This window comes from Tachysurus vachellii, chromosome 8, assembly GCF_030014155.1.
Source record: "Tachysurus vachellii isolate PV-2020 chromosome 8, HZAU_Pvac_v1, whole genome shotgun sequence".
Lineage (NCBI taxonomy): Eukaryota > Metazoa > Chordata > Actinopteri > Siluriformes > Bagridae > Tachysurus > Tachysurus vachellii.
Genome location: NC_083467.1, coordinates 3,193,642 through 3,265,730, shown reverse-complemented (window position 1 = coordinate 3,265,730; position 72,089 = coordinate 3,193,642). Strand labels below are relative to the sequence as shown.

General features: G+C 39.3%; 4 protein-coding genes across 8 annotated transcripts; 3 read left to right on the top strand and 1 right to left on the bottom strand.

The window, feature by feature from the left end:
* Positions 1-24,843: 24,843 nt before the first annotated feature.
* Positions 24,844-29,951, top strand: LOC132849841 (putative methyltransferase DDB_G0268948). 3 transcript variants are annotated; one of them, XM_060875756.1, is made up of 8 exons: positions 25,308-25,446; positions 26,054-26,237; positions 26,357-26,544; positions 27,300-27,460; positions 27,609-27,822; positions 28,637-28,737; positions 29,253-29,390; positions 29,704-29,951. In XM_060875756.1, the coding sequence occupies exons 3-8, from the start codon at positions 26,434-26,436 to the stop codon at positions 29,792-29,794; spliced, it is 816 nt and encodes a 271-aa protein (XP_060731739.1). In that variant the 5' UTR covers positions 25,308-25,446; positions 26,054-26,237; positions 26,357-26,433; the 3' UTR covers positions 29,795-29,951. The 3 variants fall into 3 exon arrangements, with proteins under 3 accessions (XP_060731740.1, XP_060731739.1, XP_060731738.1); XM_060875757.1 differs by lacking the exons at positions 25,308-25,446; positions 26,054-26,237 and adding an exon at positions 24,844-24,860; XM_060875755.1 differs by having other exon boundaries at positions 26,054-26,544.
* A 1,388-nt stretch (positions 29,952-31,339) lies between these two features.
* On the bottom strand, positions 31,340-34,110 carry LOC132849842 (CMRF35-like molecule 7). The gene is made up of 4 exons (XM_060875759.1): positions 34,024-34,110; positions 33,610-33,939; positions 31,770-31,944; positions 31,340-31,671 (listed from the first exon to the last, which is right to left on the bottom strand). The coding sequence occupies exons 1-4, from the start codon at positions 34,055-34,057 to the stop codon at positions 31,545-31,547; spliced, it is 666 nt and encodes a 221-aa protein (XP_060731742.1). The 5' UTR covers positions 34,058-34,110; the 3' UTR covers positions 31,340-31,544.
* A 2,687-nt stretch (positions 34,111-36,797) lies between these two features.
* Positions 36,798-52,440, top strand: sh3bp4 (SH3-domain binding protein 4). 3 transcript variants are annotated; one of them, XM_060875752.1, is made up of 5 exons: positions 36,798-36,849; positions 42,001-42,215; positions 42,315-44,632; positions 50,217-50,405; positions 50,652-52,440. In XM_060875752.1, exons 1-5 carry the CDS (start codon positions 36,800-36,802, stop codon positions 50,874-50,876), a joined length of 2,997 nt encoding a protein of 998 aa, XP_060731735.1. In that variant the 5' UTR covers positions 36,798-36,799; the 3' UTR covers positions 50,877-52,440. The 3 variants fall into 3 exon arrangements, with proteins under 3 accessions (XP_060731735.1, XP_060731736.1, XP_060731737.1); XM_060875753.1 differs by lacking the exon at positions 36,798-36,849 and adding an exon at positions 36,856-37,077 and having other exon boundaries at positions 42,004-42,215; XM_060875754.1 differs by lacking the exon at positions 36,798-36,849 and adding an exon at positions 36,856-37,077.
* A 16,887-nt stretch (positions 52,441-69,327) lies between these two features.
* On the top strand, positions 69,328-71,137 carry arl4cb (ADP-ribosylation factor-like 4Cb). The gene has a single exon (XM_060875751.1). It carries the CDS (start codon positions 69,799-69,801, stop codon positions 70,375-70,377), a length of 579 nt encoding a protein of 192 aa, XP_060731734.1. The 5' UTR covers positions 69,328-69,798; the 3' UTR covers positions 70,378-71,137.
* The last annotated feature ends 952 nt before the right edge of the window (positions 71,138-72,089 follow it).

The window sequence follows — 72,089 nt, the reverse complement described above, 5'->3', positions numbered from 1 at the left end:
CGGCGCGTTTAACCCATCCAAAGTGCACACACACAGCAGTGAACACACACATGCTCAAGGGCACCTCAGTCGTGGCCGGCCCGAGACTCGAACCCACATCCTTACTGTAGGGTTAGAAGTCAGACTCTCTAACTATTAGGCCACAACTTCCCCATATTACATGTAATGTTTAATATATTATCATTTTGAGGGGAGGAGACAAGGTTTGTTTTATTAAAGCTCTAAGCACCAGTCATATAGATGATATAATGATTAGCTTTGTAATAGAAATATAACCAGAAGTGCAAACGGATCACGTTTCTCGTGATGAGTGAACCTCTATTATTACGGTGTACTCGAGTCCAACTGGGAAGTTTGTGTTACAAGTTGGGAAGTCGTAATTACGACGTCTGGTGCGTTCGGGTCACATTGGTCGTCGAACCTTCTGTTAAATACCTACAAATAAATACAGCGAGGTTTCTAAAGGTTTCTACTTCTAGAAAATGTTCAACAAAATATGCACCTTAGGTGTGTTTTGCCTCTTCTATGATTTAATGCACTTCTGAAGCCACTGTAAACTTTTTGTTTACATAGACCTATTACATCATAATTATACAATGCTATCGTATGTTGTGCAGCCAGTTAACTTGATTTATTGTAAATAGAAAAGGCTGAATAACCGTGGTGTGCTAATCCTGTCCTCCTAATGAGAGGAAATGCACAATATAAGTTGCAGCGGCTTGTTTCATCGTAATATCAGGAGTATTGTGGCTTTAAGGAATATTACATTCAGGCAGATATGGGTGTTGGATACTGAGCACAACATACACACACATCATCTGTATGGACTGCACAGACCCACACAAAACACACACACTGACACATCAAACTGTTTACATGCTGCTTACAATCCATAAAACTGTTTACATGCTGTTTTGTACACGTTTTTGCTGTTTTGCACAAACTGTCCAACATTTCAGCCGTTTTGCACATACTACACAATATTTCAGTCATTTGCTGTCTTTTGCACAATTCTATATATTATCCCAAGGACCTGCTGCTAAGAAACTGTGTTCATTCTAATGTTACTGCACGAAATATTGTTTGAACATTCAGTATTCACATACAGTATTTACACTGGTCGGTCGGCGCTGTCTCTGTTTACCGTTTATTGTCTTTTGTGTATTGTATTTTTTGTACTCTTTGTATTGTTATGTAACTTTTTGTCTGCACTGTCTTTTGTCCTGCACTGTCTTCTGTCCTGCACTGTCTTGTCTGTCTTGTCTTGCACTGTTTGCACCAGGTTGCACAGTTGAACTTTATTTGGCTAAGACTAGTTACAAGTCTTTAGCCCTGTCCTTGTTTTATGTAGCACCATGATCCTGGAGAAACGTTGTCTCATTTCGCTATGTACTGCAACAGCTATATATGGTTGAAATGACAATAAAAGCTTCTTGACTTGATCCTCCAGTAGATGAGGAAGACTCTGTGTGCATGCGTGAGATCCAGGCCAGGCGTAGTGATTATTCTTAGAGGTTTGATCCGTATATTGAGCTTTAAATAGTATGAAGTGTGAGTGAGAAAAGGACTTTTAAATATCAGAAGAGATATTTGTTAATTGATAATATATTTAAAAAAATGTATTTTTATTATTATTATTATTATTATTATTATTAATATTAATATTTATTATATTTATATTATTAAATTAATATTAATATATTAATGTAATAATATAAATATAATAAATATTAATATTATTATTAATAATAATAATAATAATAAAAATATTATTATTATTAATAATATTAATATTTGTTATATTTATATTATTACATTAATATTAATATATTAATTTTCTTCTTCTTATTGTTGTTTTTATTGTTATTATAGCCAAAAATGAACCAGCTCCCTCTTACCTCACAGCTCTTATGACTCCTCACGCTGCACCTCGCTTCCTCAGATCTACCACCATCTCCCGGGGTAAGAAGGAGGTTTACACCAAGACTCCTTTCGGCACTGAGGTAGAGGAACGAACTTCTCCTAGATGTCTGAACAACTGAGTCACCGACTGTCTTCAAACGATGGGTTAAGACGTACATCTTCCTGAAACCCTTAAACTAGCGCCTTCTTTCCCTGTTTGTTGAGTTTATTTATTTATTTTTTTTTAATATACTCATACGACAGAGTTTTAGGTTGATGTTATCCCAAGTCTGTAACATAGTGAACCAGTGTTGGTGTATTCATCGATTGAGACTTCAAAGCACTGCTGTATGTTATTCTGAACAAGGGTGTCTACCAAACGGCGTAAATGTTAATAATAATAATAATAATAATAATAATAATAATAATAATAATATTATTATTATTATTATTATTATTATTATTATGGGGGGCACAGTGGTTTAGTGGTTAGCACGTTCGCCTCACACCTCCAGGGTTGGGGGTTCGATTCCCGCCTCCGCCTTGTGTGTGTGGAGTTTGCATGTTCTCCCCGTGCCTCGGGGGTTTCCTCCGGGTACTCCGGTTTCCTCCCCCGGTCCAAAGACATACATGGTAGGTTGATTGGCATCTCTGGAAAATTGTCCATAGTGTGTGTGTGTGAGTGAATGAGAGTGTGTGTGCCCTGCGATGGATTGGCACTCCGTCCAGGGTGTATCCTGCCTTGATGCCCGATGACGCCTGAGATAGGCACAGGCTCCCCGTGACCCGAGGTAATTCGGATAAGCGGTAGAAAATGAGTGAGTGAGTGAGTATTATTACTATTACTATTACTATTACTAAAACTACTAACTAAGTCCTTGCTTTGTCAGTGTGCTTAGTATCTGTAAGTAGCCCAGCTGTAAATAAATAAATAAATAAATAAATATTGCAGATGATAGTAGTAGACAGTAGTTTTCTGGCAAAGTCTGTGTTTTTTTATATATATAAAAATATGAATATATTTATTTATTAATTTTTTGGATATTTTTTTTTGTAAACCTTTAATGTGACATGTTTACAGGATGAAGGCAGCAGTGGGATGGATCCTCGCTCACGCCGCTTTGTGTGGAACGCCATCATGAGCATCATCCGAGACGGCGGAGCAGTAGTTCTGACATCACACAGGCAAGTTGTGTCAAACTGCTACACACACACACACACTTTAAAGATAACGTGTCTAATCTCACCAAAAGAATCTGTGTTCCAAATTAAAAAGTCTATTTCCATTCATCTCTTCAAAACAACAAAAAAAAACTTATAATAAAATATAAAAGATGTAACAGTTTCCCGAGGCTTTATCTAATCTTCGTTTCGCTCATTCTGAACAATGCTGCGAGCCTCTCCAAGCGCTGATAGCATTCATTAGAAGAGATGGAAGGTTCCTCATGGAGTGCGAATCTCATGGCTTTCTCTACACACTTCCTCTTTAATGATGATTTCACACTTCAGTTCTTTATCTGAGCATTGCAGCCTTCTTCAGGTTGCGGATAGAGCGACATAGGAAAAGGACAATGCATATGATAATTAGAACATTGTTATTCTACTGCTGCTCTTCTACCAGTTTTCGGGATGCTGCACCATCGCAGCACAAAAATATCTATTAGTAATTATTTATTTTACACTTGTAAAAATAATTCAGATTATTTCATGCCGAGTTCATGCCAAGGTTTGAAAAGGAAGATGTTTTACAGCAAGAGCAAAGGCCACAGATTAATACAGAAGTAATAGCTTTGAACTAATCATTAGCTATTCAGATTTAGACCTTTTTTGGCCAACATCAGTGCCTGACCTCACAAATGAGCTTCTTGAGGAATGGTCAAAAATTCCCCTAAACACACTTCTTAACCTTAAGGAAAGCCTTTTCAAAGGACTTGAAGCTGTTAAAGCTGCAAATGCTTTAACTCTATAATTAAACCGTACGGTTAAAGAATAGGATGTCGGTAAAGTTCATGTGCATGTAAATGAAGACGTTGCAAAACTTTTGACAATATAGCGTATGTAGATTTCTTCCATGTTCTTCTCTTCGGACACAAAGGCACTCACTCACTCACACACTCATTCATTTTCTACCGCTTATCCGAACTGCCTCGGGTCACGGGGAGCCTGTGCTCAGGTGTCATCGGGCATCAAGGCAGGATACACCCTGGACAGAGTGCCAACCCAACGCAGGGCACACACACACACACACACACTCTCATTCACTCACGCAATCACACACTACGGACAATTTTCCAGCGATGCCAATCAACCTACCATGCATGTCTTTGGACCGGGGGAGGAAACCGGAGTACCCGGAGGAAACCCCCGAGGCACGGGGAGAACATGCAAACTCCACACACACAAGGCTAACCACTAAGCCACCGTGCCCCCCACACCTAGACACATGTAAACAAATAATAACAGTTTATTATGTCCGTTTCCTGAACGTCTTAACATTTTAAGTATCGGTATTTGTTTGAAACGATAACAGTGTTTTGTGTTTTATTAACTAGACAAATCTGATCATAAGAATTTGATTTGTATCCTATGCAGTTTGTCAAGATAACTTGTGTATGCATTTCCTGTTTTTTAGTTATACAAGGCCTAGAGTTGCTGTGGTCTGCATATCTGGCATTTGAGAAGTCATTAACATCATTACTAGTGATTCACTGCTAAAGAAATAAAAGCTTAATGCTTCCGATTCAATAATCGGAATCGGTATGACATCACTCACATAAAGGAGATATAAGGAGATATATATATATATATATATATTTCTTCTTCCTTGTCCTCCACTATATAAATTTTGTGTCTGACAGGCTAATAAAACTCACTTATAATGAAATAAAGGGCAAATTGTCACCTCCTATCTTTTCTATATTTGTTTTCTTGTTATTTCTTTTAATAATGAAGAACAGAAAAGTAGAAACATGAAAAGTTTATAAAATAAAAAAAAAAAAAGAATAATTAATAAAATTATTTATTTAAAAAAAAAACATGATAATTTTAGAATAATAACAATAATATTTAAAAAGCATTCTTAACTACTCCAAATAGCAGCAGCTTACTGACTGGACTCTAGAATGTAATAAACTCTTAATCTCAATTTATTTATATATTTATTAAAGTCTTGTTTGAAATTTTGTTTGAATGATTCACACGATCACATCCTAAATTCTAAACACAAATGACTGCTATCTAGTGTAATACTTTAAGAATATCAGGGGGTGTAGTGGGGGAAGTCATGGTATAATGGTTAGAGTTTGACTCCTAACCCTAAGGTTGTGGGTTCGAGTCTCGCCCGGCCACGACTGAGGTGCCCTTGAGGTGCCCATGAACCCCACCCCCACAACTGCTCCCTGGGCGCCGCAGCATAAATGGCTGCCCACTGCTCCGGGTGTGTGTTCACACTGCTGTGTGGGTGTTCACACTGCTGTGTGTGTGCACTTTGGATGGGTTAAATGCAATGAACGAATGGGTCACCATACTTAGCCGTATGTCATGTCACGTCATGTGTATCAAACAGAACACAGGAATAATATCAACAGTAGGTAATATTGTGGCTAATGTTTCTGTTTTTCTGCCGATTGCAACTCATAAGCCACTCGGGAGCAAAAATTTCTCAACGTGTAACACGTTCTCTGCGTCATCGTCGAGTTTTGAGTGAGACGGCGCACACATCCATAACTCGATTGCACCATTCATTCATTTTGTAAGTTTAGTCATCATCCGTTCAGCGACTGCGAGTTTAACATTCAGAACGTAATATTAAACAGGTGTTTAATTTCTTCTCATTTATTTCCCTCACAGATTTCTCCTGGGTTTTTTTTGTTTTGTTTTTTTTTCTGTAGTTCTCGTTCACAGCGAGTAAGAGAGATATAAATACTCTGGTTTAATGCAACAGCCTCAGAAAGCAGATGCTGCAGAATCAACACTGGGAATCATCGAGATCATGGAGAGTTTGAAGGTTATTTTTTTATTTTTTTTTTTTCCTGAGAATTCACTTGTAAACTAAAGCAATCTCATGTGAAAAATGTATAAACCTGCAGTTTATATGTTAACCTCTAGGTTGTATTTCACAAATTCATTGACATTCATGAAGCTTGTGATGCACCTTTCTTTTTTTAATGTATAAAAGAAGAGAGAGAGAGAGAGACTTTGCAAATATAGTTGCCATGGAGGTCTAAAAAAAATAATAATAAAAAAAACCTAGAAGTGTAATTTCAAAGGATGATTAAATGCCCTCACTTTATATTCACCTATGATGCAGTAACAGCGCTAAATAAATCCGTGAGTTAATGATGTGATCCGCATCAGCACGCATTACACAAACATTACTATCCAAAGGAAACACAGTTGACTCGTGTTAATTAACTGGGCTCATTCTTTCTCCCTCCTTTTCCCCTATTTAATGCTTGAGATTTTTTAATATATAATAAAAGCATCTTACCGTATTTCAAAGTATGTTATGACTCAGGATTCCGTCATTCGTTTGCTATAAGCGCTGTGGGGGCACGGTGGCTTAGTGGTTAGCACGTTCGCCTCACACCTCCAGGGTTGGGGGTTTGATTCCCGCCTCCGCCTTGTGTGTTTGGAGTTTGCATGTTCTCCCCGTGCCTCGGGGGTTTCCTCCGGGTACTCCGGTTTCCTCCCCGGTCCAAAGACATGCATGATAGGTTGATTGGCATCTCTGGAAAATTGTCCTTAGTGAGTGAGTGTGTGTGTGTGCGCCCTGTGATGGGTTGGCACTCCGTCCAGGGTGTATCCTGCCTTGATGCCCGATGACGCCTGAGATAGGCACAGGCTCCCCGTGACCCGAGGTAGTTCGGATAAGCGGTAGAAGATGAATGAATGAATGAATGAACTAATATATTTTTAAATATTATTATAATGTGACAAAGGAGGTGTGAACAAACCCCAGCTTTCTAGGAGGTTTCTTGATCTAGGATGCAGACAGGAGGGAATTGTTTCCATCCGATCTCCTACAGTAAAAGTAAAACCCAGGGGCAATTTTAGCAATTTTGGGCCCTATGAAAGAAAATGAGACTGGGCGACCTACCACACCGATTTCGCACCAAACATATAAGCCTCTAGGGCCCAAAAAGTGCGTGGGCCCTTTGAATCGTCCCAACTTTTCCCCCCTTAGTGGCGCCCCTGGTCAAACCTGACACCTATTAAAAATAGGTTAGACCTGTTAGTTCCACTCGTCTATAAACTGTTGTTGAAATGATATTATTTACATTGACATTATTTCCTGTCCAGTGTCACCTAAATAAGGATGAGGTTCACTTCTGAGTCTGGTTCCTCTCAAGGTTCCTTCCTCATATCATCTCAGGGAGTTTTTCCTCACCACCTCACCTCCTCGTCATCTCAGGCTTGATCATTAGAGATAGAGAAAAATAGTAATTTAATTTTAAACTTTACTGACATTCTGTCTCAAGACACTTTTGTTTCTATACTTCTGTAATGTCGATTGTTAAAGCTCTATACAAATGAATTGAATTGGTTCAGTTCTCTGGGAAACCATGGACACACAATCCTGGAGGCAGCTGGGGAAATGTTCCAGTTTAAAAAAAAAAACTTTACTCAGCTTATTATATATTATTAATCTAATTAATCTGTCTTTTTTCTGTTATTTTAGTTCCTCCGATCTTGTTGATTTTTAGTCACATGACCAGAGCACATAACAAGCTCATGCAGAGAAGAACAGCAGGATTCAAGACCTTTACTATAAGAACATCTTGAATCATGCTGTTCTTTTGCTTGTTTTGTGTCCAAAAATTAACGAGAATGGAGGCACAGAAATAAGTGACGTTCTTTGGACTTTATGGCCTGTAGGGGTGCTAAAAATCAAATCCCATCGTCCTCTTTTATTTGAACTGATACAAATTTCTCCGATTCCTTATAGGTCCGATCACTGATATCTGACATCTCCTGTATCGTGGCCTAATAGTTAGAGAGTCTGACTCCTAACCCTAAGGTTGTGGGTTCGAGTCTCGGTCCGGCCACGACTGAGGTGCCCTTGAGCAAGGCACCGAACCCCCCCACCTGCTCCCCGGGCGCCGCAGCATAAATGGCTGCCCACTGCTCCGGGTGTGTGTTCACAGTGTGTGTGTGTTCACTGCTGTGTGTGTGCACTTTGGATGGGTTAAACACAGAGAACAAATTCTGAGTATGGGTCACCGTACTTAGCCGTATGTCTCGTCACTTTCACGTTAATCTTCCACGTGTTCAGGCTACATATGTGCAACGTCTATGTTGAAAAACATTCGACGTCACGCTCCCGATTCAAGGTATACTCCCGACTTTTGATGCTTGACTGAGTTTAAACCATTTACTGACAGTTATCAGCAGTGTGAAGTGTTTTCATCGCACCAAAGATTTACCAGCAGCTTCAGTGACCTGCACGTAATTTCACTTGTCACACTGATGACTTAATACGCACTTGGGTGGGAGAAGCCTCTTTATGTCTGCTGTGGCTGACACTTTAGTTGCAGTAGCTCTGTGCAGGCAGCTGCCTCCTATAAAAATAAGCCACAGTCGCCTATGAATACGAATACAGGATTTTCATATCTCTGCATTGCCCCTTTATAATGCATCAATCACACCCAGCTTGAGTTTTAACCATGTTTCCCTGTAGACACGGGATCCCTGAACGATCAAGCAGGGAATTTCCAGCTGAAATCCAGGTGAGGGTAATGATGCTTCGCAACACAATGTATGTGTGTGTGTTTTTAGATTCGCACTTGCTGCGATGTTGAACGTGCGTTTGCTGGATCTCCCTGGGCCTATAAAGACAACATAAAAGTGATTGACTAGATATTTATTTAGAGGAACACACTACACTTCTCAGCAGCACACCCCTGAACTCACCGCCTTTATGAATTTTATATCTCACAGTCTGACTCTTAGAGTTGCTGCATTAGCATATTGAGGTACTTGAGAGGGCTGCATCTCATTACACTTCTAATTCTTTGCTTTGGCCTGATAACTTTATCTAAGCAGAATCCCTAAGGACTCGGTTCACGTCAAGTTCACCTGCAGTCGATCTGCATTAGCCAGGACAATTGTGTAACTGCGTCCACGCTATGCTAAAAGAAATACACAATATGAACAAAAGGATGGGGAAACCTGAACATCACACCTGTACTGTATGTCGTCTTCTTCCCCAAATCGATGCCTCAAATTTCAAAGCGCACAATTGTACAGAATGTCTTTGTATAGAAATGGCTTTGGTATGGAAATCTGTTCCAGCATGACAATGCTCCTGTGCACAAAGCAAAACTAGCTTCATGAAGACATGGTGTGTGAAGGTTGGCGTGGAAGCCCTGACTCTGACTCTACCCTACTGAACACCTTTGGGATGAACTTGGAACACTGACTGAACCCCAGACCTCCACAATCTCCTCACATCAGTCTGATCTCACTAATGCTCTTGTAGCTGAATGATCACAAATCCTCACAACACCTTCCCAGAAGAGTTCCTTATAAACTCGTTCATCACACTTATACGTAAGAAGGCTACTTCATCCCAGAAGTGAGGAGTAAAAATAATAATAACAGTAAAAATGAGAATGGAACAGGATGTTCAAACAGCACACTAAAAATCACCTAGACACTACTGGACAAAAATAACAGCATTAGCACTTAATATTGATTATTTCTATACAAATATTAAATTAAACAGCGAGAGATTTTAGCAATAATAGCAAAACAACGGCTACTGCTGTGTCCAAAGAGCCGCTTCCCTCAGGTTGGTTTAATCAGTTTGCTAACTAAGGCATTGACAAAAATGTGTTGTTTCGATAATTAAACACTCTTTAATGCCCAGCTAAGTCAATCAGTTTTAAAAGAATGTGGACTGTTTTTATAGAATGTTCAATTAGACACACATGATTTCTACATGATGAATGGCTTTTGTTTCCTTCGTATGAGGCTAAGAGTATTTACTACTAGCATGCTAATATACTAGTCACCCTTGAAATGTAAAACCAAGAACAGGACGTTCAAAGTCAAATGTATGTAACAGATAGCAATTAAATATTAAGACAATCCCAAGAATGATCATCTCGCTAGATTTTCTGCACATCTTGTTGGCATTCTATACATTTTGCTGAAGTTTGACAGCTAAAGATTAAGCCCCAGACCAAGAGTTTTATCAAATCCGGCATTGTTTGAGTTATGCTAATTTTCCTTGAATTCTTCTCCTATGTATTTACTGGAAGAAAAGCAGCAGTAGTTCAGCATTCATTAAGTATAAGACTCCTCATTAAAGAGTTGTAATCCACAGTAGCAAGCCGAGCCAATGGCAAAGTAACGAACCTGTCAGAAAACGCAGGAAGACGATCTTAGCAAGCATCACTAATTGGTCAAAAGCCGGAGCCATTACACTGGATAGATTTATTCTTTGCAGTGCAATACGGTGTAAGAAAAAAAGCAATTTGCTTATATCTCCTGGAGCAGTCTATAATTTCAGCCGTTATAGTGGAGCGTTATGAAGCAAAAATACCAAATATATATCTAACAGTTTATAAATGGCTGTTATAGGTACATAAAATATTCACACTCATTGTTATATATTTATTTCATATACAGAAATAATGAAGCGAAGATAAATTAGATCTCAGACGCATTAGATCAGGCAGGTAAGTATAGGTTTTATTTAAAGCTTATAATGTTCTCTGTTCAGTGTTTTCCTGTTACTTCTCCAAAACATGCCAGTAAGTGGATTGGCCATGCTGAAATGTCAAAACAGTGTGTGTTTGTTTATAGTGTCCAGAAATGGACTCATTTGGGTCCATGTGTGCTCAGTAAGCGTGAACATTTGAGCTTCTTAACCAGAAGATACTTTTCACATAATGAAGTTCCAGCAGAACCGTTTCTATCCTTTATTACAGAGAGATTGGATAACTGGACTGTTTCAACAGCTCACTTACATTACACTTGTATTTGCTACAAAATATGTTTGCACTTGATATTTAAGCATGAATTTTGTGGTACTTTTCAACACACTGGCTTCTTTATATAAATATATATATATATATATATATATATATATATATATATATATATATATATATATTTTTTTTTTTTTTTTTTTTACTGCTCACATGAATTTATCGAGGGGGGGCACGGTGGCTTAGTGGTTAACACGTTCGCCTCACACCTCCAGGGTTGGGGGTTCAGTTCCCGCCTCCGCCTTGTGTGTGTTGAGTTTGCATGTTCTCCCCGTGCCTTGGGGGTTTCCTCCGGGTACTCCGGTTTCCTCCGAATGAATGAATTTATCGAGAGTTTCAGATTAACCGTTTGAAATCCAGAACAAGACCATAAATGAATAGAACGAATGCTAATTGAAGCGGTTTAATTACAGCATGTGGGGAAGAAAAATCCGCAAATCACTACAGAAAGTAAATCTGTTGGAAATTTTTGTTCATTTTGACTAGTTGACAGACAGCTGTACTGGAATATTATACAAAAGACCAAAACAAAATCTCATTTAAGAAAACTTAATGTCTCATATTTCTGAAATGGTGGATGGACACACCTAGAAATCCTGGATGCTGTGCATTTCTGCTTATTAGACAGGTTTATCGCACAGTAACAACGTCGTATTGTGATTGTTTATATTTATTATAACAACTGTCTATTATTTATATGTTCATGTCTTACCATTGCTACATGTTTACACTGTGGAGCTCCTGTACTAGAAAAAATTCCTTGTATGTGGAAACATACTTGGCAATAAAGACCTTTCTGATTCTGATTCTGATTGTCGTAGACGGCTTGGACAATTCCCTGCTGGAACACCAGGGGGAGCTTCGGTTTATTTTATCCTGTGCAATGGGTCTTTGTTTATATATTGTACTCACATTTTTGCGCCACCAGATCCTTAGTCCCGTCCCACCTCTACACACCCGTTGCTTTTTGTCCTTTGTCATTGGGTGTGTGTTATTTTTTTGATTATTTTTTTTCCCTTGTTTTGTTTTTACCTGCTTAGTTTATCCCTAGTGTTTTCCTGTATCGGTTGATTTTTAAATTTTTTTTTTCTTTCAAATGCCTGTCTGTTTGCTATCTCTTTATGTAGGTCTGAAATTTTCTTCCTGACCCCTTTACTGTGGCTGAATGTTTACTTTCTTGAAAAAAAAAAAAATATTTCCTGAGTGGTCCGTCTCAGCTGTACAGTACCTGAAATTTTCACCTCAAAAATTGTCATTATCTTCAAAATCTTGCAACAACACTAAACAATGGGTCAGCAAGTCCTGATCGTTTTGACCACATGTGGCTAGAAATCCCACTGACACAATCAATGCTGATCTTTCCTGACCATTCCTGGTCATCGTACTAAAACCAGATTTCCTCTAAGCAATGATTATACAGTAAGTGCTCCATGCCAAGTCTGCTTTCTTCTATCTATACCGTCTCTGATTGTTCTCTTTACCGCGTCTTTAATCATCGTGATGCAACGCTAAAGCAACTGCTTACAGGGATGACATCCTAGTTAAAAAATAAACTGCTCCAGTTAATGTAGATGATGACTTGGCAGTAAACACAGCACCCATGAGCCCTGCTAGTCAGAACTGAATTCAGGCCAGGAAAAGGTGTTCAGTCTTCAGAGTTAGCTGATACTGAAAATGCCTTATATATCAAATACGTCCGTTTACCATAAATAAGCTGGATCGTGATCAGAAAAAAAGCAGTATCTGTAATCCTTTGCTTTTTCCACAAGAGGTAACGTATGTTATTCACAGCAGAATGTTCCTCTGCACTAATGGTGTGTCTTTTCAGGAGAATGAATTAAAGTGGTCCAAGTGGTGAACCACAGAGAGCTAATGCTGTTTCCTCTCTCTCGCTCGCTGATCCGCTTTGGCGTCGTCCGCTTCCCGAACAGAACGCCGCTATAATCAAGGACACTTTTAGCAGAAATGGAGTGTAAATGAGGTTTCTCAAGGAGCGCCCTTAATAACAAAAATTCATGAGTACAGCTTGAGTGGCTCAGTGGTAGAAAAAGAAATAGTTGAAGGAAACAGTGCGGAGATTAGAATTATTCAGAAGGCATTAAAGGTCACAAAGGTCTCTAATCTAGAGTGAGTCGCAGTTGTTCCATATTTTCTGTGTGCTTGTTATCAGCGTGAACTTTCCAGTGGACATCTATCACCTTTCCCAGGTTTCTTCACATGTGAGTCTGAAAATAAAGGCAGGCTGTTAAGGAAGAAGTGAGGCGATCTTTATGGCGATGCACATGAAGAACAGCCTTCAAAACACAAATAAATGATTCAAATGCAATTGGATGGATGGACAGGTTGTAACTTCTGGTCCAGGTTGCCAGGTCTACCTAAAATCTACCCATCCATTTGAAACTAGATGAAGAAAATGTTCAGAATTGGAAAAGAGTGGTGTATTTTATTTTAGTATTTTACTTTAGTGGGAAAGTCATGCAGCTCAAATGTCTTGCTGAATCTTTTGGGCTCCACTATATCGAGTAGTTTATTGAATGCTAATTACTTCTTTTGAGTGGCCAGTGACTATGACCTAATGAACTAGCATGTTAAGTACAGGAAACAGAATCAATAAAGCCCCCCAAAAAATCGATTCTAAATAATCCACTGCCATGTAGCTCCTTATCCCGCTCCTGGTTACATCATACCGAGGTTCGCTACTGAGTCGCTGAGTCGCTACTCCAGAAATCGACAAGCACCCGCCCATGATGAAGGCGTCTAGCCATTTAGATGGAATTCCTCACTGTACCGCTTCCACAAAGTCCAGATTCGACCTCACGACCCCAATCAGACGTAGGTTAGTCTCTTCCCTTATTTATTTATTTACCCTACAGCTTAGGGAATGCTAACATGGCAAATGTTATAAACCTTAAAGAGTCATTTCAGGCTCTTCCTGTATGTACCTCCATTTGTACAGGAGTCCATTGTTTAAATGTAAATTTGCAATTGGACTCTTACATTCAATGTTCTGAGCAATTTTTTTTTCCCCCTGAATTACACAATGGGGGCACGGTGGCTTAGTGGCTAGCACGTTCGCCTCACACCTCCAGGGTTGGGGGTTCGATTCCCGCCTCCGCCTTGTGTGTGTTGAGTTTGCATGTTCTCCCCGTGCCTCAGGGGTTTCCTCCGGGTACTCCGGTTTCCTCCCCCGGTCCAAAGACATGCATGGTAGGTTGATTGGCATCTCTGGAAAATTGCCCGTAGTGTATGAGTGAATGAGAGTGTGTGTGTGTGCCCTGTGATGGGTTGGCACTCCGTCCAGGGTGTTTCCTGCCTTGATGCCCAATGACGCCTGAGATAGGCACAGGCTCCCCGTGACCCGAGGTAGTTCGGATAAGCGGTAGAAAATGAATGAATGAATTAATGAATAAATTACACAATTCTAAAAAAAGGAATAATATGTGGCTGTAAGTGTATCATAAGTCTTGCATGATTTATGAGTACAGACATCGATGTCTTTTCCATATACTTTTAAGGAGGCAAAATGCAGCGCGTCATTTTTGTAAAAAGCCTCAAGCGAACAAACGCTGCCGCATTTTTACCTCGTGATAGAATGTAGGGAAAAAACCAACATTAAGCAAATAGCCCAATAACACTGCTCATGAACCATCCCATGAACAATTCGATAAAATTTGAACGAATTTGAATCTTCCTTGAAGAAAGCCTCATGGAAAACTCCAGCAGAGAAAAATGCAGCCATTCGAAAACGAAGACCGACTGCGGCTCGCATCGCATTAGTCAGTTTGCCACATGCACGGAGACGTCCAGACACCGCTTGTGTAGGGTTGGATTTATTTCTCTTCTTAAGTGGGCCGTTTGCAACTGTCATATATCATTTAAATCCCCTTTGTCATAAAACTTGCGCTTATTACAGAACACGTACCCGGGTATTATTACATTGGCTAAGCTTGATTTTTTTAGGAAGCTGGGAATTTTTCATTCGGAAGAGGCAAAGCTAACACGCATTGTGTCAAAAAATCCATAATGACACATCGACGGCCCCCCGGCGCTCCTCCAGCTGTAGAAACAGGTCTGGAACCGGCAAAGGTTCATTACTCACACACTCAACACCGCAGGAGGAGATGAGAGCTGAATATCAAGCTAGTGTGAGGAAAAAAAAAAATAAAAAGATAAGGTTTACCCAGCACCCTCTGGCTCCTGTCTTCTCACCCAGAGGGGAAGCGGTCTGTTCTTTTCCTACAGACTTGGCTGACGAAGGTCATGTCCTTTGGCAGAGATTTCTGCCTAGACAGTGTTTACTGTGCTTTGATGAACAATATGATGTAATTGTGCTGAAAAATGAAGAATCATACATGAAGCGCACACACACACACACTTATATCACACTTCATGCTCATATCCATGCTTAGCGAACATGCCACATGTTTATATATTCATTTATACACGTTTATATATGTGATTTACATGTTTATATGCCTTGCTATATATATATGATATCGCCCCCTGCAGGAATGGAGATGAGCAACTAGCCATCCTAAGTGTGTTTTCGCATTTGTCGTCAGTCTTCTAAGCACAAACAAAGGGTCTTCACCTCATACAGCTTCAGGAGCGCCGGGATATTTCTAAAGCTTTTTATAAAACAAGACACTGTTTACTAGCCACATGTTTATCAGCCTGAACTCAAGAGTGAAGTCTGAAGTCTGAGTGGGTGTTCTAGGAGATAATGTACGGAGGAAATGAGAGGGTCGTGTGTGTGTGTGTCAGAGAGAAAGAGGGTGTGTGGGTGTGTTAGTTTGTAGGTGGAATGCGAGCCATCAAGCCATAGTGTCAGTCAATAAATTGAGCACATGAACTTACAACAAGGTCAAGTATCTTCATGTAGAATCTATTAGACCCAAATCCTCTACATGGACTAGTGTACTGTAATGCCTCGAACATGTAGGAGGGTTTTTTTTTTTTTTTTCAAGCCAGTGATCTAGCTTGAATCTGTAACCTCTGTCCATCAGATTTTATGCAAAATGCTGGAAATTACAAACATCAGTGCAAAGCAATGCTGACACCAAGTGCACAAAGGTGGATGTGCAGATCTTTATATCCGTATCTCTGCTCCTATATCCATCTCTAATTTATTAATTTTTTGGTTTTGTTTTGATTTTTAAGATATGGCCACCTTGAGAAGTCGAGAGAAACTGAGAGTCACCCAAAACTCTTCAAACATTTCCTTTTGGATGGAGACGGCGAATGAATCACCAGCGGGTTTGAGCTTTGCTAGCCTGCTATAACTACCGAGATTTCTATACTGGCATCATCTCACTGCATCCATCTGGGTGTGGGACACTGTATCCTCCCAGACCCTGTGCAATTTGTATCCATCTAGGCTGATATTTTTAGCTTCTCAAGCTCTATTCGTTTCAACAAAGTGTGACTCTTTGATTCACTGGATCTAATTAGCTCATACTCACAAATTGAATCAGATGGTACCGTTTATGGTTGGAGCATCTGCCTGTGCATGCGGTGGCCCTGGAGATCCCAGGCCCGAAATCGCTGGAGGCCACGGGATTAGTTCCCTTATTTTTTTCTTTCCCTCTAGCAGATGTTAAGGGAGATCGGCATCGTCTCTTTGTTCCTCGTCACTTCGTGCTTCCACAAACTTGAAATCATCCAAACCAATAAATAGCTCTTATTACTCTGCCATGATATTTCTGGTACAGAAGCGTTTTGTCTTTTTTTTTTTTTTTTTACTCTATTATTCTGTTAGACATTTTAAAGCATATTATTTATTCACTACTAGTATGATGCTCTATGTAGTTGTGATCGTTTACTGATGAACTTATCAAATATAACGATAACAGAGCCACGAATATGATCCGTACAGAGATATATATCGAAAATACGTCATCGGTACACCTCTAAAAACCTGTTGATACGGATAACGCATTTGACCTTGAAGAGTACAAAAGTTGCTCCGATCGATGCGGACTATATTTTCTCTCTCGCAGACTTCCCCGTGCAGCCCGGCACGTACGAGAGACTTGTTATCTTATTACACGCACTGTGATTTCTCGAGATCGCCGTTGCACGTGAGCGCTTCCAGATGAAGATATCAAACACACCAGCAGAAAAGGATGAATCATTTGTCTCATTCTCCAGCTTCAGACGCGTCGCTTTTATCGAGGACTTAAAACGATATCACAGGGAAATCCATTAGTACCTGATTTCCATGGTGATGAAGTCGGTGATTTTTAGAAAGCAAATTAAATTCATGCTCTCTCACAGAATGGATCTGAGTGTGTCTTTAATTTGGGAGTTAAATAAAATGAGTAAGCAAGGTCTTACTATGAGATTAGGCTTGTATGAGATCTTGTGTAATAATCACCCACAATAGAATTTATTAGAATAGCACATAGAGCTAATTACTTTTTCCAAGTGTGAGAGTTATTAAACGCTTCCAAGCGCGTTCACATCTCGGAATTGAAAACAATTCCTTTTTATATTCCTCGAGCTGAAAGGCTGCCAGACGACTTAAAATAATAAGAAATGTTTGTCGTTCAGCAAAGGACAGTCTCTCGAAGAGCACTCCTCAAATACTCATCAGGGGGCATGAAAGGCGAAACAGCGCTTGATCTCTGTTTCGGCGATTGCTCTCCAAGATCGATACGATTGCACATGGGGGGGCTTGAAAAAGAGCTCGGATCAATCAGGAGCAGTTCATCACTCATGCTGACATTACTACAATTCCATAAATTCCATAAGAGAGATATGAGGACATGGGAATCTGGAGGAAACAAAAAAAAAAAGAGCTGTATTTAAATTATACCTGTATCTAAGTTATAAATTGGAATTGTCATGTTTATAAAAACTCTAGCAGCTGTAGTGTTTGGCTTAAAAGAAAGAAAGAAAGAAAAAAATCAATGCACAAATTCATGCACTTAGGGCTGGTTTGTGTAATTTAAGAAACTGCTGATCTTTTGGGAAGTTTACACTGATGGTGAGATTTAAAAAATAAATAAATAAATAACGCTAGCAGTGGTTCAATAGCGGTGCAATAAGGTCAGAGAAGAAAGACCAGGTCGCTACTGTACATCTATGTTTCTTCAGAATTAATAGAGCAAGCCATACTGTACATCACGCCACTGTTGGGCCCTTGAGCAAGGCTCTTAACCTTTTCTGCACCAGGGCCACTGTATCCTGGCTGATACAATACCCTGCACTCTGAAACCAACTTCCTAAGCTCAGAAAAAAAGAATTTTACTGAGCTGTAATGTATCTGAGACGAATAAAGGCTGCTTCTTCTTTTTCTTCTTCTAGATGGATAAGACTGGCATCATATTGCACCTTGAGGCGGAACCACTTTAAGGTGAGTATGAAGTTCCTCCAGTTTCCCTTTATTAACGTTCACGACAGGCTTAGCCACTAAAACACAAGGCTACTCGGGGCTCTTTTTTTTCCCCCAGATCGATACCGTTTAATTATAAATGCGTTCATTAATTGATCTTTTTAAGGGGAGAGTGTTTCTGCAGTGCGTGAAATGTTCACCATTCTGACACAGGATCAGCGAACAGAACAACACAAACTGCGTCCTTTTATACGTTTTACTACATACGCACTATGTGTGGGAAAAGTCGAAGGGTGTGAATACTTATGCACTTATGCGAAGCAATGTATAGTATATATGCTTGGGTACTATATATTTATCATACTGAGAACGTTTCAAGACTGTTCAAGCCTCGCCTTTGGGACACTTTTTGGAACAGACTTAACATATTTGTATGGATTCATAAGAAGCGGCTTTTATTGCGAGTGCGAGGCAAAAATCCAATTTGTGAAAGCAGCGTTTTTTATGAAAAGCCAAGAGTCTCTGGGCAGTTCACGATGCACTCAAGGCACGCACAGCTGTCTACAATCCTGCACTCATTTCCGGGAACACGGATGGGTACAAGAAGGCATCCTATGTGCTGAGGAGGGCTGTGAAGGAGACTAGAGGGATAAGAGTTTCAATTCCACGAACATGACACCAGGAGCATATGGCGAGGACTGAGAACAATCAAGGACTGTAAGGAAAAGACTCCACACGTGTTAGGGGCTGATATCTTTCTGGCAGAATATTTAATCTGCGTTCTTTGAGGCTGAGCGTGCTAGAATTGCTATTGATTGCACTAGCACTAGCCACCAAGCTAAAGCAGTGGAAAGGAGTTTGTCCATGGAAGAAACTATAGTTGACGCAAATCGTGAGTCTTCAGGAGGGTGAATTTATACAGAAAGCCCAGAATGAATGCAAGGCATTATTACCATCGTGTTTCCACAATCCTGGATTGTCCCCGTACCCAAAAACATCGGCTTTAGCGTGCATCAGCGACTACTGCTCGATCGCTCCAAAGGGCTTGTCAAGAACATAGTGTGGTCCACCGTACCTAAAAACCCGGATCATTGAAATTTCATAATATATCCCCTGACGATGCTATAGCCCATGTCATGCATACTGCTTTGCTACATCTAGACAAGAGACTGGGAATCTATGCATGGATGCTTTTAGCGATTTCAGCCTTTCAATTAAGACCAGGCTAATCATGGTGTGATAACGGTGTGATCAACTGAGTAAATGGTATAAATCTATCAGACTTGGAGAACATTTCAGAGAGAAGGTTAGGAGGACACTCATGGACTCTCATCACCCAAACCACAGCCTGTTCTCACTGGACGTCCAGTTCAGAATGAAAAAATTAGCACACCACTAGAGACAAGGAGCTGCCTCCTGGTAATTGAGGCAACTGCTGGTACCTGTGACTGACCTATTTAAAATCCGCAGATTTAAAAGTTCCTCAGATGCCCAGTCCTGAGTTCACCGTGTGAGGGCACGATTGAGGCGATATCGTTATTTTGGAAGCCAGTGCTATACTTTAGCTTTTTTCTGCACTGGGTTCGCCTCACCTTGTAAACCTAGCTCCTTGATCTGGAGTCTTTGCATGAATAATTGTTAATGTGAAAGCTGATATGTGGATAAGAAGCAGACTTTTGGTTGCACTAGAACTGTGCCACAGTTCCCGTGAACGTAACCTGTATTCGGGTCTGCAGTTGTTCAAGTAGTCCAAACCTTTACCACTGGACTACCACATCCTTGTATAGACTCCTGTGTGTGTATATATACAGTATTTACGCTAACAGCATTTGGCACATGCCCTTATCCAGAGCGACGTACAAAAGTGTTTTGAAGTCCCAACACTGGTTCAGTAGGTTACAGACTCAGAAAGAAGAAGGTCTTCACCCGTTGTTTCAAGTTAGCCAGTGACTCAGATGATCAGACATTTAGAGGAAGTTCTTTCCACCACCTACAGTAGTTTCCAGAACAGAAAATAGTCTTCACGTATATCTACCTCTTACCCTGAGAGATGGTGGGACCAGTCGAACAGTGCTAGATCAGAGACAGTGCAGTGCAATGAGTGACCAGAGCATTGACCTCCTGGAAGCCAGTTGATGTATATACAGTATATATTACATAGACAACAAACTATGTAATAATGTATGATCATTTTAAGTCCTTGGTAAATGAACGATAACAATAAAGGTGTGATTATTGTACTGTTCGCCCATTTGTGCTTGTTTTATTAGCCATTTACCTTGAATCCCTGCAGCTTAGACCCCTTCAATGAGATTTAAAATACCAGGAAGTGATTAGTAAGAAGTGGCACTAACCAGGACATTGAGTTTATAGAGACCTCTAGGGTTCATGATGTTTATGACCGTGTGCTGATGGGACGCAGTGTGAACACAGTGTGAAGTCTGCTTCACCGGGTTTATTGTGGAGATGAGTGCACACGGTAAAAAGGCTCTCGCTGTGCAATAGTGGTGCTTTGCCTTAATGACACCGTGTGTCTCCTTGCTTTCTGAGGGGCTGCTTAATTATACATGAAGCCATCGGGGTCTTTGAGGAAAAAGCTGAATGAGACTTCGATGGAAGACATCAGGTCTAGACGCTAGGTGTTTTTACTGAAATGTTAGCCAGACGCCAGAACACACACAATGTGTTCTTACTGATAATGAGAGGTGTGAGCTGGAGGCTCTTTCTCTCTCTGTCTCTCTCTCTCTCTCTGTGTCTCTCTCTCTCTATCTGTCTCTGTCTTTCTGTCTCTCTCCGTCTCTCTCTTCCTGTCTCTCTCGCTCTCTCTCTCTCTCTGTGCGTCTCTCTCTCTCTCTCTCTCTCTCTCTCTCTCTCTCTCTCTCTATCTGTCTCTGTCTTTCTGTCTCTCTCCGTCTCTCTCTTCCTGTCTCTCTCGCTCTCTCTCTCTCTGTGCGTCTCTCTCTCTCTCTCTCTCTCTCTCTCTCTCTCTCTCTCTCTCTCTCTCTCTCTCTCTCTATCTGTCTCTGTCTTTCTGTCTCTCTCCGTCTCTCTCTTCCTGTCTCTCTCTCTCTCTCTCTCTCTCTGTGCGTCTCTCTCTCTCTCTCTCTCTCTCTCTCTCTCTCTCTCTCTCTCTCTCTCTCTCTCTCTATCTGTCTCTGTCTTTCTGTCTCTCTCCGTCTCTCTCTTCCTGTCTCTCTCTCTCTCTCTCTCTCTCTGTGCGTCTCTCTCTCTCTCTCTCTCTCTCTCTCTCTCTCTCTCTCTCTCTCTCTCTCTCTCTCTCTATCTGTCTCTGTCTTTCTGTCTCTCTCCGTCTCTCTCTTCCTGTCTCTCTCGCTCTCTCTCTCTCTGTGCGTCTCTCTCTCTCTCTCTCTCTCTCTCTCTCTCTCTCTCTCTCTCTCTCTCTCTCTCTCTCTATCTGTCTCTGTCTTTCTGTCTCTCTCCGTCTCTCTCTTCCTGTCTCTCTCGCTCTCTCTCTCTCTGTGCGTCTCTCTCTCTCTCTCTCTCTCTCTCTCTCTCTCTCTCTCTCTATCTGTCTCTGTCTTTCTGTCTCTCTCCGTCTCTCTCTTCCTGTCTCTCTCGCTCTCTCTCTCTCTCTGTGCGTCTCTCTCTCTCTCTCTCTCTCTCTCTCTCTCTCTCTCTCTCTCTCTCTCTCTCTCTCTCTCTATCTGTCTCTGTCTTTCTGTCTCTCTCCGTCTCTCTCTTCCTGTCTCTCTCGCTCTCTCTCTCTCTGTGTGTCTCTCTCTCTCTCTCTCTCTCTCTCTCTCTATCTGTCTCTGTCTTTCTGTCTCTCTCCGTCTCTCTCTTCCTGTCTCTCTCGCTCTCTCTCTCTGTGCGTCTCTCTCTCTCTCTCTCTCTCTCTCTCTCTCTATCTGTCTCTGTCTTTCTGTCTCTCTCCGTCTCTCTCTTCCTGTCTCTCTCGCTCTCTCTCTCTCTGTGCGTCTCTCTCTCTCTCTCTCTCTCTCTCTCTCTCTCTCTCTCTCTCTCTCTCTATCTGTCTCTGTCTTTCTGTCTCTCTCCGTCTCTCTCTTCCTGTCTCTCTCGCTCTCTCTCTCTGTGCGTCTCTCTCTCTCTCTCTCTCTCTCTCTCTCTCTAACAAACCGTGGCCTTCAAATACATCTAATGAAATAAAGTGTAAAGTTAACTAGTTAATTTAGCGATGTAAACCCAAGGGCCATAACTGTTTAACATTCTGTCTTATGCTATATTCGTTAATCCTGTTAGACTAATTAGAATCACGCCGTATGATAATTAAGCGCCGGCCAATAAATAATTTCATCCGTCCTTGCTGATGAGCATTATTGTTTATTCAGTGTGGCACGCAGTCACACGAGATCAGACGAGACGATCAGAAATTGTACTGATGGACATAATAATTGAAATAAGATCTTAAACCAAACTCAGAAGGAGACTTCACACACAATCTTGATGAATTTTATTTAAAAACAACAAAATAAACAGAAATGTCTACGATAGTTTAAATTTTAAAATAGCTAATACATAGCCAGACTATAACAAGTATTCTCACTTGTTTGTATCTCTTACGCTTTGCCATCTATTTCAAGCCAACATCAAGATGCTCCAGTATCTCCACATCACCGCTTGGTAGCTAAGAGAGATGTGCTCATGAATATTCATGAGTCTCCTATGGCATTCCTATAGTTTGAAAATTTGTGATTAACATAAAAATTCATCTTCATGTTTCCAAAACTGAACTTGCACTTGTAGGAGATCTGAGAGCTTCATATAACACACACAGCCAGCTAAACATTTTACCCAAGATTAACAGCATAGTGCTAACGAATAGAGTAAAAACAAAAAAAAAAAATCTCTTTAATTTTTCGGTTTTATTTGTTTGTGGAACTGAACTGACTGAACAGAAATGCATGGATGGCTTGGACAGTTCCCTGCCTGAACACCAGAGGGCGTTCCCATACCTGCTGTTCTGTGTTTGTCATTGTTCAGTCCTTGCTTCTTGTTTACCGGTTTTATTTATTAATTTATTTATTTGTGTTGTGATTTATTTATTTATTTATTTTTTGCTAGTTTTAATTCCGAGTGTTTACCAATAATTACTTGTTTCACTATTTTATTAATAAAACCTCAGCCATCCTATTATCCCTGACTAATATCACCTTATTTTGATTTAACAACTTTCCATTTCAACGGAGTTTTAACTCTAAATCACTTTTAATAACTTAAAATCTCCTGATATCTTTATTTTTATTTTCAGTACTCTGAGATCTTCTATCAATATTCCCAATTATAATAATCTCAGTATTATTTTGATTTAACGGACAATGTGTGTGGAACTATATCATCATAGCACTTTAACAAACTTCACAATGAACTGTTCAGTGCTTCTGTATAAACAAACCTTTGCCAAGAATATGAAACTTTCAACCTGCAATTTTTCATTAATGAACTGGAATAAAACAATATTATCTCTAACTGATCTGATTATCTAATACACTCTTACAGAGCAGTGAAATGGGAGTGGTAATGAATCATTAGAGGAGATTAAATGACTGTGTGTGTGTCTTTGTATGCATGTGTGTCTGTGTATGCCTGTGTATGCGTGTGTGTTTCTGTGTATGCGTGTTTGTGTGTCTGTATGTGTATGCGTGTGTGTAACAGAACAGTATTTATATCAGTAGTGCTGTGAACATAGATGTATAATGAATGTGTGTGTGTCAGTTCAGATCAGTCTAGTTCTCGGTAAAGTCTAAAGAGACTGCTGAAATCTTTCTTGATTTTAAGGGCCCAGATGCTTCGGGGGCTTCTTCCAGGTAGCACAAGTGTGTGTGATGAGTGTGAGTGAGGAGCAGTGTGTACAGGCTCAAACTTCTACATCCCAGCAGTTTTCTCAGAGTAAAAGCCATCAGATCTCTCTAAATTATCAGGAAGTTTCTGTTTCTCATCACTGCATCTCACACTGGTCAAATCATGAGTGAAAGAAAAGTGACGTGACATACGGCTAAGTACGGTGACCCATACTCAGAATTCGTTCTCTGCATTTAACCCGTCCAAAGTGCACACACACAGCAGTGAACACACACACACCGTGAACACACACCCGGAGCAGTGGGCAGCCATTTATGCTGCGGCTCCAGGGGAGTATTTGGGGTGTTCGGTGCCTTGCTCAAGGGCACCTCAGTCGTGGTATTGCCGGCCCGAGACTCGAACCCACAACCTTCAGACTCTCTAACCATTAGGCCACGACTTTCCCCAAACAGTTTACACATAAGAATAATACATATAAGGCTACAAAAGACAACCCATTGCGCCTGTGTACAGGCTTTTCTATTTCATTAGCTTCCCTTTTTACACCATCTTTTTTTGTATTTTGTCCTGCACTGTCTTTTGCACTGTCACCAGATTGAACAGATGCACTTTATGTGCCTAGGCAATAAAAGGCTTTCAAATTAAAAGTTTAGTTATTTTACATAATAATAATAATAATAATAATAATAATAATCACTTATTGTGTTTTACAATAAGTGTCATTTTAAAAAACAATTTTGTTTTAATTAACAAAAACATACACTTTTCCACGAAGAATAAAAGAACCACAGACTCTTATTATATTAGACTGTGTCCTGCAGCTTCTTCCAGGCTCTGAGCTTCAGGTTGGACAAATGGTTATTAACTATAATTTTGGTACAAATTTATTCAGTGATTAATTTAACACTTCTGGACTGAGTTTAATCATTTAATTTCTGTTTCTTTTCCAGTTTAAGACACAAGGCTCATCTCTAATGGCAAAATTGACTGCATATATATATACTAATAAACCTGTTTATCTTAAAATAGTCTGTTCCAATTAACACATGAAGCAGTTGTGTTTTTAGATCAATTTCCATTTATAGTGGAGTTTTTGTTGAGTTTTTAATAGAAACACTAAAATTTTTCTTCACATACTGCTAAAAACTTTAGCACCTAGCAAAGAAGGAGAAATAATAGGTCCTGTCTCTTTAAGAGCTTCGAGGAAATCTCGCGAGAATTGGTCCGAGAGTGCACGAGAGCGTGTTGTTGCTACCTGCTTTTTTTTTTTCGTAAAACTGTTTCCTTTTTTTTTTTTGTCTTTATTCGTTTTATTAGCTATGTAAAAAAAAAAAAACCTTAAACTGAGGTAACAATTCGATACAAAGACTGAAAATGTACCTATAAATAAAAGGCTCACGCCCCTCTGTCACAATTAGCCACGCGCAGATGGTGAGTTTATTAAATATAAATAAATAACTAACTTCAGATTAATTCTGAGATTAAAAATCATTCGTCCGACATTTCACCGCGTGTAAAGATTTGTTATTGCTCTTAATTGGGATATAAACAAGGAAGTGATCTAGATTAGCCCCGCCCCCTCAGCCTCTTTTTTTTTCTGTCGCTTATTTGTGACGTAATTTGTTTGTCATTAAAGTACACTGTGTGTAAAATAAATAACAATAAATAATTTGGCAAAAAAAGTTAGATTATAGTTTTATTGTTATACAAAGTACTTCAGTGTAATTCTGTCCAACTCTTCATTATTAATCTGTTCAGAAAGAACTAGAAGCCAAATCTAGGTTGTGTTTAATTAACATTTCAGTTTAATTAACATTTGTTCAGTTAGGATTAGAAATGATGCCCAAGAAATGATCTAAAAGTCCAAAAAATGTCCAAAAGTCAATTAGAAATGTAGTTTCTCATTATAATAAGAGCCTCCTGCTGTGTGTATATATGTTCTTTTATTTCTTTATTAATTTATTTTTACTTTTATTTCAGCTTTATTATTTTGCAATACCAGTTCATATTAATTAAAGTTATTGTACTGTAAATACAGAAACAAAGTGTTCCCAAGATTCGAGGTAAAAGCTTAGAAAGGAGCGGCTTTATCTCCACAAACCTCCCAGCACACGATTGGCTGAACTCCGTGAACGTACAGATGTTTCTAATAAAGTGGACGGTGAAGGGAATCTTCTGATAAACCGACAGGACTGAAATTAATGAACATACTGTACTCTGAGGTATAGTTTGGTAAATAAACCGATAGAGACTGATAGACCAGTCGGTGCCGCCCGTAAGGACACGTGATCGCTTTCTACACATAATGTTTACTCAACTTCTCTGTCTCTCTTTTTTGAAGTAATTATTAACCAGAGTGTGAAAAGTACAAGAGCTTAATCGTTTGCTGAGTTACTCCTGGGAAGAAACTCGAGTGCCATGGCTCACAGGCTGTTTGAGGAGAAACACCATGCGTCCATTTACCAAAAGTATCGCATAATTCCACCCGATAGGGTTTTGGAGCTTATTCTGGACTTCCTGAACAAAAAGGTAGGACAGACATTGATTTAATATTACATTGTTGTTGTGCAAAAAGTTTCTTTACACTTCTTCTTTGCAAAACCGTTTCCCAACACAACTCATTTGAAGGTAACGAGACCCACAAATCTCTGTAAAAGGTCAGACGCCTGGGAACATGAAATAAACAATGAGGGGAGAAAAAGAAGACGATTTAATTGAACGTCGATACAAATCCGTAGAGACTTTTTCTCACAGAGACAATTTTTCTGACTAGAAATGATGTGTGACATGAAACATGAAGATCATGGACACCAAGCATAAGGAAACTTCAATTTTATAGAGCATTAAAAAAAATCGTACTTGTCTTCCTTTTCCTCATAATGAGAATTGAGAGTTTAAACTGTTGAATGTTGAGCCATTTGTTCACAGTTTATGGATATGTACAGACAAACCCATCCTCTGTTAATTCGATGCCATTTCTGTGGTTAGAATTTAATGACCAGTTTTATTTTTCTTCATTTATAAATGAGTCGCAGCTGTGTTGAGAAAATTGTTACCTCATTATCACGTAACATAGAAGATCTAAAATACATACATTAACAACATTCAGGAAATCTTTAATTGGTTTCATTCATTAGATATTAGTATCTGTTATAACACCATGTGTACTGAACATGACGCACATTTCCACCTCTGGCTTAAGGTTGTGAGATTAAATCCTGGCACTATTCATCTCAATGGTCCCACTGTAATAAATTTAAAAATAAATGTGCTTTGTTTAAAAGAAGGGACCTCCTCACGAGCTGGCTGTGGACCTGGGCTGTGGGACGGGACAGAACACTCGTCTGCTGGCGTCTCATTTTCAAAAAGTGGTGGGTATTGATGTGAGCGAATGCCAAGTGGAGGAAGCCAGAGCGGTGCCAGGGTTTGCCAACGTAACCTACAGGTCTGCCTTAAAGTCTTTTCTGCTGTCTCTTCTTGCGTTTATGTGAAAATTTTTATGTGAGATTATACATCTCGTACAGATGTGTAGATGCTATCTAAAGTTTGAGTTATATGGAGGATACTGTGTACTGCCCTGGTGCTTACTACAGGTCAGGTCCAGCCGAGGAGCTGCCATTTCCCGATGGCTCCGTGGATTTACTGACTGCAGCGTCTGCGGCTCACTGGTTTGATACCGAGCGTTTCCTGAAGGAGGCAGCACGCGTGTTGAAGCCTCGTGGCTGTATTGCTCTTCTGGGCTACACTGATGAATTCAGTCTGCATTATGGCACCTGCGGTGACAAACTGAACAACATCTGTGCAGAGGTGAGAAGTGAGGAACACTGACTGTCAAACACTTTTTAGACAGGAATGTCACTTGAGATGTCCACAGGATTGGATGGACACAAAGAAAAGCTTCACTCATAGATGAAAAGCTTCTTCTTACAAGTAGAGTTTTGGGAATAAAGTATACAATATATGGCCAAAAGCATGTCAACACTGACTGTGGGGTCACTGTGGACACTGACCGTGGGGTCTTCCTCAAACTGTTGACACAGAGTTTTGTAGATTTAAAAATTTTCCTTTATTAGAGCTAAGAGTTCTAGGCATGTTCCAGCAATGCTCCTGTGCACAAAGCGAGGTCCATGAAGATATGGTTTTTCCAAGGCTGGATTGGAGGAGTTCAAGTGTCCTGCACAGAGCCCTGGAACTGGAAAACCCCAGACCTCCTCAACCAACATCAGTGCACGACCTGAATGAGCACAAATCCACACAGGCAAAAAGCACATATGGTCCAACAAGCTCTTATGGGAGTGATGGTCCATATACCTTTGACCATAAACTGTATGTTCTCCAGGTTCTGACTGGTCACTAAACCAATCTTATTTAATCTGGGATTGATTTTTTTTTTTATTATTATTTAAAGTTGAAAAGTTATAGAACAATCTATTTGTCCCTCAAACACAAAATTAATTTAGTTATTACATTCTTACAGAAATCTAAACAAATGAGACTTGAACCCTTAAAGAAAACGTATCAATATATTTACAGCTCTTTAAAAGCCTAGCTGATTTTTACTTTGTACATTTATTACTATAATAATCTGATAAAATGGCGTCTTCTCTTTGTATTTCTTTAGGTAAAGAAAGTTCTCAAACCTTACGCTAGTCCTCGGGTGGTTCTAGCCAATAGCAGACTGCAAGCTTTATTTGACGCCATACCCTTCACTGACAAAGAGAGGTACATGCAACGATTTACAGAAATATGTCAAGTGATGATAAATCTTTCGCATAAATAACGGATATGAACTTAAACCAATATTTATTGTTCAATATTAGTTCGTAAAATAGGACGTATTATTCACATAAAATATATATTGTTAAAAATTTTATTACCACAGAACGGAGTCAAAATTTCTTCCACGTTTCATTCAGTTTCAGCAGCAGAATTTCAGTCTATATTGCTAAATATATAACTGTAGCTTGATGTAATTTAGTCTTATTTTAGCTTTTATTTGCCTGTTCAACATTAGACATCATTCTGAGTCTGACTCAAAAACCAAGTACAGCAGTAACCCAGATGATTGAGTTTTCTAATTATATTATACATTATGAAAGTGAATGTTTTTACTCGTTCATATTTTATCTTGCATTTCACCAACAATACTGTGGGCTAGACAAAAAAAACTACACTACATCGCAGTACATCATAACTTCGACTTTGACTTCACCTTTAACCCGTGTCTTCTTGAAAAGGATTGAAAGAATCCCACTGAAGATGGAGATGACGGTTGCAGGCGTAGTCGGCTTCGTGGAGTCTTTCTCTTATTGTCAGACCTACTTTAAGACCGATCCCCAAGCTGCAGCTGCTCTTTTAGCGTCAATGATGACACGGTAATCTGTTTACTAATGATCCAATACATTTATACAGAATTATATAAATGCTGTACGATGATAACAGGAACTCATTTCTTTTAATGAACATTTTGTCACGATAATCATCTTTGGGGTCGTATCACCAAGACGACTCCCTAGTGTTGATTATTTCCTTATAACAGCATGCCATGGTGTGTTTTATTCTTTCTGTATTATCATCCCATGTGTACGTTATCAACTCTACATGAAATCTCTTCTTATTAATGATGTTTTTGTTTGCATTGTATGTAGAGACTGAGTATGTTTGTTTTAACCCATTCATATGTTTCAGCCTTCTAGAGGAAATGGGCGTCTCTTCACCTGACACCAAGTTAGAGTTCGTAACGGACTTCTACTGTGTCCTGGCGTGTAAACCACAGTGAAGAGAACCACTCTGTTTTGAGAGACGCGGATCACTAGCGCACTAGTAAAAGAAATCTACCTTATCTACCACACATTTGCACCATATTAAATGTTAAGATATAGTAAACCGTGTCTAGACGACTAGTCAAATGATAAAAATAAAACTTTTATTTTGCATTTGTGACTTGGAACTAATTCTTTAATGTTAGAATAATAATTAAAAAAAAGGTTAGGGTGTAGAATTTAAATGCATGTGCAAGTCAGTACTTTGCTGTCCCCATGTCCCGATGTCCATGTCCAGAGTCCAACGCAGTTTGTTCATTTCACTGCTCATAGAAAATGTAACTCCTAGGTTTAGGATAAAATCACCGCACTTTCCACTCAGAAATGTAAATAATTAGCAAAATAACACTGAAGTTAAAAATTATTTCCTGTTTTTTTTTTTTTGTTGTTGTTGTTAGATTTGGCATTTGGGCCAAATGCATAATATTAAAATATTTTAAAATGACTTAAAAATGGTTATTGATGTGAGCAGTATTCTTCATTAGATGCCAAAAAGCACATGAAAACTGAAGGACAATTAGCAGCGGTCTGTTCACACCTCACAGTGAAATACTGGGCAGTGTATAGGTGCCACTAAATTGGCAGAATGTGTGCCATGGTGTCCTGAAATCAACTGGCATCTGATTCCCACCTCAAGGCGAGTGATCCTGGAATAGACTCTGTGACACTGACTAGGATAAAGTTACTGAAGATGGATAGATGAATGAAGGCAAGTAAAAAATGTTCAAAATATAGTGAATAGAATCCTAGTGGAAAAAATATAGTGAATAGTCCTCATCTACATCTAACTCAGGGGCGTCCGATCTTGTCAGGAAATGCACAGTGTGGTTGCAGGTTTAATTCCAACTCATTAAACAGGTGGAATCAGGTATGGCTCCTGCTTGAGTGGTATGACAACCGCTGGCCTTTTGCAGATACGATTGGACACTGCTGAACTATTTTATTTTTGGAAGTGCTTCTTATTGACATTTACTATGGCCTAACATTATGTACTATAAGGTTCTTAAGGAGGGAGTTAGCTAGCTCAAGTCACCTTAACCCTAGCTAGATTTGACTGTCTAAATGTCTTGGGGTGTTGTGATGGAGTGGGGTTTCATCATTTAGTTTTTTCTGGCACATAGCACAGATAGAGCACTGGTTAAAGTGGTAAATGTCCTGCTGCTGGCCTCTGACCAGGGTTGGGTCTCCTTGCTGGTGTTGTTTGGTTGGACCCCATTGATCAAACTATTCTACTTGGGATGGAACATAGCCTCTTCCAGGCTCAGGTCTTATTTGACTGATTGTTATCAGTTTATAAATGTAAAAGGGTGATTCTGGAAAGGTTTGGTGTTCCACAAGGTTCTGTTTTGGGTCCATTTTTTTTTCTATATGTATTTTACCTTGGGGTAAAAATGAATGTAATCATGGTATTAGCTTCCAGTGTTATGATGATGACCTGCAATACTGTAGGTTTCATCAAAGCCAGAAGAGAAGTACAAAGTAAAATGTAGAAATCTTGGCTATTGTTTTTTTTTTTTTGTTTTTTTTTTTTTTAAGCTCTTATAGATAGTATTACTAGCATAGGCTTCTTTTAATCTGAGAAATTTTGCTTAAAATAAGAAATGTCACTACACAATGCTACCCAAAATGTAACCCAAGGAAGCACCCAAATCTCTGTCATGAAATAAAAGACATGTACATTATAAAAAAGTTAGCGTCTCTTATTGACTATATTCTAAACCATATTTCAAAGCATGTTATGAAACAGGAAAGGTAGAGACACATTCCTGTAAAGAGTATCCACCGTGCGATGCTCCATATTTGGTGGACGGAACACTCGGTGACGTAAATCTCTCTGAAAAAAAATATTAAACATAATGAGATTGCTGAGAGTTTAAATTTACATTGGTTATAAATGGCAAATAGAGACGACAGCATTGTAGGTTAACCTACATGGGCACGCTTTCGTGTTTCATTTCTGTCAGATCTGTGGTTTTCAGCGTCGTTACATATGAAGTTGATGTTATTGTGGGGAATCTGAAAGTTGTCAAAGCGCTCGTCGGTGGTCGAACTGTCACCTCTTGTATGTTTTGCGGTGTCTCACGGGACGCTGCACAATGCTGTGCTTCTGTGGGGAAAAAAACAGTTCCATTTAAGAATGGAAACTTTAAGCTCTCAAGCCAAACACCACAGGGGAAAGATTAATTTCAGTGACCCCATGATGTTGGCTTGACAGATTCTGAAAAACAGAAACAAAAAAAAAACTATAATGTGAATAGTTTTATGTTACACCACTGTCAATGTTAATATAAAATTAGATCTAAGTAATAAAATGTTAGAAGTAATCATAATTTGTGGTGTTTACGGTATTTCTAGTGGTTGCCAGGTGACTGTGTGAGTAGTTGCTTGTGTGTTAGGCGATTGATATTTTATTTCTAAGTGGTTGCTTTGGGTTTCCTCGGCTGGTTAATCTGCAATTACGGGTGGTTTCTTGGTAGTTGCTTAAAAAGAACCTAATAAGGAATCTCAGATGGTTGCTAGCATGTTTCAGGCAGAAGCTAAGCTGTTTGACGTTTTATCTGAATCCAGTATGTGTCATGAACACAGTAATAGAACGGCACAGAAGCCTTTATTATCACCACATATACATCCTCCGATCAACAACCCAGTTGAGCCACCACTGCCCCAGTATATGTCAGTATTTCATGTCATGAAACTTTTACTATGGTGGTAAAAAAACAAACTTTAATTCTTATCTTACATTTTATATACGTACCAAAGAGTACAAAGCACCCGAATATTTCCAACCTGTGGCCAAGTTTATGCATTTTCATCTTCATTTTTAAAAGTCAATAAAATTTGACTTTTTACTTTTATGCTTATATTATTATAGAATAATATTTTGTGTAATAATATAGAAAAAAGAAAAAGTTGATATTTTTATATTTATACAGAGTGTTAAAGAGTCTCCTCCATACGTTGGGGAAATTAAAACTTTATAGCAAAATTTTTCCTATCTATATGGTGGGTGGATCTGTGAAGATTTATGCAGCCATATCTTGGTATTCTGTCACCCTTCATTAACCTACATGGTCGTGTTACTGCCATAAGTATTTGGAAATTCTAAGGTTCATAGGTGCATCCGATGGCTCAAATGTTGTTTCCAAATGATGACGCGGTTTTTCAAGATGATCCCATACACACGGCGAAAAAACAGTTCTGTCTTGGTTTGAGGAGCACCAGAATGAACTGGAATACTAGTATAAACTGCCCTGGGCAGCGTAATCACTTGACTTAAATATCATATGGAAGATTTTGGATAGAACAGTGGGAAGCTGTTCTGCTAGACAAATAGTACAAAAATTCCGTTATTTTTTTTATTTTTTATTTTATTTTAAATTCCGTTATCCGTTATTATATTTAGGAGTTGTATGAATCTATTCTGAGAAGGTTGGAAGCTGTATAAAAACTGCAAATCGTGGTCCTACAGCTTATTAATAAAGAGAAATTATTAGATGTTCACATGATTAGGATGATGATGATGAGGATGATGATAAGTGAAAAATGGCTTTAGATTTAACCCTGAAATTCTCTTGATAGTAAACTCCTGTTGTAGGTGTATTCAGTGTATTTAGAAAACAAGAACAAACCTTTAACATGTTTCTCAAGTTTCTCAAACACATTTCTAAAATCCTTTTGTAACCAAATAATTTGTCACAATGGTCATACTTTCTAATAACTGATAAAAGAAAACCAGTTCTCATTGATGTTGTTCAGAGGAAAGTCAGCTTACCTTCAGATATGATCAACTGCATGGATTTGCTTACGTGACGACTGACTCTTTCGATCGCACACCAGTACCATCCGCTATCCTCCGTTTGAGCGTTCTTCATGTGGACGGTGAAAAACCTCTCTCTCTTATTGTCAGTTATCTGCAGGGATTCATAGACGTCCTGAGACTGACTCGTCCTTACGAGAATCGTGCAGTGGTTAAAATAATAGCCTTTGCACCAGTATTTGACATTGTCCCGGTAAAAGGAATGATAGTGGCAGACGACGTGAACGGATCTGCCTGCACATTGCTTCACTTCGCTAGGTCCGGTGAGCGCGTTAAAACCTGCAACTAAATCCAGAGAACCGTCAGAGAACCATAACATGCTTATAATGTAATGATGATTCAATGACTAGTATTTATGGCAGGACTTACCCTTTTCTAGGAAAAGCAATAGGACTAACATCATTTTTGTTCGCACTTGCACATTTCAGATGCTGACAAATGATGTGTCAGGTATAGAAAGAGACAAAAAAAAAAAAAGAAACAGAAAGCTCAACACATCTTCCTGTTATATAAGTAAGGTCAGCATATTGTGGCTGTAAGATTTCACACAGGAAACACGCTCTCATGCAAGCATAGGAAAACTTTATCTTAAAATAGATTGTCTGTTTTGTGTTTTAAGATAAAACAGTTTTTCTTTTAAAACTTTGTGTAAGAAAGAAGTGATTCTGATTTAACTCCAAATAAAGTTTCTGCAGGATTTTTCTCGAGACCTTCTTGGTTTTATCCGTCTACTGATGCCATGGTTTAAAAAGAGCTTACAGAGCATCAATCTCTTTGTTCTTGTGGTTTAAATGTACTGATCAGGTGATGGGTACAAAAGCTTTCCCCCAAACCAAAGATGTACAATGCAACCCCAAAAAAAATTCTCACTTCAACCCATGTGTGAAAATAAATGTGTTAATGAGACCAAAGGCAAATGTTCTACTTTGGATTCTTCAGAGCTTGTTTATCAAATAAAATACACCATACGAGTGGTAAAGCATGGTGGTGGCAGCATCGTGCTATGGGAACGCTTCTCATCAGAGTGGTGAGACTGGTGATTTTCTCAGAACAGATGGAATAATGGATGGATTCTTGACGAATGTACTTATGATGATTATTACCCAAAGATTTGGAATGGCCCAATTAGCTTCACCTTCAGCCTCCCAACTGTCCTCTAGGTGGGGTAGACAGCCCTATGGCCACATAATCATCCACAAGAAAGAAACTATCAACTATTCACAGGAAAGAAACATGGAATTAGCACAAAGCTTGATTTGGCTCCTACAAAAGTGTTATATAAAGCAGGGTTTATATAATCAGGTCATTATACATTCTTTTCCTTTTTCCATAAAATGCTATTGGCTGTGCCATCTCTGTAACAGAAATTATATTAGTTTTTTTTATGTGTATGTGTGTGTGTATATATATATAAAACAAAACACTGCACTTTTAACAGAGGTGAGTAAACTTTTTATATCCATTTTATATACGTAAGTCTCAAAAACCCAGTTTTTGTTGTTTTCCCCTTTAGCGTCTGACCCAGATTAGCGTCTGACGGTGATTAATGTGTATTATTATGATGATGAATGATATCTAGTGGGCATGTTGGGGCAACTTAATGCCTGTAAACTGTATGATAAAACCCTGGTTACTCGGAAGCTCCAGGTGACTCAGTGATCAGGATGAGAGAGCTAGCCTCAGGCTGTGGATTGTGTTATGTTGGACAATTCAATATTGTGTAATGTAATACAGAAACAGGAAGATCTCTTGTTTCTTACTGTTAAGAAATTCAATACTGGAATTTTCTTCTTCCCGGAACTACCTGATCCATCCTGACCAACGTTGGAGTCTTGTCGCTTGGTGGTGCACTCTGCTGGGGGTAGATCTGCATGGACAGACTGTGACCCATGGGATTGCTGTAGATAGAACCACTTGAAGACCATCACACCATCTTTGAACTGCCGTTGTGTTGGTCGGATCTTCATCAGTGAACATTTGGCAGCTAGGAAATTAGTATTAATTCTGTAATTAACTCAGAAGTGTCCTGTTAGTTTTTCAGGATCTCGGTTGCATAATTCCACTTGGTTATAAACCATTTACATTATTTCCTGTCCAGTGTCACTCAAATGAGGATGAGGTTCACTTCTGAGTCCGGTTCCTCTCAAGGTTTCTTCCTCACATCATCTCAGGGAGGTTTTCCTCACCACCCTTCATCTCAGGCTTGATCATTAGGGTTAGATGGTTGGTTTGAAGATAAAACATCAGAATGAAGAAAAAGGTGTGATCTTTATGACTGGCACATGGTTGTTAGTGCCAGTTAGGCTGGTTTGAGTATTTCTGAAACTGCTGATCTCCTCGGACTTTCACATACACAAAACATATTTGATGTGAACATTAACAGGAGCTTTTTTTTTTAAGTGTGCCTCTACCACATGATTACCCCATTAGATCCAGTTGGGAGGTTTATATTGTGTTTGTACTATGATTATTACTTACTGGAGTCTCATAAACATCATAAAATGACCTAATCATAATATAATATGAGATTACTTTAGTAATTTATTCATTCATAAATAAATCTTCAGTAGCAATTTTATGCCAGGAATACTGGCTGGCTGTTTAGTGGGAATGAACCCTACTTTTCAATGTTTACCAGAGAAATAGTGATCACATTGCATACTAATATGGGAATTCTGGTTAAAAAAACAAAAAAAAAACACCATGATTTATTTCTTTTGTTAATTTATTTATTTGCTGAAGGTGCTGTGGGCAATCTGTGACCACAAGAGACACCCATGTATCCCCAAACCTTCCCACAAAATAAAATCATTTCCTTTATTTCTGTTTATTTGCTTGATGTCCACTAGAGGGCACCATAGATCAAATAAATGTAAGATTTCAATTCAAATTTCATATAAAAAATATTATATTTATTACAAATAAATTTGAAATGATAAAAGAAGTACCACAGAAAAGGTGTGAGAAGGTTCTAAATTTTAAACAGAAATACACAGGGGTGTCGCTATTTCATTAGAGCATTCTTAACATGTTTATGAGCCATGTAGTAAGGTAATTATTAACAGGGAGCCAGAAGTGGGTGGGGCAAACTCAGGTTAACTGTCAATCACTTTAGTCTCTAGCCAATCATGCAGCTTCAGGTCTCATGGTGTGGAGTAGCAGCGGTGAGATGTTTCTACTCGTCTCTGCTCAGTGGTGCGTCTCTGTGTGTCTCTGTGTCTGTTTGTGTCTCTCTGAGTCTCTCTCTGAGTCTCTCTGTGTCTCTCTGTGTGTCTCTGAGTCTCTTTCTGAGTGTCTCTGTGTCTCTCTGTGTGTCTCTGAGTCTCTTTCTGAGTCTCTTTCTGAGTCTCTGTGTGTTTCGGTGTCTCTCTGTGTCTCCTGGTGAAATTGACCTGAAAAGTGGAATTTTCAGAAGAGTGGAATGTGAGTAAACTTCTCTCTCTCTCTCTCTCTCTCTCTCTCTCTCTCTCTCTCTCTCTCTCTCTGTCTCTCTCTCTCTCTTTCTCTCTTTCTTTCCTCCAGTTTCAACTACATACAATGCAAAAGTGCTTGTGAGTTTTAAACATGTCTAAACTTTACACCATGATGTCACTGTTCCTCATGTTATGAGTTTATTTATCGGAATGATGTGAGCAGCACTACATGACATTTTTACCTAGAAGGGTTTTATAAAGGTTCATCAAAATTAGACAGAATATTAATGAATGTTAATCCACAGCAAAAAAAAACAAAAAAAAAAATGACAATTTAAAGAGTTTGTTTGTTTGTTGGTTGGTTGGTTGGTTGGTTGGTTGGTTGGTTGGTTGGTTGGTTGGTTTGTTTCACCGTACAGTGCCAATGTGACCTAAAATAATTCTGGCAATTGCAGTTAATAATAAATGATCATTGATATAATAATTCTAAAATGTATTGTTGATCAATTTTTATTCAGCAGTAATAATAAGATAATAAACAGAAGTAATAAAAATACAAAAAATGATTTTAATCATGTGTTTAATTTTAAAAATCATAGCAAATAAAAGAAAGTTAAACTAAAGAAACTAGATTAATGAGTGAAATGAAATTATTATTATTATTATTATTATTATTATTATTGTTATTGTTATTGTTATTGTTATTATTATTTTGAACTTCAATGACACAGTTGACTGATTTGAAAAATATTCTGACAAATCATCTTTCACGATTTTGTACTTTGTATGCTAATGAAGGTAAAATACAGCCGATTGTTAGTATTTTGCATCGTACATGTGTATATTATGGTCTCTGGAGAGATGGAAATCTTTTAGCGGGTCAAAGTGATTCACTCTCTGCAACTGTTCGATGGCACGAGGAGAGAGTTTTCAGGAACTCATCACACTGGCATTTCCTCTGTGTTTTCCTGTCACTAAGCCATACGTTCAGACGGCAAAACTCTCTTTTATTTATGTTTTATGATTTAAAGGAATAAATAATGTGCGAATGTTCAGTCTAATGTTCACATCTTAGATCCAATACCAAACGTTGCAAAAATAAAATAAATCACAACTGCTAGTTATTTTAAAGTGAAATTTCATTTCAACTTCATAAAACCCTGACATTTTGTTTTTGGAAATAGAAATCAGTTTGGGATGAAATTTCTAATTAGAAGAAACCATTTCATTTCTTTTCAGCATCACATAGTGCAATTCGTTTGCAAACCACAGTGTTGACTGAGTGAGTAGTACTGTAGTTTCCTCAACACTCAACAGTTGGGTTAAAATTAGGAACGGAAAGATATATCGGTGATACAACGCCTGAACAGCCCGATATTACGGCTCACTGCTTCACGACTTCGTGTCATAAAACATTGACTTGATTAGTCACTACTGAAAAATGATCAAATCTGAATCGAATCGGTTCACGTCAGCTGTTTATTAAAACAAAACAGAAGAACAATTTCAGATTGTCATCACGCTGCAACGTCACAACGGTGTATTGAGTCCGTGTTAACAGCTAGCATTAATAACCAGATTAATTTTCCTAACATTACAAACACAAGTCTCCTTTTTCGCAGGCTACTTTTTCACCTGTAAGGAAATCCTCTCACTCTCAGTGTAACTGTTTGATTGATGGGATTTAAACTGGCTTTGAAGAGATTAAGATTAGCACCTCTAGTGTTTTGATCATATGACATAAACAGCGTTGAACAACGTTGGTGCATTTTTTTTTTTCCTCCTCATTTAGTCACGTTAACACCGGTTAAGATCCAGTGAAGAGAAATGTCATTGTATACACATTGTCTTATTATGTCTCATATTTTCAGATTTGTTTTTAAGCACCTACACACACAGAAACCCAATGCAAACATTTGGATGCAGGATATCACTCATTTTTTGCTTCCTGAAATACTGTCCTGGGTTATTTGTGTACAGTAATACACCTTGCTTGCAACAAGTGGTTGCACATTTGTGCGAATCATGCTCCAAGTTCAAGAGGCTTTATCTTGTGTCTAGGATACTTGCCTATACAATTCCAGAGCGTGCAAAGAAATAATAAAAGCATGTTTGTGCGAGTCCTTCACGCTGCCACACTCTGGTATTTGTCTGAAGATCCTCTTATGGAAATGCTTTTCCTCGGCAAGGCGGTACCCATGGAAACCGTTGACGTGCTTCTGAAGAGCATGCTGAAGCCGAGATCTGGCTTAAGAGGACACTACCTTGCATCTCGCTCGTTCGGCTGAGATTTCTACATGTTGTTACTTTAGAATGCAGTGATATCAGCGATGGCTGTTTTTTTGTTTTTCTCGTTTAGTTTTCAAAGCACAGGTTTGTGCTGCGTTCTTCCTTCACCGTCTGCATCCATTTCTAGCTGCAGTATAGTGAGGAGAACAACACCATAGCGTGCGTTCCTTTCTATTAGCATCCCCTGTTTTCTGATCTGTATATTTATCTTTATTTTTTCAAAAAACCTGCCACAAGCCACGATAAAATAATAAAACGAGGATAAAAACAAAACCGATCAAATGAAAAAATAACAGAGACATACAGGGAAACAGCTATCAAGAGCTCTCTAGCTGAACTGGTCATGATACAGACTGGCTTCCTTTCATTCATTCATTCATCTTCTACCGCTTATCCGAACTACCTCGGGTCACGGGGAGCCTGTGCCTATCTCAGGTGTCATCGGGCATCAAGGCAGGATACACCCTGGACGGAGTGCCAACCCAACGCAGGGCACACACACACACTCTCATTCAGTCACTCAATCACACACTGCGGACAATTTTCCAGAGATGCCAATCAACCTACCATGCATGTCTTTGGACCGGGGGAGGAAACCGGAGTACCCGGAGGAAACCCCCGAGGCACGGGGAGAACATGCAAACTCCACACACACAAGGGGGAGGCGGGAATCGAACCCCCAACCCTGTAGGTGTGAGGCGATCGTGCTAACCACTAAGCCACCGTGCCACCCTATTCCTTTCATATTAGAGAAAAAGTAAGAATAATCCATACTGTTTTAAAAAAATAAATTAATGTCAATTCTGAAACCATTTTTCTTCTTATGTAATTATATTTTACACTTTGCTCGCTTTGGTTAAACTCCCACAGTCCTGTGTCTCCCGACAGTCACTGCGTATCCGGACTACTTTCGTAATTTCCTTCCAAATTTGACTCGAAACCTTTGTCACAACACTAATTACTATTGCAGAATTGTCAGAAATGTCAGGATCAGATGGAGCAGCTCGGGAAAACTAAATAAACACAAAGCACACAGTTGTCTAGAATGTCTTTTTATGCTCTGACATTAAGATTTCTATTCACTGGAACTGGTCCAGCATGGTCCATAAAGTCAAATTTAGTGAGGAAGAACTCGAATGCTCTTTTGACTAAAAGACCACAAATGATCACACGGCTCCACACTCTTAAAACCTATTGGAAGTCCTTCCCAGTAGAGCGGTTGCGTAATTTGGCCGCAGCCCCAGTTACAATCATGGCTGTGGGCTTTGGGGAAAATCATACTGTTGTTATAGCTGTAATTGAGAATTTAGATATTAGGGAAAGTTTAATTATCCAAATCAAATCTCTCATAATCTATACTGAAACATTGCATGATCGTACAACAAAACAGGAACCAAAGCTAGAGATGATTCAGAAGGCATTGATGATTCAGAAGGCAATTGTGAACTCCAGGAATGAGCTGAGGAAACTTGCCTGGACTAGGGCATGAATTTATTTTTTTTTTCATCACTGTTTTAGCCCATGACATGTCACAACAGAGCATCAGCTCATTTGTGGTTATGATGTAAACATTGAATTATGCAATAGACTTTGACTCACTGACTTTTTGTCTTGAACTGTTGTTTTATAATGACATTCACTCTCACTCACTCACTCACTCATTTTCTACCGCTTATCCGAACTACCTCGGGTCACGGGGAGCCTGTGCCTATCTCAGGCGTCATCGGGCATCAAGGCAGGATACACCCTGGACGGAGTGCCAACCCATCGCAGAGCACATACACACACACTCTCATTCACTCACGCAATCACACACTTCGGACAATTTTCCAGAGATGCCAATCAACCTACCATGCATGTCTTTGGACCGGGGGAGGAAACCGGAGTACCCGGAGGAAACCCCCGAGGCACGGGGAGAACATGCAAACGCCACACACACAAGGCGGAGGCGGGAATCGAACCCCCAACCCTGGAGGTGTGAGGCAAACGTGCTAACCACTAAGCCACCGTGCCCCACCTCAATGAAATCAGCAAAATAATAATAAATCACAGGATGATGTTCTGAACCTTTAATATCTTTTGTTGTTGAAAGGCACCTGTATCATAGGTCATGTATAGGTGTTTTAAACACACTGGAAGATATTCACTAAATAATAATTCACTAAACCGTGCACACTTGGATGAGTAGTGATTGACAGTAGTTTGGCATTCATCTCGATGTTTTTACAGAGTCAGTACAGAGTCATGGTTCTAAAAAATATTATATAAACTGTAGATTTTCACTAGATTTTTTTTTTTAGTAAGATAAATTTACTATTTTGTGTGGAACCAATTTTGTAGATAAATCTGTAGGTGCATAAGTGATGTATTTGAATTGTATTTGTTCTGGTTCTATAGTATTACTTAAACATCGATTGAACGTGTTTGTTGGAAGAGTGCAATAGTAATGTGGATATTGCTGAACGTGTAGCATGTCTGTTCAGATGCAGATGAAGAGACGTTCTATTTTCAGTTCAAAATACATGATCAGATCAGATCAGTATCTCGAATCAGTCAAGTGGAAGAGATTTGAATTAAATAAATTCGGTGTGTTCAAAAAAACACTGTAGTCAATAAATGTCTGGTCTTTATTTTGTTTCCCAAGCAGATTGAATAAAACGCAACTGATCACAGTTGGGATTAGAAGATGGTACAAGCGTCTTGACAGGAAAAGGAAATATGCTGCAGGAAAACTAGGCATGGCTGCCCATCGAATTCGAGCAACAAATAACAACAATGCAATACCTCGATGCAAGTCCGAGGGAACACTGATTGAACTGAGTTCTGGAGTGTCAGAAGCCGCGCTCTCTGAAGTTAAAGGTTTCTCTCATGTTTCTGTTCTTTTTTTCTACCTTTCATAGATTCAGTAGACCGTTAGTAGTATTTTCTAAGGTTTTTCTTTTTTTTTTTTTTTTTCAGTACCCAGTCCTAGCACTTTACGACTGGAAGCTACCGCCTCGATTGAATCTGCTCGAGAAGTCATTGCCATTAAAGATTACTGTCCATCAAACTTCACCACCCTAAAGTTTTCTAAAGGGGATCATCTTTATGTTCTTGACACATCTGCGGGAGAGTGGTGGTATGCTCATAATAACACAGAGATGGGCTACATCCCGGCAGCCTACGTCAAACCCGTCACGCAGGGAGAATCTATATCCTGCGACAGTGGGATGATTGACAGCCTAGCAGACATTTCTAACGATGGGTCCAAAGCGCTAGAGCAACGTGGAGAGTGGCCGGAACACATTAAACCTACAGTTCCTCAAAACGGAAACCCTTTCCTAAAGAAGCGGATGTCTCTCAACCCATTCCTTGATGGCTCCTTGCTAACTGATCAAAACAGTATCCAGAGTTCCTCTCCAGACTCAAAAAACAGCAGCAGTATTAACATCAACAAATTTGGAAGTAATGTTATGGATTCGTATTACTTGAACCCTGGCACAGAGAACGGTTCAGTCCTTAGAAGGAACAATCCATTTTATAGAAGCAAGCGTTGTTACAGTTTGTCCGAACTGTCCATTTTACAGTCGCAGGCAGATGCACCTCCAGAATTCCTGGGTTTTTTCGGAAGCTTGAAAGCACCTTCACCTGAGCAGTTTCAGAGTAGAGAAGACTTCAAAAATGCCTGGTTAAACCACCGCAAGTTTACAAGGTCCTGCCATGACCTAGATTCTATTGGGCAAAATCCTGGTTGGGGTCAAACACAGCCAATCGAGACCAACATTGTGTGCAAACTGGACAGCTCAGGTGGTGCTATTCAGTTACCAGACACTAGCATCAGCATTATTGTACCCGAGGGCCATGTTGCACCAGATGATACCCAGCAGATATCGTTAAAGGCCATGCTGGACCCACCCTTGGAGCTTAACAATGACAATTGTACTACTGTGAGCCCAGTGGTGGAGATTAAGCTTAGCAATATGGAAACAAAAACCACTTTAACATTAGAGATGAAAGTGTCTGTTGTGGTCAAGATGGAGAGTCGACAAAAGGCAGAAGTGATCTGTGTCCGCAGCGACTGCAAGGATGGACCCTACGTTCCAGTTCCTCATGTTTATATGTATGGAGATACAGTCCAGATAACCTTGGACAATCTAGAGCCTTGCATGTATGTATCAGTGGTTGCTCAGGCCCAGGATGTTGCCCCATACAACACAGTCTGGGAGCATGTTGTAAAAAAGGTTACGCTTGGCGTATACGGTCCTAAGCATATCCATCCATCCTTTAAGACAGTTGTTGCCATGTTTGGCCATGATTGTGCCCCAAAAACATTATTAGTAAGTGAAGCTAAAATGCAGTCCCACTGTATTCCACCATTATCCCTCCAACTCTGGGGAAAACACCAGTTTGTACTTGCAAAGCCTCAAGATCTTAAGGTTGGTGTGTATTCTAACATTTCAAATTTTGAAGCGAAAATTAGCGATCAGACAAGGGTGGTGAGGAGTTTTCAGCTGAAACTTGGCAAAGTATCGCGCCTCATCTACTCCATATCTGCTCGAGATCCAGACAACATCACGGACTTCACTTTGCGCATTCAGGTTAAAGATGATAAGGACTGCATCCTTGCCCAGTTCTGCGTTCAGACGCCAACCCCTACACCGAAGGTTGCGACGAGCTCCACGCAGAGGCGCTTTTTAAAGAAAAAGGAAATGCACAAAACCGTACTTTCACCTCTTCTAGGAGTCACAAAATATCCTATGTTTCAGGACAGACCAGTCACAAATATAAAGTTTGGAAAGTTGCTAAAGACTGTCCTTAGACAGACCAAGAGCCAGTATTTGCTGGAGTATGTAAAAGGGGATGTGATGGCACTTTTGAGTGAAGAAAAAATCAAACTTAAAGGCCATCTTTGGACCAAGGAGTGGTACATTGGATACTATCATGGCAGAATTGGATTGGTGCATACGAAGAACATTCTTATAATGGGAAAAGTCAAACCAGTTAATATCAAGGGGCCTGAGCTGACCTCTACTGTTCTTTTAGACCAAATTCTAATCCCCTGCAAATGTCTCACTTACATGTATTCTTCATTGAGGACTATACTGATGGAAAACTTAAATAGCTGGAGAGCATTTGCTGATGCCTTGGGCTACGTCAACCTTCCTCTGGCTCACTTTTGTCGTACGGAGCCGAGCAGCGAGCCAGAAAAAGTTGCCTGTGTTCTTGAGAAGTTGAAAGAAGACTGCGAGACATCTGAAGAAAAGCAAAGGAAATCTTTCCAAAAGGAGCTCTTCATGGTACGTACAGTATTAACAAAAGTGTTAACTGCTAGATTAATGTTGTGATAATTAGACAGGTTAGATCAAGTTAAAACTTTGAGATTATATTGTGATAATTCTAAATATTAGTCTACATCTTAAGAAATTGTAACAAAATATAGTATAAAATAATGGTACATTTTAATAAATGTAACACGACAATTCATTCTAAATGAGCAGCATTAATACATTTTTTATATAACATATATAACAGTTATATAACTATATGAGCACATGCAATTGTCCTGCTTTGAAAAATTCTGTAGTCGCTGAGATCGGGTAGTTTTGGTTAGTTGTTTGTTTGTTTGTTTGTTTGTTTGTTTAACCTTTATTTTTACAGGCAAGTCATTAAGAACAGGTTCTTATTTACAATGGCGGCCTGACAAGTGGAATAACCACTTATGGAAAGGGAAGTAGGGCTAAAATAAATACTAAACATACATACATACATACATACATAAATATCAGAACGGTAAAGAGCATCAAGTTTTGATAGGATGGACTTGCAAGCAACCCTATATATAGTGTCTCCATAATCTAACATGGGTAGAATGTCATTTGAATAAGAATAAGTTTGGCAGAAGTGGTGAAGGAAGAGCGGTTTCTGTAAAAGAAACCAAGCTTGACTTTGACCTTAGATTGCAGCTTTGATATGTGAATAGAGAAAGAAAGTGAAGTTTCCAACCAGATGCCCAAGTAGTTATAAGCAGTGACTTGTTCTAGAATAGCCCCCTTGCAGGTGGTGATGTTAAGGGCAGGAGGACACCTGGCACCAGAATACCTGCACCAAAACCAAGGGAGAATCTTTGACTGTATGATCACCGCAGGTCATCTGCTGATTAGTATTCTGTCCCATATAGGTGGAAGATGGAAATAGGCCAGGGTGTGTCAGACTGGCTCAACAGATGTTTCCTTTTTTATTGTTTGCATCCAAACAGGAGGGCTGTGAGCACAGCAGGAGACACTCCTTGTTCAAGTACACCCTCTTGTATTTGGACCAGGTCATGACACACAGAACCATGATTTAAGATCATTTTAATTACCATCTTCTGTTCACGTTTTTTTTTTTCTTTTTTTTAATGGATGGTCTCGGAGGGGGGCACGGTGGCTTAGTGGTTAGCACGTTCGCCTCACTGATCTTTAATAAGTGAACAAAATGTGACCACATTGCAATGATGGTTTTGACAATGCACCATGGTTCATTCAGTGTCTTTGATATTCTTTTATATCCCTCTCCTCATTAGTACATTTCAACAGTTTAGTCTCACAGTTTCTTTGGCAAATCTTTGTGGCCCATGGCTCTCAGTAGAACGCATACAGCAAAAAATACTACAGCAACAGCTAACTTTATCTGTTTTTTTTTTTTTTTATTTTAATCAGAGTCACTTTAATTAATGGCAACTGTATGCCATTTACCTTCAAGCCTAATTTTGAATGGGACTGGTTAACTCTAAGGACAGTTACAGCCCTTATGAAAGGGTGTGCAGACTTATGCAATCAGGGTGTGGTAATTTTTTATTTTTTTTTTTATTTTTATTTATTTAAAATGTACCCAATTTTTACATACTTCTTTTTTTGTATGGATTTTTGTTTGGTTGAATATCACATTAAAGACTAAAAACCTGCAATTTTTGTAAGGGTGTGTAGATTTTTAATACCCACCGTATAGTACATTGTGAAGCTAGTTGTGGGGCAGTGCGTCCTGTCCTATCCGACTACTGTTGACTTGGCATCGGCAAAGAGGTCCACCTGTGCCTTGTCAAACTTTTCCCAGAGCTGGAACACAACTTCTGAGTGCAGACCCAGCAGGTTGATGTGTTCTGATTTCCCGAGGGGTCACACACACTGTTGAGCCGGTTGCACTGCACTGAGTTAGCCGAGTCAGTTAGCTTCCATGTATTCTCTCCTCATTCCCTGAAAGCTTCAGAAAAGCTTCTAGGCCCTTCCATAAAGCCCTGCCCTTATGACTGCTTTGACTAGATTCAGCATCCTTAACTTCAGCAAGTAATAACATTCATTCATTCATTCATCTTCTACCGCTTATCCGAACTACCTCAGGTCACAGGGAGCCTGTGCCTAGCTCAGGCGTCATCGGGCATCAAGGCAGGATACACCCTGGACAGAGTGCCAACCCATCGCAGGGCACACACTACGGACAATTTTCCAGAGATGCCAATCAACCTACCATGCATGTCTTTGGACCAGGGGAGGAAACCGGAGTACCCGGAGGAAACCCCCCGAGGCACGGGGAGAGCATGCAAACTCCACACACACAAGGCGGAGGCGGGAATCGATCCCCGACCCTGGAGGTGTGAGGCGAACGTGCTAATCACTAAGCCACCGTGCCCCTCCAAGTAATAACACAGATTACAAAATAGCTGTGAATACAACTTTCTGCTGTTGATCTTTGTGGCCTGTTTCAGTTTTTAGCACGTTTTTGAGTTCACTGTTAGGCTGAGCACCTTAATGTGTCTGCAGATTGTGGTTCAAGCCCATATCCTGGCTTAGTTGTCCACTAGTAAGAGCAATGCATCGATCAACAGTGTATACTGACTGGAAATGCAGTTATTTAAAAATAGGACGTTTGACAACAGGAAACCGTCTTCGTCATTGATCTTTTAATATATTCAGATCCAGCCTTCCTTTAGTTATTTAATGGTGCAGGTAGAATAGCTCTCTGATGTAGTCTTATGAATGGCCTAAAACTTCTCTAGGGTAATGCCTATTTAAGAAACGCCGACACCAAATGAGGGACCATATTTTTAGCACAGTACAAAGGGAAGTGGTGGAAATCATGATGAACCTTATTCCATATTCATACAGGATGCTCAAAACTGTTTGTTCAATGAAACCCACAACATAAACACTACTGGAATAACCAAATTTTCAATTAAACTTGGGTCAAGGTCAGGAAAGCTTTATTTTTTATTTTATTTTTTTTTTATTGCGCTTCTTCTGTACCTCTACCCTGAAAACAGATGGTTGAGGCTAATAATTCTGATATGAAGCTAATCTTCTAAACAGATTGGAAGGTCCAGCTGTGTAAACATGTAGCGATGCATCTTATCACTGCTGGATTTGTTTTTCAAGCAACCGAGGTTTTGATGCTATGTTTAAAATGGTTAATAAATATAAATAATTCCTTCATTTATTTCCAGCCATCACTTGGTGAAAGATATTTGAGCTAAAAAGCAGGAATTCCAAACCTCTTGGTCTGGCTCAGAGAAGATCCCCAAGGTTATCAGATGTATACCTTCCCCCAATTTCCTCTCATACCGAGCATTCCATGTGTCCAACTGGAATTGAAATTGGACATCCTAGACCTCATGGACCGTGTGTGTGTGTGTGTGTGTGTGTGTGTGTGTGTGTCTGCAGTAAGTTGAATATTTGTCTGGAACACATGAGGATTGTCTTGTATGTTTGATTTATAACAACTACAGCCATTATTTAAAAGATTTGTTTAGTTATTAAGGTTAAGGGTAGGATTGGATTTAGGTATAACATAGCATTAATGCTATCAGCACTTAATGGAAGATCATCACAAGGATGGGAAAACAAACGTGTGTTTGCACGTATGGTAGAAATATGTGAGAGTTTTTTTTTTAAGTATTACCAAAATATTACTTTTAAGTCAAATTTGAGGTTAAGATTGAAACCGAGTTGCAAGATATGGCATTATTTAAGATATAGCTACAGTAGCACAGAAGTCAATGCAAATACCCCACTTATAGGTGTGTGTATACGTGTGTTAAGGTACCGTGCTGCCGTGTTTACATGCTCTAAACTGAGCCCGAGAGTAGTTTTTCTTTGAAGGCATGCAGCTCTGACAGGAGAAGCTGTAGCAAAAAAAAAATGCCTGAAAATTCTCTCTGAATCCCAGTGAAGCACACAAAAGGGAGTGTAAGGCAGAGGAAGTAGCAAGCCGAATAAAACCAAACAAACACTGGTCTTTTTTCCACCCACCCTAACCGGATGTTCCTACTTCCTCCAGTGTTTCCGAGTTGGATGGGACTGGATGGCGCGTTATGCTCTTACTAGCACGTAAATCCCTCTCTAAGAGCCTTATCTGCAAGTTCATCAAAGCACACAGTCATTATACTCAGTTGCTTAATTGAAAGATCTCATCCTGTGTGCCAAAGTGCTGTGTATACACACACACACACACACACACACACACATATATATATGCACATACATGCGTCAGCTCAGAGGATCTCTTTTTAACCAGCTAACCTGTGCACTTTATTGTAATGCGACACAATACAACCTTCCCTAATATGTTAAATACTTCCTTTAATTCGAGTATAAATGCTACTGAATTTGCAGACTGATACAATGATTCTTTCACTTGCGCATTAAAGAATGTGGGAGTTTCATGCTTTTTTCCTTGTCTGTCGGCTTTGTGGCAAGGTTGCATGCCGCAGCACGTGCCGTAACTGAAAACAGTTCATGAACATGTACAGCAACCTCTGCTGCAGTAGGTGTCTCAGCCTGCAGTAATATAATTACACATACACACGAATACACACATGCATACTATACATCCATACAAACATACACACGCATGCACACATGCATACATAGACAGTACATACCCACACACCCGCATGCATACGTACACACGCATTCACACATGCATAATACACACAAATAAACATATACATACAGTACATACACACACAGCTGCATACATATATATATATATATATATATATATATATATATATATATATATATATATATACATTCTTACACATGACTTATGCATACACACACATACATGCATGCATACATAATAGATTCTATATGTAACTATGCTATATGTGTGAAAATCTTAGCATATCGTCGCTGTCGGGCGGAAACCTTGTATGTCCAAATTTGGTCAATTTCGTATTTTTTCACATATCGATGCTATTGGTCAGTCCCCACGTGGGTCTGTTATTTTTACAAGTTATTAACCAATCTAAAGTCTTGAAAATAGCTTGAGCGCAAATCTCATAACTCCATTGGACACTTCAACTGTCCACCTCTTCCTCACTCCGCGGGAGAGCTTCGCGGCATATTTCTCCTCAAGAAGAGTCGCAACGAATCAACACGTCTTCTGAGGTAAATGTCTTCAAAACACTGGGCTCAAAGAAAAAAAATCTTGACCCCTGCTAGTTCTGGTGCTCGTCTGAGGACAGGAATTTAGCGCAAGACAATCCACTGCAACGCAGACTAAACCCTGTGCACTGCAGATAAGGTACGGCGTTTTTTTAATTTCCTGAAAAATAACGGTTTTGTAGATGTGAGGATTCCGTCTGACAGCGACGATATGCACCATTGTGTTCTGAGCACTGTTTGGAAACTGGTGGCTTACAGACTGAGGTCATATGTTTGGATTTTAATAAGAATATGGTGTCTATGTTCTTGTCAGGAACCAATATCAAATGCATCTGGGTTTCTTCTGAACACATACTTCAAAAGAAGAGAGTAGGCATGAGGAACATCTGAGCTATTTGTACAAAGCAGTTCATAGGATCACTTTCTTTGCATTGTAAATAGGTTTTTTGTGTGATTTCAGGCCCTGTTGAAACTGGACTGTCAAGGGCTGGTGGCTCGGCTGCTGAAGGACTTTGCGCTCCTGACTGCAGCAGTGGAAGTGGCAGAGCGCTGGAGAGAGCTTGCAGAAAAACTGGCCAAAGTGTCACGCAAACAGATGGAATCGTACGAGGCTCCTTACCGAGGCACAGATGGTGTGATAGAGAAAGAGGTACGGTGAAAAAAAACACACACATTAAATAACAATCAAAAGTAAAAGTTAGTGTTTTGTTCATTCATCATCAGTAAATGCTTTATCCTGGTCCAGGATGCAAAGGATCTGGGGCATATCCCAGGAGCCCTGGGAGCAAAATGGCATAGATCATAGCGGATCATAGATTTTCTTCTTGATGGATCAGAGAGCTGGAAAAATAAGAACCATTTCTCTTCTTTGCTTTTAAATCCTTCATCATTTCAGGCCATGTGGAAGCCGGCGTATGATTTCCTGGTAACGTGGGCAGCCCAGATAGGCGACAGTTACAGAGACGTACTCCAGGATCTTCACACCGGCCTCGACAAAATGAAGAACCCCATCACCAAGCGCTGGAGGCACTTAACAGGAACACTCATCCTCATCAACTGCCTGGACCTGTTACGTAGCAGTGCCTTTAGCACCGCCCCCCAGGACGACTGTGCGGTATAGACTTCATACGAAAATGACAAACTATTACAGTGATATATCTGTGATATATCTCATGTTCATAGTGGCACCAGCGGCAAATTCCATGACATAGCATTACCCATAATGCTCAGTGCTCAGTGCTGTTAGTAGAGTAGTTACTTTATCAACTCCTGAGAGGACTGAGGGCTCAAGTCTGCATGACTATAGATATTCCTTTCAATATACTGTATAATAATACAGTGGTGTCTATAAATTAAGAAATACACGCAATCAAAAGCTAAATCAAATTCCAATTGTTTGGAGACTCTTAACACTTGGTGCAAGACAAGTGGCCACTTCTGCACACTCCATAGACACAGTAGGAGTGAACAGGGAAAATTACACACACACAGATACACACACAGATAAATATATACATATTTTTTTTCAACCTTTTTCCGCCGGGGCTAAATCAATCTAAAATCATCAATTCTATCAATCATCAAACCCATGACCTTGCAGAACCTCACAGCTGGATAATATGAAGATCTCTAAATATCTAAACTGCGATCAGGTACAGCGCTGTACGCTGTCGTGGCATCACAATAAACACCGAGTACAATAAGTACTGACCAACTCCTCTTTTACTCACCATAACACATTGGTAATGGGGGATGTGGTAGCCTAGTGGTTAAGGTGTTGGTCTACCAATAGGAAGATTGGGAATTTGAATTTGAATCCCAGGTCCATCGAGCTGCCGCTGCTGGGATCCTGAGCAAGGCCCTTAACCCTCAGTTGCTCAGTTGTATAAAATGTAAGTCGCTCTGGACGCTAAGGGCGTCTGGTAAATGTCATAAAGATATGAATGATATGAGGTAAAATAGGTCATTTTATACAGTACATAAAGTTATTTTATATATATAGTATATATATATATATATATATATATATATATGTGTGTGTGTATGTATATATATATTGTATATGTGCATTGAAAGCAGCACAAAGGCGGAGAGAGTCGAGGTGACATCTCAGATGCTTTTTTAAAAGCTTTGTGCGTTTCTCTGATTTTATGCAGAGTTCTGTCCATATCCATGTCACTTCTGGGATCTCCAGATTTCTTCTGTCTCCCAAAAAAAAAAAAAAAAAATGGTATGTAATCCAGACGATAAAAACTACTGACTGAACAATCATCAGACGTCCAGTTGTGTCAACAAAGAATGTTAAACTGTTCGAGAGTAAAAGGCCATCATGGTATTCACACCATGAGTGCTATGGGTATTAATCCAGAGTTCCTATCAATTTTACATATTTGTCTACATCTGACACATATTTTCACATTTTATACCACTTTTTAGCTCAAGTAAGATGTTTCTCTCAAGACTCTTGATGCTCATGAACTACCAAAAACCAAACCACACACACACACACACACAAACGTTACTTATTACCATTATCTACATACTTGTATTAATACTTGTGTTACACATACATAGTGTTTGTGTTACACATTCAAATGACTGAAAGCACGAAAACTAAAATACTGCTTGAAATATGTGCCAAATACTGTATTTTATATAAAAGTAAATCCACCCAATGGAATTGATTTGTATATGTGCATCGATTTATTTTTTATTATTATTATTATCTGTTCTTAAACAACCAATTACTGAATCGACTGAAACTGTCTTCACTGTACGTTGGATTATTTTTATAAAAAGGACACCGTTGTTTTGTATCATACAATATTTAACGTATGGCGTTTGATTTGATGTAAAGTTTAATGGAAACCGCAGCTGTGAAAATAAAAGTGCTGCTGTTTACGTTCCGAAGATGTAAAGCAGATAAATGGATCATAAAGTAGTCAGTCTGGAGGAATAAAAAATAAGAATTAGCTGACTAGAAGGCTTAGTGGTTAGCACGTTCGCCTCACACCTCCAGGGTTGGGGGGTCGATTCCCGCCTCTGCATTGTGTGTGTGGAGTTTGCATGTTCTCCCCGTGCCTCGGGGGTTTCCTCCGGGTACTCTGGTTTCCTCCCCCGGTCCAAAGTTGATTGGCATCTCTGGAAAATTGTCCGTAGTGTGTGATTGCGTGAGTGAATGAGAGTGTGTGTGTGTTGGCACTCCGTCCAGGGTGTATCCTGCCTTGATGCCCAATGACGCCTGAGATAGGCACAGGCTCCCCGTGACCCGAGGTAGTTCGAATAAGCGGTAGAAAATGAATGAGTGAATGAATGAATGAATGACTAGGAGATAGGTGACCGCGTAGCCTTTAACCTTCCCCGTGAAGTCAGTCGAACCGTTTGTGGGCGGAGCCAAATCTTGTGTCATGATGAATACACATGTAGGAACATATTAAAAGGTTTAAATTGCGTTGAGCTGCCAAGTGAATGGAAAGGTTTGAAAAGTATACGGGCTGTACGGATTGTGTGTCTGTGTAATCTATCAGCCGTATTATCGAGCGTCGTGTTTCATAGCCGCTGTAAACAATTCATGACTTTTTATCCTCTTATCAAATGGCTCAAAGCAATGCAGCAAGTGCATCCAAACACATTTTCACTGGAGTCTAATGATCTGTTGTTTCGGTAATAATAGATATACGATACAAATACATCCACACACACACACACACACACACACACGTAGACGTAGTTGTCTTAAACACTACCAACAAAAGAATCCACTAATGACCTAGGTTAGGTTTACAACATGGTAACAAACCGGCACGGCACCCGCTGTGGCATCTGCTGGTGTGTTTGGATCCGTATCAGTGGTGGTGTTTACATCCCACCATAATATGTTTTCTCAACAAACTCATCTATACGCATTCATTTATGCTGCATCCCTGTACCTATCACCACTAGACCATCATTTTTCAAGAACTGTGTAGTAACTGTGCAATACATTCCGAGTGCTTCCTGCCAACCCTCACCTTAATCTTAACTATTCTTTTTTTTTTTTTTACCCTCCATGTTAACTCACAAATTCTTTGGAAACCAACATTAGGAAATTTCTGGAAATGAAGCATGAAGCAATCTTTTATTTAATTTATTTTTTTGATAAGTCAGAATTGAAAGAGCAAGACAAGGCAACCGCAAAGGAAAGAAGAATTTTTCACCAGAGAATCAACTATAGAAGAAGAAAATAAGAAGTTTGGATGTTTGGATGTTTTTTACTGTATGTTTGAAAGAACTAATCGTTTTTATACAAAGATGATTTTCAGTTTGGTCTTTATGGGTTTTTTAGCGAATTTATTTTTTATTAACCGGTAAAACTCACAGGAGAGAATATAAGGTAGGCCATCTCAGACCCATGTACACACACACCACACACACACTGAATTGTTGTCTCGGTTTATAGAATTCTTTGAAGGCACCTTTCAACATCTGACACACACACACACACACACACACACTGAATTGTAGAGTTTCAATTTATAGATTTCTTCGAAGGTACCTTTCAACATCTGACACACACACACACACACACACACACACACGCACACACACTGAATTGTAGAGTTTCAGTTTATAGAATTCTTCGAAGGTACCTTTCAACATCGCACACACACACACACACACACACACACACACACACACTGAATTGTAGAGTTTCAGTTTATAGAATTCTTCGAAGGTACCTTTCAACATCGCACACACACACACACACACACACACACTGAATTGTAGAGTATCAGTTTATAGAATTCTTCGAAGGTACCTTTCAACATCTGACACACACACACACACACTGAATTGTAGTTTCAATTTATAGATTTCTTCAAAGGCACCTTTCAACATCTGACACACACACACAGACACACTGAATTGTAGAGTTTCAGTTTATAGAATTCTTCGAAGGTACCTTTCAACATCTGACACACACAAACACACACACACACACACTGAATTGTAGAGTCTCCCTTTATAGAATTCTTCGAAGGTACCTTTCAACATCTGACACACACAGACACACACACACACACACTGAATTGTAGAGTCTCCCTTTATAGAATTCTTCGAAGGTACTTTTCAACATCTGACACACACACACACACACACACACTGAATTGTAGTTTCAATTTATAGATTTCTTCAAAGGCACCTTTCAACATCTGACACACACACAGACACACTGAATTGTAGAGTTTCAATTTATAGAATTCTTCGAAGGTACCTTTCAACATCTCACACGCACACATACACACACACACACACATTTACCCGCACACACAAGCAGGTCTGAAGCAATAAGTACGATACAAAGGGCAGATTGTTCTCCCTCTGCGGAAGTGTGTGTAAGTGTGTGTGGGGGGAGCAAAGCAGGGCAGAGTAAGGGTTCAGCGCTAAACTTGGCAACCCGACCCATGTCTGGGTGAAGTGTTTATTTTTCATTTGTTATATATTTTTTGGCAGGATAATATTAAATCTAGTTTCTGTTGATAACCTCACAGTAACAAAGCCCGGATGTGCAGAACTTATGTGGAGTTTATCAGGTTCTGTAACACACCTCATCCTCAGATCAGTGCACCACACAATATCGTTCACGTCGACAGTTTAAAACACCGTTATTTTTGTTCCTCTTTTAATGAAACTAGATGTCGTTCCTACTTCGGTAGCTTATATAATACAAGCTACAACGGAGCAGAGCTTTTAGGAAGCTGAGAAGTAAACCGATTGTAAGTAAACCATGCAGAAGTGAACTGATATGTTGACATTAAACAGCGCTTCCCTTTTCCCTTAAAACTACTAATCACCATCAACAGTTTCATTTAAGATGACACAAAATATAACGTCACTCTATACCCAGAGAAAAACCAACGCATCCACCAATAAATAGAGTTTCCTCTTAAAGCCCTGTGAGGATTTTTAGATGCAAGATTATTCCTTAAAAAAAATACAGACCTAAAGTTGGCCCAGTGCACAGCTTTCGAAATCAATTAGCATGACTGAAGTATTTTCACTCCCTTCCTTCGCATCCAGCATCCAATAAATTATTGAAGACATCTGGCAGAACTTTTGCAGTTTTTAAGTTTAAGCGCTAATCAAAGTGCAGAACGACTTTGTAGTTGAAATGTTCAGTGTGCTCAGTGAAGAAGCAAAAAAAACAGAACGCACCAGCGCCTGATCTCGGACATCGCAGATAATTCGGTGTCTTGTCCTGCTTTGTCCCCGTGCCGTTTTCTGCATGGAGGAAAAAGACATCCCCAAGAAATCACATAATGTACAGTACATGACATGTTTAAGAAAACCTTCTAGATCCCTTTAATAATAAACACGTATTTATTAGTGATGAATAGTAACGATGTGTAAACTTCTGTAAATCATTTGGATTCTGTTGTTGTTAGCATGAATCTTTACATTTGGGGATTTTTTCTAATTTTCCACGTGATTTTTTCCACGTGTGGAGATTTTCTCAGCTCCATCGAGTTAGTCTGTGTCGCTGTTATATGTTGCTACATCAGTCGTAGTCGAGGTTCTGAGAAGTTATTAAGCGGGTGGATGCGCTCCTTTTTTTTTTTAAATGATTATTAATTGATCGAGTTGCCTTTAGATGGCAAGTTTAATATTATAGCATTTATTTATTTATTAAATTTGCCTAAAACAGTTTGGTAATGGGGGGGCACGGTGGCTTAGTGGTTAGCATGTTCGCCTCACACCTCCAGGGTCGGGGTTCGATTCCCGCCTCCGCCTTGTGTGTGTGGAGTTTGCATGTTCTCCCCGTGCCTCGGGGGTTTCCTCCGGGTACTCCGGTTTCCTCCCCCAGTCCAAAGACATGCATGGTAGGTTGATTGGCATCTCTGGAAAATTGTCCCTAGTGTGTGAGTGCGTGATTGACTGAGAGTGTGTGTGTGTGTGCCCTGCGATGGGTTGGCACTCCGTCCAGGGTGTATCCTGCCTTGATGCCTGATGACGCCTGAGATAGGCACAGGCTCCCCGTGACCTGAGGTAGTTCGTATAAGCGGTAGAAGATGAATGAATGAGTTTGTTAATGAAAAGTCTCATGCACAAAATTACACTTACCCATCATACTGTGCAGGAAGGTAAAGCTTTTGCTTGTGTGTCATATAAATACAGTATTTCACTATGAACTTTTATTTTTTCTACATATACAGTACTGTGCAAAAGTTTTAGGCAGGTGTAAAAAAAGAAATGCTGTGTTAAATATTTATTTTCATAGATGAACAAAATGCAGTGAATGAACAGAAGAGAAATCTAAATCTAATCAATATTTGGTGTGAACACACTTTGCCTTCAAAACAGCAGCAATTCTTCTAGATAAACTCACACACAGTTTTTGAAGGAACTCGGCCGGTAGGTTGTTCCAAACATCTTGGAGATCTAACCACAGATCTTCAGTGGATGTCGGCTTTCTCACATACTTCTGTCTCTTCATGTAATCCCAGACACACTCGATGATGTTGAGATCAGGGCTCTGTGACCAAATATAACACCAAATATTGATTTGATTTAAATTTTTCTTTTGTTTGCTCACTTTGCATTTTGTAAATTGACAGAAATAAACAATCATTATTTATATTTCTGAAAGCATTCTTTGTTCAGGACTAAAATAATTGTTATGGAGTTAAGCTACAGGAAAGGTTTTATCCTGAGGAAGGTTCCCCTTGTAATCCAGTTGCTAATGGTACATTCCTACTTTATCTGTGTTTCATGGTTTCTGATGGCTGAAATGGTTGCCAGTCTAAACACACACATCCACCCACACACACACACTCACACACACAGTGTAAGAATTTGACCCACTCTGCCCTCTAATTCAAACCTATGTTAGATTAGGGAAGTGAAAACTGTGAGCGTGTTATAGTTTAATAAGATAAAGCAAATGTTTTAGTTCACTCAGGATGTTGACCACAAGGTTTGGGTCTAATAGCACAATATAAATGATAAATAACCTCAGTGTTTCGAGTCATTCATTTGTCTAAGTAACTGGATAAATGTTTGTCCCCCTATTCGGTGCGCACTTACCTAAGCAGCTAGCAGTAAACTGACTGTTGTGCAGATGTTGTGCAACATCTGTCATGTTATCATAATTAACATTTTTAAAAATATGTATTTATTTATTTATTGCTTAGTGCTTTCTGGGTAAGTTTTGTTTCAAGTGCAAGCAATGTTCATGATTTATATGTCACACTCTGACAAGCAATCATTTAAAAAACCCGAGCTAATAAAGCACCAGGAGGCAACCAGGGGAAATAACGAGAGGAAAAGGATTGGCGTTATATTCCTGCCTGAATGTATCAGTGAACTACTTGGGCATCAGCTGTTTTATACTTTTTGAAAAGACGGTGAACTCATTGTAGATGCTGTGTCTGCAGTTTAACTCGTATTATCTAGTGAAATCAGTCTGAATGCAGTCTGCATTGAAGGTGAGGCATTTTAAGTGAGGATGACAGGTACTCTGGTGCAAATACTCTCTCTGTGTGTGTATGTCTGTGTGTGTATCTGTGTGTGTCTGACTGTGTGTGTGCCTTTGTATCTGTGAGTGTCTGTGTGTGTATCTGTCTGTGTGTCTGTGTCTGTATCTGTGTGTGTGTGTGTCTGTATCTGTGTGTGTGTGTGTCTGTGTATCTGTGTGTGTCTGTGTGTGTGACTGTGTGTGTCTGTGTGTATCTGTGTGTATCTCTGTCTGTGTGTGTCTGTGTATCTGTGTGTGTATCTCTGTCTGTGTGTCTGTGTATCTGGGTGTGGGTGTGGGTGTCTGTGTGTGACTGGTACAGCCTGGCCTTAAAGTAATACACAGGGTGACAGTATGAACGCTCCTTTACAGATCATTGGTTACTCCACATCATTCTGTGATTTAAAGTTGCACAAAGAATGACTGGAAATATTTTACAGAAGAAAAAAGTGCATTATTTTGTCTAAACACACCCAAAAACACCCATATAAAGTTATGAAGTGAACTTGTTCATGATCTCGCACACAATTCTGTTAGGGGGATTATTTAAATATTTTAATATGTAATTATAAAAATAAGCCATATTCTTTAGTTTTACAATAAATCTATAAATATGTAGCATGAACTGTTGCACTGAGGCTCAGGGAGAACTTAAGAGCTTAACAGTATTAAAATAATGGTGTCCCATTTATTTATTTACATATTTATTTATTAGATTTAGCTACTACTACTTTTACTTCATTTAATTACTTATTTTAAGAAAACACGTTTTTCCGCCGACCCACATAGCAATTTTTCTCTGGCCCAGCTCCGGCCCACACAACCGGCTTTTGCTTGGCCCACATACCGCAATGAATTACGGTCCTAGTGTGGACCAGGTCTGGATTCCAGACAAGGGCCACACATGAGCCATAACTGGCCCAAGTCTCAGCCAAGTTAAATACCCATAACTGGTCCTGAATTGGGCCAGGTCAAAATATGACATTGGAACCAAAATACAACCATAAGTAAACCATATCAACATCAGAAAGCCCAAAACTTAGCCACACCTGAGCATAATCCATAGGTTAACTAAACGTGGCAGCCAAAATATGGGCCATAAAAGGGCCATGAGAGATCCATATCTCACCCACCTGTATGACCATAGCTGGCCCTATTGTGGTCCTATACACTGGACCAGCTAGGTTCCACATGTCAGCCTTAAAAAAAAACATAACCAGGCCACTTGATAGACACCCCTCCCAAATGAATAGTCACAACAACGCTATGATTTTGTTCATAAAGTTAAATGTAACACTTGAATATCCCTGTTTCTGGTCAGGAACAAGATTTACTGTACCTATAACACTTGAATATCCATGTTTATGGTCATTAACAAGTTTCACACCATGTACAGTATAACACTTGAATGTCCTGGTCAATAACAAGATTTACTAGAACTATGACGGTTGAACATCATCAACAAGTTTCACTTCACATTGAAGCATTAATGATTCTGTCAACGAACAAGTCACACTCTGGACAGAGCTTTTGAACATCCATTCCTGAAGTCTGTTAACCAGTCGTACTCTCTTCTCTCACCTTGTTCTTTATTCTCTCTTTTCGGCCACCATCTCTGTCTGGGGCCAGATATAGCCATCTTTTAACTGTGGAATCGATTTCTTTTTCTGTCGCCTCAGATGTAAGACGGTTACGCCTCACAGCCGCTGAAAAACACAAGCACACATGGCGTGCAATTAACTTTTGCATCAACAAGTAACGTGAATATTGGATAAAATACAATATTACAAGAAAAACTGCACCTAGGACCTCTAGATAAACTGCGGTGTTGTCTTTTCCTGTCTACCTGTCTTCCCATTTTAATTATTGTTTCTTCCTCCCCGTGTTTATTAAAAGTATGAATGACAGTATATATTGGGCATAAATGGCAACTTACCAATCACAACATCTCGTATCTGTAGGCGTAGGAAGCCAGTCTTTCCATTCACTCCTCTCATGTTAACTTTCCTTGCCGAGGAGTTTGTAAACAGTCCATGTATGATTCTCCAAACACACTCCTGAACGTCCGTCCCACCTTTAAGAGCCAGTGTGTTTACCTGAAATCATTTATTAATTAGTTTATAAAGTTGTAAATATGGATATTTTTTCTTACAAAAATGTTTTTCTTCAGAAGGCCTTTATTAAGACCATAGAGCCATGTGAATTGCTTTTATGATGGATGGATGCACTTTTTTAGGCTTTAAACAAACCAAACTCTATGTTGACTGCTCATCACAATTACTGTATAAAGCTTTGAAGAAATTTTCAAATATAACTCCAATTGTATTCATCTGAAAGGAGGAATACACTAAGGATTTTTGGGTTAAATATACCTTAAAGCTGAAGAGAAAAAAAAAGGCTTATTTGGAAAATAAAAGCTAGCCAAATAAGTCTGAATGTTATAAAATGAAATGCTCATATACCAATTGCTTATGGAGGTCAGGAGTACTCCGCAGATTGTCCTCCATGTTCTGAAGAGAACTGAGATCTTTGAGTGGTAATAAATTTCGATCCAGGCCTATCTCTGTCTCCTGACATGATTGCATACACTGGAGGGTCTTAAAGATAATTCGCAATTGGTCCATCAGCATTTCCTGTTTTGTTCATATATTATGAAGAAGGACTAAGAGGAAAAAAAGAGAAAGACAGACATTAGTTTTTTGTTGTCCAAATTTTACTGCATACTTGCCACACACCCAACCTAACTATAGAAAACATTATAGTAAACAAGTTCAGAAACCTGTAAGAAAAATGCATTGCAATTATTTACCAAAATGCCATTGGTCTTGACATATTATTTAATAATTATAAAAACAACATTACACGTGCATTCACATGGGACACAGCAAGCATTGGGATCACTATATAGCTGACACTTTCATAGAGGAAGGGTTTGTGCAGATCAGGCTGTGATTACATTGTTCTCTGGTCACACTTTGCCATAGCTGAGATTACCAAGGTCACATTTGGTTACTGAAAACATAACAGACTGATTGTGTGTTTATGTTATTAATCATTTCATGAGAACATGACTAGCATTAGTTTTCTTTATAGACAGTTTATAATGACAAAGAAAATGCAGTGTTTTTCCATATGTGATCAAGCTTGAGCTTAGTGGAACATTACACAACACTTATTCGTACATTACTCATCACATCCTGTCACATATTGTGCACAAAACCCTTCCTCTTTAAAACCAGCAGCTATGTAGTGATCCCACTGTTTGCTGTGCAATGTATAAATGCCATGTAATGTTTTTATTCTTTATACTCATTTGACTCAGGTGATGTGTAGATTGTCAGAGAGAGAAAATAGCAAAGTTGTGATGTTCAAGAGGCAATTCAAAAATTGGATAAAGAACATATGGATGGCCCTGTCAAAAGAGTGCTTCTCGCAACAAGCTCATCAATTTTAAAATCACTGGCATGTGAATGAACCAAAATCAGATGATCCTGAAGCTAATCCAGTGACATACTATCAGTGCATTCTCTGTGTGAAAAGTGATAAACACTAATATACTCACAAATTTGGTGACTGGATGTTTGCTGGATGTCCCTGGTGTGGTGTGACGAAGGCCCAGAGTGCCTTTTTTTATGCATCTCCTTACTTTTGTGGGCTGTTCTTCTGACCTCAACGTCGGCATGCCTTGAAAGGGTCTCAGTGCTTGATTTACATGATGTACAGCTCTCAGAGCGAACATGCCAGCCGGAGGATAACATAGTAGTGCTGGTCTGGGGACTTGAGTGGATCTCAGGAGTGCTGTGACCATCTGCATACAAGTCAGGACTGTAGTAGCAACTTGGGCGAAGGTTGTGACGCATTTGGCTGTGTGGACGAAGGTGAGGACTGCTTTGGCCATGTGGGCTAACGTCAGGACTGTAGTAGCAACTTGGGCGAAGGTTGTGACGCATTTGGCTGTGTGGACGAAGGTGAGGACTGCTTTGGCCATGTGGGCTAACGTCAGGACTGTAGTAGCAACTTGGGCGAAGGTTGTGACGCATTTGGCTGTGTGGACGAAGGTGAGGACTGCTTTGGCCATGTGGGCTAACGTCAGGACTGTAGTAGCAACTTGGGCGAAGGTTGTGATGCATTTGGCTGTGTGGACGAAGGTGAGGACTGCTTTGGCCATGTGGGCTAACGTCAGGACTGCTTTGGCCAGGTGGGCTAACATTAGGACTGCTTTGGCCATGTGAATGAAGGTCAGGACTGCTTTGGCCACTTAGGTGGAGGTTGTCTACTACAGGAGAAATCTGTTCCCTAGTGATCACTGGAGCATTAGGTAAGGCATGCCTCCTGCAAAGTACAAAATATCTTAGTCCTATAACAGCTGTGATAAAATGCACTGTAATTTAAAAAGGCTGATGCTTCTTACCTTTTTCTTGACTTTGTTCCTTTAATGCGTTTCATCTCATCATTAGGGAGGTCAGGAGTACTGTGGCAGAGCTTCGGGCAGCTTGGCTTTCCTGGGTCTAATTTGTGTTGTCTAACGATTTTTGGAGCATCAGGTATGGAATACCTTCTGCTTAAAAGTACAAAATGTCGGTCATTTATCTGCTGTGGTAAAATAAATTATCATTATAAAAAGCAGATGCTTCTTACCCTTTTTTTTTACTTTGGTTCTTTCTGGTGTCCTTCCATCTCACCATCATCATCTTCTCCAGGGAAAAGAATGTTCTTGGGTCTAACAACACATTTATCAATTTCAAAATATACTTTTATTTTTAAATGTGGTGCAAAACACTAATATAAACCAAAAGCATACTTTCTTTTTCTTTGAAATGTAATAGGCGAGTTCCCTCCATCGGTCTGATCAATGTCTGTGTGATCAACAGCTAGAGGTAGTTTACATCTTGCTTCCTTGTAGCTAACTGGAAAAGTAAAATCACAAAATGAAGAAATGTAAAAAGTAAAACAATGATTTTAAATTAATTCATTTAAAGGAAGTGGTGGCAAAACATAACTCACATGATGTGAAAATAATTCTGGCCTTATGGGGCTTCCAATCATCTCCAGGACTCTCTTTTAATCCAGACTGAAGGCACAACTTCAGCCTCATTTGTCTTGTCAAAGACAACAATGTGAAACATCTAAAAAGACAAAGAACTGTATTCCTCAGCCGAATATTACACAAAAGCAACTTAAGAGTTATTTCTCTTGATGCAGGAGTGGAACAACAACAAATCTGTTTCGGAATGGCAATCTCACATACTTCTGTAGCTTCTTTCCTGTCATGAAACACCGAACATTTGTGGAGAGGTTGGAAACCACATAAATTCCCAACTCCTTTGAATCAATAGGATATTTAAAGAAGTTTTCCACTTGTTTATATTCATTGCCCACAAGGTATACTGCACCTTCATCCTCAACAATGTTTTGGACTAAAACCAACTGATTGTCGATTTTGACACAAGAATCTCTCTCATTGAGCTTCACAACTATATCATCAATCGCAAGAACTTTAAATTGACGAGCTTGTTGCGAGAAGCACTCTGGTACTGGCCCATCTGTATGTTCTTTATCCAATTTTTGAATTGCCTCTTGAACATCACAATTGTAGTTGCTATTTTCTATCTCTGACAATCTACGCATAACTTGAGTCAAAGGATTGCAAGGCCCTCGAACCAGTTTTTTTGAGTTTTCCTAAGAAATTTTCAAAGGGGAATCCTGTTATAAGATCTAGATTGCCATGGATTTTGACATCTTCACTGAGGTGCACCAGGCCATGAATGTTGTAAACCAAAAACTCTTCACCATAAAGCTGGCCAAAGTGTTCAACAAATGAAAGCAACAGAGTATTTGCAAAGTCATTCATCTCCATGCAAAATTTTGGACTTGCCAAAATGTACACAGCTACAGACAAAAGCATGAAGTTGTCGTAGATTTGATGCTGTAGAACATCGTTCAGCACAACTGGAGCAGTGTACAACAAGAATTTGCGCAGCTCTGTTGCTTTCCACCTACATCGGTCTGCTAGTGCCCGAGGCCTTCGAGCAAACTCACGTGGAATGTGATTTCTCAAGGCAATAAGTCTATCTGACACCATGGAAGCTTGAATGGATGATATGCGACAGTGCAAGGGACCAGTGGTGCTGATCCACAAATCATGTGGGAAACAAGTGACCATGTCAATGCCAATGTCTGTAAGAGGTGAGTGCTGGATGTGGTGTTCTTCATCAGTTGCTTGCCTAAAACTCTCATCAGTTCTGCGCTTTGCATTCAACTCAGGAAATGTCATTCGATTTGATTTCCAAACACCTGTGACTTCACACCTCTGATGAAGGCTCAGGCAGGGGCATCGCACACAACAGAAACAACATGCAAAAAGAAAGTTTTCTTCTTGAACAGAAACCCATCTCTCAACATTTTCAGCTCCTGAACCAGATCATGAAGATAATCAGCCAAAGAATTTGGCTTTGAAGTACCACAAAAGAGTCCAATCAACACAGGTGCCTTAGTGTGACCTTGCAGCAAACCAAGAATCGGCCAAAACTGTGTACTATTACTCTTAAAGAGTGGTAGTCCATCAAAATTCAACTGTAGTTTGAAGACATTTTTGTCTGGCACAGTATGCCAAACTTTATCAAGGATTTTCCAAACAGAATTCAGAATTCCACAATAATGGAACACACCACCAGCTATACTGCTAATGCTGTAGCGTGTTTTCGTTTTTCAGCAACGTTCTTCCATCCTTAGGCAGAGAGGAATGATGGACGTGGGGATTTGGTAAGAAGTGCTGACAAAGCAATTAGTGAAATTCCAAATTCAATTGCCCAATCTGCTAGTGAACTCTGCAAATCACTATCTCCCTGACTACAAGGTTCTCCGAGATCAGAGTGGTCCTCAACAGAAGCTGCAGTCTCTTCATTTACTTCCTTATCTTCAACATCCAACTCAATATTCTGGTGGTCACCTTCTTCATCACTAATTTCCATCTCTGATTTCCCTGAATCATCAGCACAAACACTTAACTCCAAATTGTCCTCCACCTCCCCCTCCCTATGTTGCTCATTGTCAATCAATTCACTGACTAATCTTAGTGCCCTCCTTCTGGAATTGCTCCTATCATTGTACTTCCAAACCTTTTCCATACTGTGTCTTTACTGAAGCCTTTTGTTCTTCCTCCTAAAAAAAAATACAGATTATTAAAAAGTTTTAATAGACTATAATGAAAATGAAATACCAGAAAAAGAGAAGTTTTTTTCAGCTTTAATTTAAGTGACATAATACAATGACTGACTTTTTCAGGAGTAGTGGCATGTTAGTTTATTGTATTTACAACACGTAACAGTTAAATGACATTAAAACTGCGTTCACGTGCTACTGAAACAAGGGCACTTGTTTAAGTGCATGCTGGTTTAATTTTTTTATTTTTTATTTTTTGCCGTTGTCCGTTTATTCATACACGTACGGATTTCAAAAAAATAAAAAATTTATAAAAGCAATGCGATAGCATTATTTCGATAGCACGTGAATGCATCAATTCATCATTAAGTTCACATGTGACCGTGGCTAAATTTAATATAATATAATATATAGAATATAGAATATAGAATATAATATTTGTTTATTGATACATTATGTATGTTCTCACTTATTCAGTGCGAGTGGCTGTTTCCGATCAAGACTGCGTCCGCCCACTTTTTCAACAGACGATTACTGGAGTAGTTTCATTCGTTGGAGATTTGTTGCTTAAAGCGTTATAATCCTTGAATCATAACAACCATCTACAACTTGAATTACAACATGTAAAATATTCGATCTGAAATAAAAATATTTGAAAATCTGTCATAAAGGCAATACGAGACTATGTGTGTCACGGCTATCTGGGTAAATAAAACTACAATCCCGTGAAGCATTGCAAATTATAATTGCGCCTATTGACCAACTTTGCTCTGATAGGCTAATTTCGCATTTCAAGGTTTTAAAATCATGATTGTTGCACACTGGGTAAAAGTTATTCCGGTAAAAAAAAAAAAAATCGACCTATTTTTTGTTTTATTAAAGACTACACCTACCCCAAACCTTCACAGTATTTTTATTTTTTTATTTTTTTGCTGAAAACAAGAACATACAAATCAGTACAAAATACAAAATATTAACAGTAGTGATGCTTGAAAGACAACAACAAACATATAACAGTAAAAAAAAAAAAAATACAAAATAAATCAATAAATAAAATAAATCAAAAAAGGGCCATTGTTTTACATAAAATTCCTTACACAAAAACTTTTAGTACAGTAGAAATTTTAACGGTCTTCATAGCTTTATCAGTAGATATTGAAATCAAATTAATATAATGTTCTATATCTCTTAAAAAGACCACAAAGACAGGTAAACTTTGCTTAAGAAAATAATTAAATTTATAATAAAACAAATTTTCTTTTGTGGGGTCTGAGTCACAAGTGTTCCACTATTATTATACAGTGTGACAAAACTTACGGTATACTGATGTGCGCATGCCCAGCAGTTTTAGATTTAGCTAAGGATTAAATATAATGAAAAGTTTTAGACTGTCTTGGTCTACAAGTTTAAATTAATTGCAAAAAGCTTATCAACTGAAATCAAACAATTACAGATTGATTTTCATAATTCAGAAATATATATATCTTTATTGTTGCCTGGATTAACTTGAAGGCATTAGACATAGAAAGATAGAAATATCTTTGTGAAATAAAACAGTGGGATTTTACTCAAAGGTATCTGAAATGGATTTTAAATATGGGTTAAGATCGGCCATATGTATGTGGCCCATGTTTGGCCCACATGCTGTATGCCAGTGCCGGATGAATGCCAGCTGTGCCAGATGAATGCCAAATCTGGGCCAGATTTGTTTGCTGACTGAGGAGACGTTCCTTGAGGTCTAGCGAACGTCTGACCCCTAGTGGACACAAATAAGAACAACATTGGATTATTGATAATAATAATAATAATAATAATAATAATAATAATAATAATAATAATAATAATAATAATAATAATAATAATAAAAGAGAAGTCAAACCACTTTTTTGTTTTGACATTACATGACATTACAGGAATATGTTGAGATGTATTGTGACATGAAGCTTACAATTTACTTTTATTTAAACTATTTTAGTGATGTTTTTACTATATAAAAATCTATGCACTTACTTTCATCATCTCATGATGATGATGATGATGATGAGTAGTGGTAGACTATGTTACACTCATTAAGTGTGCATAGGTTTAAATGCATCAATAGCAGAAACATGCTTGCTCGATGGTTTTAGTTCATGACCTGTTCAGTTTATAAAATGTTGTTAAAAGTCGACTTTTTTCTACTGCTGTTTGTTGAGTCTGTCTCCTAATGGACCCTCATCCTTCCTAATGTGGTGAGTGGTGCTGAAGTATCAAAGTAATCAGTAACAACGACTGTAGGTGTAGGTTTTGGTCAGAGATAGCTGCTTAACAAAAGAAACCCAGTGGCCAATTGAAACCCCTTCCCTGAAACTCTCAGCCCTTCCATAACAGAACCACCATAGATACCTAACTTGCATAAGATTAAAATGATTTATTTCACAGCACTACATATATATATATATATATATATATATATATATATATGTATATATATATATATATATATATATATATATATATATATATATATATATATATATATATATATAATGTGTGTGTATAGAGATAGATAGATAGATAGATAGATAGATAGATAGATAGATAGATAGATTCACTATATATTTATGTAACTATAAATAATTAAAAGCATGAGCATTTTCATATTTAGCTCCCAAACTTTGGAATAGTCCTCCTGATAGTGTTTTCGGGGCTCAGACACACTTTCCCAGTTTGAATGTAGATTAAAAAATTATCTCTTTAGTCAGGCGTACACATATACATACAGTAATACTTCCCATAATCCTGTGCTCTAATACATCTGACCAACTGCACATTATCATCTAGTGCTTGCTAATATTATGAACAGCAACTACGTTAATTCCTCTCCATTGCTTCTATCTTTCTACCCATCCCGAGGCATCCAGAAATTGTACCAGCTCCGATCGTCTTCCGTGCCATAAGATTTTGGACCTCCACTGAGACTCTGTGAGGATACTGAGACATCTAGAGATGTTCCGGTTTCAGTTAGACTCTGATATACTAAAGAGGAGATGCCAACTCCATGTGGTCTTTGAGGACAACAATCTCCTCTTCGACACAACATTTATCATACTGTATATTTCTAATCACACCCTCCGCTGTCACCCATATGAGGATGAGGTTCCCTTTTGAGTCTGGTTCCTCTCAAGGTTCCTTCCTTTTCCATCTAAGGGAGTTTTTCCTCCCCACATTCGCCTGAGTCACCTCAGACTTGCTCTTTGGGGATAAATACAAACACGTTTAAATATATCTAATATCAATCTTGAATTTTCAAATAAAATTGAATTGGATTTGAGGAAGGAACATATTTTTGCTCTCTACAGACTTTTCCTGTCTTAATCCTGCTGTATGACAACAACTCTGACTGCAGGTGGCGCTGTAGGAGTTTTTGTTACACATTCTACTATTCTAATAACTTTATTATTAAAATGCCTGTTGTTTTTATAATACTTATATTCGATGTAAAGCTAATCAGGTGGTTTATCACAGTTTCACTCAAAATAATACTTTAGTTTGACAGCTGAGTGACTTGCCACAAGGTCATTAGCACACAAATTGTGAGTTCGGTGTTTAAATATGATCCACACTATCGTTAGATAAACATTTACAAAGCATTAGAGACTTTAAGACGGAACGGAAAAGCTCCTGACTCATAAACTGCGAATGTCTGTTTATATGCTAGGTGCTAGGTGACTTGACGGGAAATGGTGCAGCCTGGAGACGGCAGTGGGCGGAGCGTAGAGGTGGGATGGAAGAAAAAACAAGCGTTGTTTCTTTTTGTTCTCGACCAATCATGAGACGTAGTCAGAGTGTCAATCAAAGCGCGTTTGTGTTTGGAGGCGCATGTGGGCGGAGCCTCTGGAAGCCCTTTCGCCGCTATGCAGTTCTCAGCATTCGTTTGTTGAGCTGTTTGGTGCTGAGGCGGTGTTTGTGCTCCGACTACTGATTTTACCTGCTTCGTCTATTCGTTTACAGGGAAACCACGGCTTATTTTTAAGTATTATTATTATTATTATTATCGTATTTAGTCTACAGGATATTTTCTTTTTCTTTTAAGAGGCGTCATGTTTAAGAAAAAGCAGCAGTTTGTATATAATATGGAGAGATCTGGAGCAGAAAAGATGGCGTTTTAACCTGTTCATGGAGGTGAATGCAAATGTTCATGATATAATCCCTGTACTGTTACGGGAAAGCTGTGCGAACAAGGATTAAGGACTTTTTTTTAAGAACATTTCTACCACCTCTGCCTTGAGCATCTTCTTATGACCGTCGTCATCCGCAGCCGAAAGCGTCAGGTTAAGACTACTGGTACTGAACCGCTACTACTGAACCGTTCCTGTCAGGTTCTGTCAGAGGACAGCGGGAAGAAATGGGGAACAGCTTTTCCAACATCTCTGCCTTCCAGTCCCTCCACATCGTGATGCTGGGGCTGGACTCGGCCGGAAAGACGACCGTCCTCTACAGGCTGAAGTTCAACGAGTTTGTGAACACTGTACCTACGATCGGTTTCAACACAGAGAAGATCAAGCTGAGCAATGGTGCAGCGAAGGGCATCAGCTGTCATTTCTGGGACGTCGGCGGCCAAGAGAAGCTCCGTCCGCTCTGGAAGTCGTACAGCCGATGCACGGATGGCATCATCTACGTGGTGGACTCGGTGGATGTAGACCGGCTCGAGGAGGCCAAGACTGAGCTGCACAAGGTTACCAAATTTGCAGAGAACCAAGGAACACCGCTGCTGGTTATCGCCAACAAGCAGGACCTGCCCAGGTCTCTGCCCGTGGCCGATATAGAGAAGCAGCTGGCGCTCAACGAGTTGACCCCGTCCACCGCGTACCACGTTCAGCCTGCTTGTGCCATTATCGGCGAAGGGCTTCACGAAGGTATGGACAAACTGTATGAGATGATTGTGAAGCGAAGAAAAGCCCTAAAGCAGAAAAAGAAGCGATAAACTTTGGCTTTAAGGAACTATTCCCCCTCATTCATGCCTTTCTGCAAGCCTGGGGCTTATCGTCACGTGCCAACGCAGCGATGCACCGATTATTGGATTATTGATTGATTCGGGCAGTTTTCAGTTGGACTTATGTTGCAGACTCTGTATGGCTTGCTGGGTGGTTTCGAGCCACAGAGAACTTACAGGAAAAAAACTTGCTACAATGAAAAAAGGGCTGGTTCCCTTTTCTGCTGCTGTTGACTTACTGTGCAAGTAGCCTCGTCGTCATACTGAAGGAGCTCTCTACTTTAGCACTGTGAAGAATTACGAACGTTAACGTTTTTGTTCGTGGGATGCTTGATTTTTTCTCTCTCTCTCTCTCTCTCTCTCTCTCTCTGACGACCGGCTCGAAGCATTACTGTGTGTATCACAATAATAATGTTGCCTAAATCCTTTACGAGTAACTCCATTTGGGATTGGTTCTGACCTGTGTGAGACTGAAGGTTAACAGTTTAAGCCTGCTTTTTTGGGAGTTTGGGACTTTATGATAACATAAAGTCATGGACACATCCAGGTTTATGAAGACCGTTAAGAACATGACGTGTGGTGGACGGTGTTTACCATTTCCGTGCTTGCAACCTCAGTCCACCACTTAGCACTTTTCCTTACCAAAACCAGTAGTGAGTTTCAACACTGTATTGCAAAACTAAAAATTATTGTATTACACAGTCAAAAGATGAATTCTGAAGTATTTTTCAATTAAAATATATTGAGAAAATGCTATGTATCTGATGTCTTTGCTGTTTGGAGTCGATTTCATCCACCTGTTTTATTGTGCGTCTTCAAATTTAAATTATGTCTGAAGAAATTACCGCAAAGATTTTTCTAGAATTAACTCTCATCTCTCTTTCGGGAAAATCCTGCAACACCTTTCACGTTTCCTTTTGCTTACTTTTTAGCAAATTGGCTTAAAATTTGTGAAGCATTTACCAGCTCATGGCTGCTATTGTAATGGGATGGTGGGGGGAAAAGCTGAGGTCAATAGATTGATGGGGGATGGTGAACAGGGGCAACCTAACATGGTGCTTAAAGACTGTTTAATGCTTGCAGCCATTATTTTGTCAATGTAACACATAATTACATCCTGGGACACATGTAATGATCGTCACGTGCCAGTTGCTGGAAACAGTAATTTAAAAAGCCAGCTATCTTTGCTCAGGTCTACTATTAAAGGCTCGATATGACCTTATTGTGTATTTTTTTTAAGTTATGTTGCACTAGTTGCCTTCACAGGTTCCCAGCACCACATATTTACTTTATATCCTGCTCTGAAAAAGGGTTCATTGTCCTTGAAGGCCACCAGCCAGTCTACATTCTTGTTACATCGCAGCTTCCCAACATGGCTCAGCTTGAGAGTTAAGTGTTGGGTGTTAGCATTACCAGCTGTGAAGACATGTTGGGAACTGAAATGTTAGCAGTACATGTCTATCATTGGGGACTGTTGTTGTTGTTGTTGTTGTTGTTTTAGCACATCAGTTATTATTAGTCTCATTTGTACTTAAAAGGGCTTTCCACACTTGGAGCAGTTCGCCCTGGGACATTACAAACATTTCACATTGCTCATACTTTCCTAAACCCAGAGTTAACCTTCTTTACGTTAATTATCCAGTTTAAATAAATATTTCAGTGTCCTGTATTTCCAGCGCACTTCCTCGATGTTCAGTGTTTTG

Excerpts from the sequence above, each read along its gene's own strand:
- sh3bp4 (XM_060875752.1), top strand. The coding sequence starts at position 36,800 with ATGGTGTGGAGTAGCAGCGGTGAGATGTTTCTACTCGTCTCTGCTCAG. Across the intron at positions 36,850-42,000 it reads CTACTCGTCTCTGCTCAGTG|CAGATTGAATAAAACGCAAC; the intron begins GTGCGTCTCTGT and ends TTGTTTCCCAAG. Across the intron at positions 50,406-50,651 it reads ATGGTGTGATAGAGAAAGAG|GCCATGTGGAAGCCGGCGTA; the intron begins GTACGGTGAAAA and ends TCATCATTTCAG.
- LOC132849841 (XM_060875757.1), top strand. The coding sequence starts at position 26,434 with ATGGCTCACAGGCTGTTTGAGGAGAAACACCATGCGTCCATTTACCAA. Across the intron at positions 27,461-27,608 it reads TTTGCCAACGTAACCTACAG|GTCAGGTCCAGCCGAGGAGC; the intron begins GTCTGCCTTAAA and ends TGCTTACTACAG. Across the intron at positions 29,391-29,703 it reads TTAGCGTCAATGATGACACG|CCTTCTAGAGGAAATGGGCG; the intron begins GTAATCTGTTTA and ends CATATGTTTCAG.
- arl4cb (XM_060875751.1), top strand. The coding sequence starts at position 69,799 with ATGGGGAACAGCTTTTCCAACATCTCTGCCTTCCAGTCCCTCCACATC.
- LOC132849842 (XM_060875759.1), bottom strand. The coding sequence starts at position 34,057 with ATGATGTTAGTCCTATTGCTTTTCCTAGAAAAGG. Across the intron at positions 31,945-33,609 it reads GCAGTTGATCATATCTGAAG|AAGCACAGCATTGTGCAGCG; the intron begins GTAAGCTGACTT and ends TTTTCCCCACAG. Across the intron at positions 31,672-31,769 it reads AAACACGAAAGCGTGCCCAT|AGAGATTTACGTCACCGAGT; the intron begins GTAGGTTAACCT and ends ATTTTTTTTCAG.